Source organism: Sipha flava, unplaced genomic scaffold, assembly GCF_003268045.1.
Source record: "Sipha flava isolate LNK unplaced genomic scaffold, YSA_version1 104_pilon_pilon, whole genome shotgun sequence".
Classification (NCBI taxonomy): Eukaryota; Metazoa; Arthropoda; class Insecta; order Hemiptera; family Aphididae; genus Sipha; species Sipha flava.
The window spans coordinates 31,991-104,079 of NW_020271718.1; the positions used below are offsets into that span (position 1 = coordinate 31,991).

Genomic DNA, 72,089 nt, shown 5'->3' on the forward strand with positions numbered 1-72,089 from the left:
TAATTTATACATCTTAACTCCATCTTAATATTTAAACATCAATTTTATTAACTTTTAAACTGGAGTACTTTAATAATACTGGAGTATTTTAATAATTTAATATTATTGATATAATTGCACCTATTTTTGAAACTCCTAGATCATTTTTTCAATTTTTTTTTTACATTAAAACAAAATTAAGTCTTAAGTTATATTTTATTTTTCCTAACTTAGTTTTGTTTGTGTATTTAAAACTGCATATACTCACCATAATTTTGAAAAATATGTTCTCATTTATTTGGATTAGTTCCAAATAAATTGAAACAGAAAAATTAAATGTACTTTTTTGTTAATTTTTTGACAAGTAGGTAATTTTATAATTAAAATGTATTTATGAAACAATTGTTTCATTAAAATTTAAAAAAATCAAAATCCCAAGTATGTATTACAGTTAGTTATTAGTTAGATATTATTTTGTGTATTTAGATTACACTATTTTTAAACTACTATAACATAGTAATTTTTTAATTATAAATATTGAAATATTGAATCTGATACAAATTCATTAGTTGAATTATATTATCCCATCTGGAATTAATACTTGTAATTTACAAAACATAATATGTAATGTAAATATAAAATAACATACTAATTAAAACAATATATTGTACATGTTATGTATTAATTAAATACTTAGTGCTGATATATTAAAGTATTTATATTGTAATATATGTCATTAAATTATTTAATTAGCAAAATAAGAATAATGTCTACTGTATTTCCAAAGTGAAAACAATGTTAAGTCTTAAATAAAACATTTGAATGCAGTGATTCCTAAATTAATGGCCTGTCATAATATTCACAAACTATTAACAAAAAAAATAGACAATTTTGTTAAAAAAAATTCATCATTAGTTCATTTTTAAAATTAAATAATATATCAAGTAATAATAAGACATAATACTTATTTATAGAATAAGATTTTAATAAGTCTTATTAAGAGAATATTTTTGTATTTTATCAAGTTATTGAGTATTCTCATAACCCATACAGAAATGTGTGTTACACAATTAATGTTTTCAAAAAACCCTTGTATATTTTAAATTATAGTTTATAGATTCTTCATAATATAGATATTATGTACAAACCGTCAGACGTCAACTTTTTACTTCACGTGTCTGTTTAGGGGAGGGTAATCCTCAATTTTAATTTTAGCTTTTCTGTCATAATTTCTAGTCCTATAAATGATACCTTTTTAAATTTAAATTATTGTTAAAATAAATTATTAAATTTTATTTATTTTAAATTATTTAAATATTTTCAAATTAAACATTTCTTGTGTTTACCATTGTTCATATATTATCCAAATAAACTTCTTAGTAAACAAACAAATATAATAATAAAAAATAAGTACTTGTGTATCATACAAGCCAATACAAATTGCTACTTATTGAGAAGGGAAGAGAATATGAAGATACTGACACGAAAAGAAGAACAAGAAGTACTCGTATAATACAATGTATTCAATAAGTGAAATCACAGGTGTGCAACAGCCTCAATGTTCAGGGGCACACTGGCAGTGGAAATATAAGAAACAAAGAATGCTTGTAGTTGGAATGAGTGCTATGAGACTCATATGTACTCAAGTCAACAGTGGTGATCATTAACAATAGTTCTGAAATTTGACATGGATGTTTAAAAGCCAGTCTAATTATTTGAGTTAAGTCTGGTTGAGGAATAAAATTTAGAATTCTTCCAGAAAGTTTGGGCATATCCGTTGGCCGTTTGTGCTGATCTTGTGGTACCAATATGGTTAGCGCATAGCTTAATAGTTATACCTGAATTTGCTTATGTGAGATAGGGTTTCATGCTAAAATATCATATTAGATAGTAAGCCAAGGCCAACAAAGAAATCCAGGTCACTTACTATGTAATGCACACATTTGGTTAAGAACTAAATTTATTATAATATTTATAGATATGATTAGTTTCATCTGCAATTGCATACAGTCGTCATTTTTATCAGGTATGCATATTTCATGGTTTGTAATGTAAATAGTATACATATTTGTATAGAAATTTAACATACTGACTAAATGTGTAAATACATATCAGCCTAGAAGTAAGAAATTTTTTACTACACAATTCATTACAAGTCTTATTTTTTTAAGGAAATTTACAATCTATTATTAATTATATACAATAAGTAAAATTGATGACTGTACTTATAAATGTAAATTGCTAAGAAACAAGAAGCATGTTATAAGGGAAGTCATCCAGTAATGGAATCCTTTAGAATAATTTATTTACTTAATCAATATTATTTTAATTGACTTAATAGGTCATTGCATCAATGCTTCTTGATGCAGCATAGGTGGTGGGTTGTAAGGAAAAGTAATGTGGACTTTATAACTTATAATTATTGACAACAGTATCTGAACTGCCTGACATATATTAAGAATAAATCAGAACAAAGAACACTCTATTACTGATTAAGGATCCTGGCTGTGATTCTCTAAGTATGATAGACGTTTACATAAGTGGCATAGGTAAATACACTGCCCAATAAAATAGCGAGTGACATGGCTTCTTAATTTAAATACTGTCCTGTAACATTTTGTGATGTTAAATGGTCATTTTCTGCTTTAAACTTATTTTAGATGACAAGAGCCATAGTTTTACAATTAGGGCAATATCTAGTAATATACCATTATGAAAACTATAGTTGTAAATAAATATTTTTATAAGTTATTTTAATTTCATTTTTAGTGCATATTTCAGTTTTTTATGCTGCATATTTGCATAGGTACATATATTAGTGTATTTTTCACTACAGATATTCCACAGTATAATTATTATGAAATTAAATTATGTGATAACAGTAACTTAGATAAAAACTAATTTAATTCATTTTTTTACACAGTTACACAGTTACACTTCTAATCACAAAATGTAATTTAATTTAAGTACAAAAATATTTTGGATACACCGTAGTAAAAATTAATTTATAAAAAATACATACATAAACTAATGATAAAAAAATTAAACATACATCAAAAACCAATAACTCGATTATTGAAGTCAATATTAGAATATTAAATTAATTAAATTTAATATAAGAGCTTAATGTCAACTTTAATTTCGCTTTTTTACTCTTTTCAAAATCGATAGTATCTTGAATCTCTAGCTTTCATACATGGCAGTAATGCCATGTTGTGATCAGAAGTGGCAGTGAATCTATTTTTTGATTTTGGTCCAGGTAAACGAACAAATTTATGCTTAGAACAAAATTTGTTATATTCTGTAGCAATTTCATACATCTTGATATTTGACAACTTTTCAGTGATATCAATAGTTAAATTATTTGATGTTGGAATCAAATCCAAACTGGATATCATAATATTCTTATATAAAATACTCTCTTCGGACAAGCAAATATCTCTAAAAATAATATGAACTAAATGGTAAATTTATATTAACAATTTTTTTTATCAAACCAATGTGAAATAGTATGGTTATAATTATATGGCATCAAACTAAAAATATTAAATAAAAATTAGATGTATTCAGTATAATTTATTTTTAAAAATAAATCAAATGTTTTAAAATAATATTTTATTTTCACAAGTGAAAATTATTTTCTTTTTATTCAAAATTAAATAGACTAAAATTAGTTAGCATAACTAATGCACAAACAAATTTCCAGAAACAAAACTTACAAAAAATAACCATTATTTTGATTTTTTAAACACTCAACATTTTTGTATCAACAATTTAACCAATATTTTATGATGGTGTCATAACTCCTTTCAATAATAAAAATAAAAAAACAAATTACAATAAATAATGACAAATTATTAACAAATAGTTTAAAAATAGGCATTTTATACTATTAGAAGACTAATTTATTATTATTACTTACTTAAGTTCACGAAAAAACCATTCAATAGCATCCATCCAAATTTTCAAATCTTTTTGTTCTACTCTATTCTTATTTGAATCAATCTTCCAATGATGTGAAATACTTTGAGATATTAAGATTTGAGGATGACCATCTTTAAATTTTGATTGCAAATACTTAATACTTAACAAATTTTCAAGATTTATCATTTTCTCTCCAATTGATTCATCATTCATAAGACATTTAATCATTATTTGATTTTTAATTGTATTGAATGATGTTACAAGTATTTCAATAATATCTTCATCAAATTTAAAAATTATTACGGGTACTCCATCATTAGCTATTACTTTTATATCATATTTAGAGGCAAATTGTTCAGAAAAATTAATAAGTATATTATCATCCTCCATTGTTCAAAACCTATAAGTAAAAATGAGAACTTAAAAAAATTCATTATCAGAATAACCTAGAAAAAATTAGATTGTTAGACTTATAATAATATTTAAGTGTATAAGATTTAAAGAAATTGAATCAAAAATATATTTCTACATAGATAAGTTATTTATCAAATAAATAAAATACTATATACTATTTCACAAATTTCAATGGTAAAGAACAACATATTTTTATTCTATTATTGCTATTTAGATACAACTTTTTAATAAACTGAAAAAAATGTTAAAAACTCCAATCAATAGTTTTAATTTAATTTATTAAAATAAATAATTGCATAGTTATAGTCAAACACTAGTCAAAATTCTCCTGATGTTTCTGTGGAAGGTTTATCGAAGTTATGAACATTAATTTGAAAAATATTCAATTTAATAACCTTAAAAAATATAATTTGTTTTGTTTTAAATTAATTGCATTTGCATAAAACAGGAAAAAATAAAAATAAGATAAAATAATACAAACAAGACTTCAAATTCAAATATTAAAAAGTATCGGTTACATATAAAAGTAATAAGTATACATAGTACTAAAATTTCTATAGAAAACAAAAATAATTATCAAAATGTTATTACACTTAGCAGAAAATGAATTGAATTGTATATATATATATATATTTTTTTTTATTTGTCCTATGCAAGTGAATTGGTATAAAATGTATACATAATTTATTAAACAATAAATTCTACAAAAACTGATTAACTGTTTAAATAGCTTAAACATTTGTAAAATGAAAACTTGAGTTCTAGAAGTATCAGATTTTCTGATATAAACATGAAAATTGAAAATTGAATAATCTTTACATAAGAAAAATCAATGTGAGTGAATAAAACAATCGTAAACGAACAAATAAAATAATAATAGTAAAACTAATTTTTCCCAAATATCATGTCATAAATCAAAAAAAAATTAATTTTTATTTGTTTTATCTCCATATTGTAACCTGAGATGGAATTTTATGATAAAATTAATCTTACCGTAATAAATACCGTGATAAATTTGTTATTAATGAGAAATTGAAAAAAAATATGTCGACTCGGACACAGTATTTCACAGTTAATATACATGAAGCACAACGACACGCGTAAAGCAACGTTGAATGTATTATAGGTAATCCTTGGTACCACACTACCACATAAAAAACTATGGTAACAACAACGATGATATGCACGATTTAATGTAACAAATTACCAGAAATTTCAAATTAGGTTAGGAATATATATTTTTAATGGCAATGGTGTTTCCAAATTAATAACAAATAAACACAGCAAATTATATACAATTACAGATTAAGTGAAACATGCGATACGAACTATAAAACCATATAGGGTCACACTGATTTATTATAATCCTGCATTTGTTAGAAACGTTAAGTGCACAGTTTGAAACACCGTTTTAGAAAACCTAAGACCAGTGACGGATTAGGGGGCAGACTAAAAGACTTATAGCTTAGGGCGGCTTTTTTTTATAGAATTAAGTGTTATTATTGACTTATATAGGTATATTTATTTTGATATATTTTTTTTTACATTTGTCATATAAACATGAATAAAAATAATTTTAAAAAGTTATAATAATATATTAATATGTACATTGTATGATGCGTACCTCTAGGCTATAGTAAGAATATTACAATTATTATTACAATTTGAAAATGTTTCATTTGTAATAAAATAATTACAGTTAGTTACTTTTTTATAGTTATTATTAATAACTTGTTAGTACCTATGTATTTAATTGGGAACATTAGACTATTTGAGTATACGTATTTTCATTTTGGCTATTTATATTTCCATTATGTGACTGTTTAAGCATTATTTATTTGTACTGGTAATAATGGTATCTGAAGTAAAATAATATACATGAAATATTTTATTTTTAGAAGTTTTTTATTTTAAAGATTTTATATTTTATATTTTTTTTTTTGGATAAAAAAACTGAATTAAATTTGAAGAGAAAATTTTAGACCAAATACTGTTGGTTCTTTAGCAAAGTGATAGGGTGGAGGCAGAGTGATTAAGTCTAGGGGCGCCAAAACGCTAAATCCGCCACTGTCCAAGATCGTGGTCATATAATTTATATATTTTGTTGTTTTAAGTTGCTGGTTCGTGTTACTTTAAACTATAAATATAATGATATAATGTGCTGTACAAAATTTATGAAATTTACATAATTTATTTAATTAATAGAATAAACATCATGGCTATAGTAAAAATTAGTTATGGTAATATTTCATGGAAAAAACCGCGAAAATATGATATCAAAATTTGATGGCATCACCATAAGGTAAATATTGGTATCACACATTTTCAACGTATACTAATAAGTATTTTTTTTTAGGGGAAAAAATGGAGAAATGTTTAACCTGGGTTTGGGGAATCTTAAGAAATTGAGTTACGAGCCTTGGTTTACAGTCTGGTAAAATATACGCCATGGTGTAGTGTGGACCTGGCTTTAATCGTATATCCTAAGATTCGCTGTCTTATTGAGAAAAAATTTAAACCTTTTTCTTTTTTCTAAGTTTTCTTCTCCCCATCAACCACGTAGGTCATAAATGAGTACATTCAATATTGATGTTTTAATCATAGTAGATAGTAATATCTACATTGCGGCCAAGTCTAGTTTATGCCTCATTCAGAAACTGGTCAAGTGTTAAACAATGCAAATAAAAGAGGAATGTTACTCTTTAATGTAGAAGTGCAGTGATATTATGAATTAAAAAATATCAGACTTGGTCATTATGTAGATTTCATAACGTTTTTTTTGGGAGGGAACTTGGCTTTTTTTCACCGTTAAGTTTTTTTTGGGGATATAATTTATTTTTGTGGGCATCGTGGACGACGTTTTATTATTATTTTTTTTTATATGTCGTAGATTTTCTCTTATAAGACCGTTTAGGTTTCTGTTGAGGAACTGAGAAATTAGATTCTTGAGCGTTGTCAATACCAGGCAATGATAACCAAGTACGATCTTTTATTTTTCGTCGTCGATACTTTTTAGATAGAATGTCTGTTAAGTCTGGCCTATACAAAGTTCTTAGACGGTTATATTCAACAATGACACTATCCTTAGCTTTCACCTGACAGGGATCAAAATTAAGTGAACTCCCTGGAGGGGATTGGTCGGAATCCGTTCTAAGTCATACATTGATCAATAGAAAGTCATACGTTTATTAATGTTTTCTTATGACGTTACCACGTGAAATTATCGTCCGTATACCGATGAATATAATTAAAATATTCTGATTTGAATAAAATAAATTTACGAAAACATTATTATGTTTTATAAATATATATAAGTCAACTACAAACAACTTCTTATTACCATATTGTAACGCTGTTTGAAAGAAAACGTTTATGCGTGCTAAGCACGCTACTTCATACGTTTAGAAATACACTCTCTAAAGCGGCATTAATTTTGGAAAAAAATTAAATTTTTAGATTTTTCCCTTTAGTTACACTTTAAAACCACCTTTGTGCCAAATTTCACGTTTCACTATTCGGGAAGTGTCTTATAATTTTGATGATCAGTAAGTGAGTGAGTCAGTAACAAAATTGCAAATTTTGAAATCCTCCCATTTTGAAATGGTATTATATTAAGGGCCCGTTTTCTTACAGCGTCTTAAGATATTTGAGATTGATCTGTGTTTTAAATTTCAAAAGTTTATCTTAAGAGGAAACAAAGATATATGGGTTAGAATAACCGGGCGAATTGGTTCGTGTAAAGATACACGGGCATTGCTGGAACTTGGTCGGCGCACTGCCGTGCGTTCTGATTATATTTTGTCACATTTGGTGATTTTTTAAATTTATATAGGAGGTATAATTAATAATTATGCAATTTAAATATAAGTAATAATGTGCTATTTAAAATATATATAATATAGACATTAGTAATTTGTAAATTTATTGCTTTTGCATAGTACACTTCTATCCTATCCGTTAATACGCTACTGTTTGTAATTAATAGTGTGGTGTATATAATTTTGAATAATATTTTAATTTGTCCCGAGGCGGCTACATAGCTTAACACTGCACTGCTTGCTGTGTTATTAATTTGCTTTATTACTATTTTTTTTCTTTCCTTACATTGTTGCAATCTTTTATACAATGCATCAGTGGCGTGTTGACCGTGATTTTGAAGGGCAATTGTTCGATAATTTTAAAGGGGTGAGTAGGTGAGTACTAGATTTAGTGAGACATTTTTATCATCTGATTATGATATTTTACAAGAATCATAACTTCAATAATAATTACTTAGTAAGTATACCAGTGCCGCAACTACAAAATAGGAGGCCCGTGTGTGGTAATTATATTAGGCCCCTTCCTGGAAGTTATTTTGGTTATACGTTTTATTTATAAGTATCAATTTTTTAGGTTATAAAACACATTTCACATCAGTTAGTGTATGATATATGTATATATATAAAATAAAATAGGTATCTACAACAGTTGTATATTATACTTAACTACATATTTATGTAGTAAATTTATTTAAGTAGCTTAGGTAGGTATGATGTGGGCCTACTCAAATACTCAATGAATTCATTGTTAAATAAATATTATATTCCTCTAAAATATTATAATATCCTTAACTAAATTTTAAAAAAGTTTCTTTTTATTATAAAATAATAATATAATATTATTAAATAATCGTGTTTGTAAAGTGTAGTTTATTTTAGGCTGGGATTAGGGGGGCCCACAAATGTATGTAAACCTTGGGACCCGTGTGCGCGGCACACTTTCCACACCCGGTTTTTGCAGCACTGAAATATACTAAGAAAATTTATCCAATGTAGTGCCACGATATTGTAAATAACAACACTGAATACGGCTATAATGAAATAACAATATAGATAGCATTATAATTTTAGTTTTAGTATCTACTACTTAGTACAATAGACCAAAGATCGCGAGCCGAGGCTCAGACGAGTGTGCACCTTCTATGAGATTTCTCTCCTCAAAGAACACGCCCCGTACGGGTCGGTGATTCACACAACCCGGGCGGATAGACGCCGCTCCCCGCCAAACTGCCGACTTTCGTACTGTTAAGTCTTGGGAGACCCCAGGCGCCCGGTGCTCGCCTGGTTGACCTAGCGACGCCACAACTCCGTCGAGTCCAACCTCAGATCTTCCGAAGCAGACTGGGCGCGGCGGGAAGACGCGTAGGACACACGCCACCCTGAGCTAACCGCGCCTCCCGACGTAACATTCCTATTACGCGTCAATGGTTGGACAAGCGTTGACGGCGGCCAGTCACCCCGCCATCCCCCGTTTTTAGAGGGGACAATCGCCTTGTTTCCATCACGACTCACATCTACTAAGGGGGTACGGGACCGATGCGACGCAGCATTTGACAGCCGCGCCGCTCCGGGCCCGCGGCCCCCGAAGGAGTGCGAGAATCACATGAAACGCAACAAGACGCCCGGATGACCGACCTGCCGGGACGGTCACACCGACAGGCCACCAGCCTCCGGCTAACCGGATTCGGAGTCATTTTGGTCGTATGGCCGCCTCGGAGCTCTCGGTCACCGTACATTTTACGCATCAGCACGCTAGGCGGAGCTCCCACCCCGTGCTGGCTGATGCGCAAGTAAATTGTCCGAGCGAGAGTATTCTACTATTTCCCTCATTTCCCCTACCACAGAGGAGTGTTTTAATACCGCTATCCGCAACCTGCGGACCCGATCTACCAGTATTTGCCGCTGCTTCGATTGACCCCGACTAGGTCAGCAAGACCACGAAGGAACAGGGACAAGCCTGCTCCCTTAGCCGAGGTTTCGGGTAGATTCTACTACTGAAATAGTTTATAAATAAATAAAATCGTTATCGTACATCGTGAATTCCCAATTCCCCGTGACCTGCGTCTGACATAATGCCGGGTTTACACGAGGCGTAGTACTTGTCATTAGTACTTGTCACTCGCACCCATTCATTGCTTGAGCATCCAAAAGACTTTTGCATTCGCACTCGCACTAGGTGTTAGGTATTAGAAGATAGTAACATAATTTGATAATCAATGATAATAATATTAAATATATTATACATATTAAATTGTAAAATTAATAGGAAATAAGATTATAATTACTAAAATAGCGATTAGAAGTAAATAATATATTATTAAATATTATAATATAAAAAATTAATCGTCAAGATCAATAGTCGTGAAGAAATATATAATGGACCGTTGTTGTATCGTATAACAAAGTTTGAAATATAATTCAAACATAATAATTTCATCAATCATAGACGAACTAGAAGTTGAATTAAGAATTATCATAATTCACAGTGTGCAACATGCGTCGTACATGTGATAACACAAATATTACTAAGCACTAATACTAATCATCATGCCGGGTTTACACGATGCGTAGTACTTGTGTCATTAGTACTAGTCACTCGCACTTGCACATTTCGTGTAAACAGAAAAAATAGTGCTTAGTATTAGTAAAACCCGGAATGTAAGTGAATAGAACGCCGTTCTATTTACTATCGACAAGTAGCTACTCCCTCCACGACTCTACTCGTGGTTACACTCGCAACATGTGACCACTTAATGCCGGGTTTACACGATTCGTAGTACTTGTCATTAGTATGTCACTCGCACTCGCTCATTGCTTGAGTGTTCATACGACTTTCGCATTTGCAATCGCACTTCCGGTTTTACTAATACTAAACACTGTTTTTTCTGTTTACACGCAATGCGCAAGTGCGAGTGACAAGTACTAATGACAAGTACTATGCATCGTGTAAGCCCGGCATAATGTATTAATGTTAAGCTGTAAAGTTGTTTATGATAAATATTAGCTTATTTTTAATTTTACAGTTATTGTTACATGACCTTCATATTAATTACTAAGTGTAATTTAATATAGTAATTCATATTTAAATTACAGTAGTTCAAATTAAATAGATATAATTTTTTTGTTGGGCAAATATTGTAAGCATCAAGACTTAAGGGGTGGTAGCATAATTGGAGATCCTGGAAAATATTGAAGGGGGCTCAAATATCTAGTAACAAACAGCTCTGTGGGGCATTAGCTTCAAATTATAAATTTGGGGGGGGGGCTTGCTCCCCCATCACTGCCTCTGGGGTGGTATGTCATTCAAAACAATGAATTACCCTATAAAATATTTCCCTTCACCACGCCACTGTAATGCTTAAACTAAGCAAGCTGTTTCCACATCATCTAATGTATTTATATCTAATCAGTTTAATGCCATTTTCAAAACAAATTAAATAACAAAAGTAACAAAAACGTACGATGTGTACATGAATACGTTTAAATATCAAATTACAGTATTTTGAACAAGGTTTAGTTACACCATTTCCCGCGTGTACGCTCTCGATATTTGTTTCAAAAACAAGTTGTTAAAACGCGTACGCTAGCATCTTAAACGGGTAGTGTGTAACCAGTTTAAAGTATATCTTAATTCATGGTGAAAAAAGTATATTTTATAACAACTCGTTTATAAAATTAGATACATAAAACTAAAACATGTAATATTTTATATTATTTACATACTGTACATAGAAAACTAAAAATTTTACGAAAAACATATATATTTTACGAAAGATTTATATACAATTAAATATTAAGCTAGATATTTATAAGCATACATGATACATTACATAGATTTATAACATGGATATGTTTTTTAGATGGATATTAAGAAGAATGGTGAGAACAGAAAAGCATAAACCTTCTTTAATTACATTGGTTATTTACTAAAATAATACAAGTCAAAGTTTTAACCCAAAAACATATCCATGATTTAATGTTATACATAATTATAAGTTACCATAGTTGTTTAAAATTTGGTCCATTTTTTTTGAAAGTAAACAAACAAAAAAGTAAAAAAAAAAAAAATTGTTTGTTGAAAATATACAAACAAAAAAATGTAAAAGAATTAAAATTTGTTGTTGAAAACAGTATAACGTATTTTTCCTGCTTTGAAAATCGGGTGATATTAATTTTATCATAACTTTTATCAATATAAATTATATAATTGGATTTGGTAATTTTCGATCATAGAGTAGTATTACTCTATGTTTTCGATTTAGTCAGTTGGTACCATAGATAATAAAGATTCTTCAAGATTCTTTATTATCAATGGTTGGTCCGGATTTTCAAATTTTGGACCTTATCATTTTTCGGATAAGTGCCAATCACTCGTCCAGACTGTATATTGATTTTTTAAAGATTAAACGTCAGAAACGTGATTATGTTATCAGTCACATAATTAGTACAATATAAAGAATAGGTTGTATAGACATTAGTCAGTAGGTATTACATGTTTTTTGCTGTGTAATAAGTACAATATTAAATGTTCATTTAATTTTTTTTTAATTGTTGTGTACGTAAAAAGTCTTTATAGGACTATTAATTATATTATACTTTAGTTGCTTTTAATATTATAGTTTTTTAATCAAATGTTGTGTTATTATAATAGGTTCTCTTAATTATTAATTCTACCACATGTAATAAATACATTCCAAAATGTTTTTACTGCATTGTTAGCAACTTCAATAAGTATTAATCAAGTTTTATAAGACCAAGACATGGACATGATAAATATAACTGGAGTCGTGGTTGTACATTTTAATTCAATCTAATATTTAATTGATAAATTATAACAAATAATATTATTATTTTAGTATGAACCAGCTGAAAATGTCACTAGAATTTTAACTAGAGAAGAACAATTGAGGTATCCATACAAGTTATTAAATTGTTAATATATAGGTATTAGGTATAAAATTGTCCAATTATTGTTCTTTATACATTCACTATAAATTATGTGAATTACCATCTTCAGTGATTTATATGCTTAAAGTACTATTTGGTATGATTAATCTACTTAAATAATAGCTGTAGTAGCAATGCATTAAAGCTAACTAATTTTTATGCTCTGTGAGGTATGTTCTAATTTTGAAAGCAGTATAGTATCAAAGCAGTATGTAAATATATAAAGTTGGTGTAAAGATAAACAATTTATTATTTTTAAATTTGATTAACTATATATAAAATATTTTATTAAGTGTAATGTAAAAAACAGAGTTTCGATGAACTTAAAATTACTGTAATATGCATGCATTAATGTACAAAAAAAAAATCATTAATATGCATCTTTAGAAAATGCTGAGTAATATTTATTTTACTTTTAATATTAAATATTTATATTTATATATAATATTTATTTTTATATTTTATATTTTTTCAATTTGGTCAAACAAAATCTAAAAATATTTGCGATCAACATATGGGTTGATAATTTATAATTTATTTAATTCCTTAAATTTAAATTATTTTTTAAAAAACTTCAAAAATTTACTGAAATATGTGTTTATATTCTTAAAATTCCAAATATATGCAAAGTAAAAATTTTATTCAGTAGAAGATGAATCAAATTTGTATCCAGGTTCATAACTGGATTAATAGAAAAATAGTGTTATTTCATAAACATCCAAGCCCTAGTAATAACCATATTAATATTGATTTAGTTAGAATTGAATTGATATAGTTGAATTGTTTCGTTGATGAAATATTCTTAATGAAATTTTAATTTTATAATACATTTAAACATTTATGAATCCATTGATAATTTTACTATCACTTATAGTTCTATATCAGTAAATTATGTATATAATTTTAACTGAGCTATTTCAAGCAAATAAATAGCCAATATGCATGGTTATTCTTGTTGGATTTTAATTTCTTTGGAAAATATTTTTCAATTACATTTTCTGAGTAAATACATTTATCTAATAGATTATTAATTCCAATTTGTTTATTAATTTAGGTCTTAACAATTTTAATAATTTTATTAGGTATCTTAATAAATTAAAAATAGTTTATTTACTACTGATAAATTAAAATATTTGAATGAGCTTAAATAAGTATATAATTTCATATAGATATTCAATTATAAATTTAAAGTATATACTTATCATAATAATATAAATATTTTTAAATTCAAATTTTTAGAGAAGAACATAAAAAGTTACATGAACTTCATAAAGGCCATGAGTCAATGCATGCTGAAATGCTATTAATTCTTATGGTTACTATGATTGTCGCTCAAATAGCCTTAATAGAATGGAAAAGAAGACATTTTAAATCATTTCAAGTAAAAATTGATTTTGGTTAATTTTTTAAATTATAATATATTTTTAAATTATTATTTTTGTAGGTTGTGACATCTGTAGCCTTATGGGTTATACCATGTATAATGTGTGTTCGCATGTCATATTGGAGGTTTATTGTATTTTGGATTTTGTTTTCATTGATCACAGGACTAGTCGTGCGGAAAGCTTTAGAAAAACCTTTACAAGGGTCAACTCCTAGGTATGTTTTTGGTACTTGTTTTATTAATCGCCAAGGCGAGCACTCAATATAAAAATATTGCACCATGTTGTGTATAGTGTGATGGCATAAATGTTATCCAGATTGGTGTACAAATGGTTCTATTTCGTCTACAAACTAACCTACGTACTTGGTATTATTGGTTACTTCATCATGGTAGCTGCATTCTTTGGCATAAGTGTTGTTTTCAATGTTAACCCAGCTATTTGGATGGATTTTGGATTGATTATTATGTATTATGGATTATATTTTGGTGTGCTTGGACAAGATGTTGCTGAAATATGTGCATCAGTAATGGCTGCACATCTAGGAGTATGTAATTAAAATACAATAAAATACAAAAAATTTAAATTTATGAAAAAATAAAAAATAATTAAAAAACATTGTAGTAAGAATTATTGTTGATTAGCTTATGATTGTATTTCATTATTTTGAATTATTTTTTGTATTTCATTACTATTATTATAGTATTATACACCACAAGGAATGCCAACTAGAAGCTTGGATAAAAATATTTGTGCTGTGTGTGGTAACAAACTTTTAGTGAGTGCTGGCGAAGAGGGTATAATTGAATCTACTTTTCAACTAACTTGTGATCATACGTAAGATATTTTAAAAATTATTAGTTATTATTATATTATTACTTATTTCAAATAATAATATAAGCTATAATGTATTTGTAGGTTTCATGAATTTTGTATTCGTGGATGGTGTATTGTTGGCAAAAAACAAACGTGTCCATATTGTAAGGAAAAGGTTGACCTTAAACGAATGTTCCGTAATCCGTATCCTTTTTTTCATTGAGAATATGATACTAAAGGTTTCAGTTTTTGAAATATATAGATTGAAATATCATTGGAATTAATAGTGTACTATTAACACGAGAAAAAGTAATTGTTTCGCATTGGTAGTTCCTCCACATAATCACAATATCGGTCAATGATTTGCGTCAGCAACTCAATCCATATGGCATTTTACAAAAATGTGGGGGGGTATGTGCAACGCTGACCAGTTCTGGTCAGAAGTTGGTACCTTTCTCTCATGGAAACGAATCTAGTATTAACATTTAAATATATTGAAGAAGGAATAAATACAAGGCTGGGCAAGTTACTGATTTTTTTTTTAACTCAGTTAAGTTAATTTGCACCAATAACAAAAAGTTACAAGTTTATTCACATTTTTCTTTAAACTTTTTATTAAGTTAAAAAGTTAATTTTTTTATACAACGCTAAATTTATTTTAACAAGCCTAAAACTAATTTATAGACTATAACTATAGTGTATACTATACTTGAATTGTGAAATGAAGAATTGTATTTATATTTTCTTTGATATTTTATATAAATTATATTGATATTATTTATTTAAAATAATTTTGAACTGGAATACTTTTCCTTAACATTTTATTTTTCAGATGGGAAAAACCTCATGTTTTATATGGTCAATTATTAGATTGGTTACGTTGGTTTGTAGCCTGGGGACCAATTATAATGACTGTAATTCAGTTTATAAATTATACGCTTGGACTGAAGTAGTTCAATATTAAAACAATTTTTGCTTATATATTAATATTGTATTAATATAAAATATACATATATTATTTATTAATTTATTAAAATTTATTTCTTTACCCGATGAAATAAAATTTATAATTTACCAATATTTAAAATATTTTACTGTTTCTTACTTTAATTTATTAAACTAAATTACTAAATTATTCAACTAAGTATTATTTTGAAATTTTAATATACATTTTTTTTCTTTGGTACACAGTGGATAAATAGGCTTTAGGTGTGAACAAAATGGTTTGAAAATAATTTGTTATTATGTTTTATAAATGATAGTGGTATACAGCGCCGTCGCGTGAATCTGGCAAATCGGACATTTGCCGGGGCCTCGCTTTTTTAACCATATTTTTCGCAAACTATAATATGTTTAAAATCTAATACAATAATTTATTAAACAATATTTGTTATAATAATAATATTATTATATTTAACTGTAATAAAATCAATTATTGAATTATTTATTCAATATTTTATACTTGTGGGTATCAAAATATTAGTTGATCGATGTAAAAATGTATTTAAGAAATTGCCTGCGCGTTGTCCATTCTATTTTTATAGTTTCTAGTATAATGTGTATTACAGATAAGATACGATTACATACATTTATTATGTTTACCATAATATTCTAAATATATCTTTAATAAATATTTGGATGTATATACCTATTAGAAATACAACGAAAATTATTATACCAGTACTCGATTTTTATTTATTTGATCATCGTAATATTGCCGTTATGTTTTAACACTATCATTTTTCTGATGACCATCACCGAGAGAAGTGAGAACCACAAAACTCATAAGCAAAACAGTTTTACGTTATTTTACTGGTAATTTATATTTATATTTTATTTTTTAACATAAATATTTTGTCAATAAACTATAATTGAAATAATCAATTTAGTTTTTCAATTATGACTTCGAATGCTAAACATGATAGCATAAATTTTAGTACCAAGCCGCGAATCTAATAGCGGTTCTCTAGAACTACATAACGCGCCGCAAAAGACGCGTGGTACATATTTTGATATAATATCAAATATTCACTACGTTGTTATACGTTCTATTTTATATATGTGTTTGATTACAATTATTACTATACTTTTTTATTTTTTATCATTAATTTTCAAACTATAGGACAATGTTGCATCAGCAGAAGAAAAAAATATTAATTAATCTTCTATTAGAAGAAATAGAAGAAGACATTTTTATTGAAGAAGTTATAACAAAAAGAGTGAACGATATGTATTCAACCAGAAAAGAGGAGGGTTTTTTTAGTGTATTGATTGAGAAGCATTTGTTTAGAGATAAAAACAAATTCAGACAATTTTTTAGATTAAGTTAGGAACAATTTAATTATGTTTTAAATTTAATCGAAGATGATAATCTTCTTTTCTTTGCTTTAATAAACACCCGTCTTATCCTAATCACATTTTTACCCGTGTCCCCACATCCTGACTTAATTCTGATCAGGCTGGGATCAGTACCGCAACTACCGGGTGTGCAAGGTGTGCATTGCACATCGACGCCCAAACCGTTATGAGCCCCAAACGATGTATTATTATAGACATTTTAACTGAAGTAAATTTATTAATGTAAAAAATAGATTTATCATATTATTAAAGATTTATAATCAAATAATATACCCAACTACTAAATAGTTGCCAATAACCAAATGCAATAGCCTACCATTGATTATAAATACTATTATATTACTAAAGTATTTTAAATCCTATGGTAATATTAATTATTAGAACAAAAATAGCAGAAAATAATTCAGGTTTATATTAATACAGGTAATTCAAAATTAAAAATCCACTAGACTACCTTCCATAATATTAACACCGGTTAACATATTTTATTTATAAGTAAATAATTTTTTGAAAAAATATTTAGGCACTAAATTCAGATTTGCATTCCAGCCCCATAGGGTGTAGTTGCCAGCCAGTGTATACAAATCATGTATTTTTTAATAAAAATAACGTGCACACGGCCGCGTCTTGGCTGCCTCATCGCTGCGCGGCAGTCGCTCACCGCAGCCGCGGTCTAATTGCTTTCCAATTTTTTCTAATTGCTAATTTGCTAATTTTTCTAATTGCTTTTGCAGTTGGAAAGTTGTAAATAATTTTCTGATAACTCTTTAATAAGAACACTTGATAGATTTAATCCAGTAGTCGATTTAACTTCAATACAATTTAAAAAATATTTCTTATTAATGATCTCACCACACTGCTATTTTTCGCTGTTAAGGGGGCTCCAGTCGTTGAAAAAAAGTGGCTTTTAACCAAAAAGCTAGACAAAACTGTAGAAATATGATTTGATAGATTTTAATTTTTTAAACGGAATTTGATTAGTTAACAAGTTTTCTATGCTTTGAAAGTGGTGATTTTGAAAATTTTGAAAATTGTTTAAATTATGATTAAAAATATAAATAAAAAAAAATCAAATTTTTGTTTTATTATAGCTTAGCCGGTAAAACCGATATTAAAAATCGCCTCCTCAGAAGCCTAAAGAACTTCTCAATCAATAAAACACCGTTTACTATATTAAAATCCGTCCAACCAAATTCCTACAGTTTAGTCCAGCTTTTCGGTCTAAATACCTCTTTTTTTTTCAAATGAAAAAAGTATGGCATTTAACATTATTGACTTGCTCCTGCGCGTACATAAATTTACGTCGATTATAAATAAACAGACTTATTGACCGACCGGTTACGGCTACAAGTACAGTTCCACGAACTGCGCTAAATTTCAAGATTACAAGTAATAACCACCACGACCCATATATATATATATATATATATATATCACCTTATTATTTCTCCCGTATTGTTGTTTATATATTATTCATTCTGCATCCATAAACATTCAACATTTCAACATTCAGTGTTTATATTGTCGTCTGTACCAGATTGATTATAGTGTAATTTTCTGTTATCAATATCTGTAGACTGTACTGTCTACTGTGCACATATATGATATAATACACAGTATACACATTTTGTTTTCTTTTTTTGGTTATTTGATATTTTTGGTTTTTTCGTTATGGAAAAAAAAAGTTTGGCGGTATGGTAGAAAAACAAGAATTGCTGTCAAAGCAAAGGAAAAAAAAAATGCAATATTCATCACATTCATAAAATTTTGGTAAGTTTCTATTTTTTTCCGTATTATGCATGATAATTTAATGTATAAATATTACCTATTATTTCATTAATAAGATATATTTTTATATATTTTATTAATAATATACCTAGTTATTTTTAAATTATTAAGATTAATAAATTCCACTTTTTTATTATTATAGAATAATGATACTATTGTCGCGGACGATACTGTCGATATTCTGCCTTCGAGGCAAAATATATCATCTCTGATAGAAGATCAAACAGAGTTATTAGAAACATTAACAATTAGTGATATAAATTATACTCAAAATAATGAGTAAGTTCTAAACATAATTATAATTAATTTTATTATGAAGTGTGTTTCGTATTTTGAATGAAACGAGAAAAGTATTAGTTCTATCATAACTTTTTTTTTCATTTGTACCGCATAACTTACGGGTGTTGATTTTCGAAAAAATTGTTTTTTTTTTTTTTTTTTTTATTGTAATTCAAAAGTAATAATTGTAGAGAATCGACATTTCTATCAAATATTTATTTGGCCATTTTCTAGACATGGTGTAAATTTCAAATGGTTTTTTTTGTGCTATTGATAGAAATTTGGAATTTAGGAATTTTCTTAGTTATTTTTTGTAAGATATCAATAAAAAAATATTGATTTGTCGAAAAATTTTGAAAATGAAAAAAGAAATATCGTCATGACTCATAAGTGTAATGTAAAAATATATAACATTCAACAGCCCATAGTACCTATCATTTTTTTTAATTATAGGTATTGTATTAGTGGTAGAAGAATAGTTGATATTGCATATTTTTTTATATCAATTCAACATATAAAGCATAAAGGTTTCGAATGTTCATTCTCAGAGAACATGTTGTTAGTCAATGATAAAAGAAATGGGTTTTCTAGCAATTTTATCTTTAAATGTTCAGTATGTGGAGTTCTTGAAAATCTATACTCTGAAGATCCCGATAGACAAGGCCTTGATATAAATATGTCAATTACTTCAGCTACCATTAATACTGGCCAGGGATATTCGCAATTAGAAGAATTTACAGCCATATTAGATATGCCTTGTTATGCTAATAACTCTTATCAAAAATACCACGAAAAATTGCATGTTCATTTATTTGATGTTACGTTGGATGAAATGAAACTTGCTGGAATTGAGGAGGCAAAACTCGCTGTTCAAAATGGGGACGTAGATGACCAAGGTCGACTTGGTAACTGTTGTTGCTGATGGCGCCTGGTCCAAAAGATACTATAAATCCAATTACAATGCTTCGTCTGGTGTAGCATCAATTGTTGGGTATAGAACAAAAAAATGTTTATTTATGAGTGTCCGCAATAAGTACTGTGCCATATGTGATAAAGCCTTAAAAACAAACCATATAGTTCGTGAACACAAGTGCTATAAAAATTGGACTTCAACTTCTACTTCTATGGAATCTGATATTATAGTTGAGGGCTTCAAAGAAAGTATAGCAATGCATAATATTATATATAATAAACTAATCGGTGATGGTGATAGCAGTGTTTAGTAAAAAATTACTACTCGCTAAATCTTATGGTCCTGATGTATTAATTCAAAAAATTGAATGCAAAAACCATGTTTTGCGTAAATATATAAATCGTATGCGTGATATTGCGGGAAAAAGAAAATGTAGTAGTGGAAAAATTGTACCCGGAGATCAGAGAAATACTTTGAGAAATAATTTACAAAAACTTCGTTGTGCAATTACTCAGGTAATTGAATATAGAAAGAATAGTGATGGAACACATAATGAAAAAATGAATTTATTAAAACATGATATTATGAATGGCCCATATCATGTTTTTGGAAATCATGAAAATTGTGCAACATACTTTTGTAAAAAAAGAAGGAAAAAAATAGTAAAAATTATGTTTTAGAAATGAAAAAATCTGGGCTTTGGACAGATATTTTATATGCGAGAAATTTATTAGCTCATCATGCCTCAAGTTTAATATATAATGTCAACAATAATTCGGTCGAAGGTTACAATAGTATTGTTGCTAAATTTGTAGGTGACGAAAGAATACATTTTTCTCATAAAGGGTCATATCAAGCGCAATGTACAGCTGCAGTGTTATCTTATAATACAGGACCAAAATGTATTAGCATTTTGCATAAAAAGATTTGCAATATTAGTCCTGGTGATTTTACGAAGCGTTTTATAAGTGCAAAACAGAAGAAAAAAATATGTAAAATGAAAAGAAAACTTTTATTTGAATCAAGAAGTAGACGAGTTACTAAATATAACTTACCAGATGATGACTATGGAAAATGCGAAGAAAATATGTGTGAAGAACTAGATATGGATGGAAATGATTACGAAAAAAAGAAATTGAAATATATGAACAATAAAATAATTAAAAATATCGATGAAATTAAATTTATAGAAAAATCGACTACACTTCAATCGGAATGCGAATTATGGCACAAAGAAAGAAAAATTAGATTAACCGCATCGAATTTTGGAAAAATTTGTAAACTTCGACCATCGACTTCTAGAGCCAATACAGTTATATCAATATTGTATAAAACCTTTTGTGGTAATGAGCATACGAGATATGGTATTGAGTGCGAACCTTTTGCAAAGGCAAAGTTTGAACAATCAACAGGATTTAAAATTCAAGAATCTGGACTTTTCATATGTGAGCATCTACCGTTTTTAGCAGCAAGTCCTGATGAACTTATAGATAATAATGGTATAATTGAAATAAAATGTCCCTCAACAATAAAAGAATTAACTCCAAAAGAAGCTATAGAATCTAGAAAATTAAAATTTGCAACTCTAGACAGCCAAGGAAATTTGCAATTAAAACAAAGTCACAACTACTATTTTCAAGTCATGGGCCAATTAAAAATAACTCAACGATTATTTTGTTATTTTATAATATGGTCACCTAAAGATAATACACAATATTTAAATGTATTGTTAAATTTTTCTTTATATTTTGTTTACATCTTTTACAGGTATACTTTATCAAAAAATTTTTAAAGATGAAACATTTTTCAACACAAAAATGAAACCATCATTGGAAAAATTTTATTTTGAAGCGATGTTGCCAGAGTTAATTGACTCAAGAATGGACATAAACCTTAGTTTACGGGATTAATGGTATGGTAATAGGCAACTAGTATCTACTATCTAATATTAATATAATATGTAACTGAAGTATAAATTGTATAAATTATATAATTATATTATTATTTATTAATATATATATATACTTGGATTTAAATATAATTTTAAAAATGTCAACGCAGTGTTCATATTTGGATTGCAATCATTTTCAACCAATATCTTTCATTATAGTTTTAAACATCCTCGTAACATAATATAATGAAACGTATTTCATTTTAACACATTTTCGTACAACGAATAATTGATTATAATATGGTAATATACGTCAAAATTTTGCATATGACGTACATTATATTATTATAAATTATAATCATTGATTACAGAATACACTTTTATAAAAATTACAAGCTAAAAATCGAGAATAAATTTTAGAAATAATTTATGGTTGGATCAATGTTATTATTACTATAATGCTTATAGTTTATTCAATTATAGGTATTATATAATATATATATATTATGCAGTTCATATTATTTGTGACTACGATATTTGGTACGACGTGTCGACGTCGGGACGGTTTCTACTGAATCAATAAAATTAATGGATGATAACGCTGATCAAGATTTCAGATTAGTCTCACACACATTAATGTGCATTTACTTTCCACACACTAACAAGCCAACATACACCGTCATGTTAAATTGCCTATGCTATTTTCCTTAAAATATGATCGACTGGAGCCCCCCTTAAGTTGTAAACGGTTTAACCGTCGTGACTATATAACCAAGAACGTAAAAACCACCTCGGCAAAATCGAAAAACCGCTATGTAGCAGAACCCTAACACTAGTTGAAACTATAGTCTATTAACCTTAAGAGCACACCGGTTTGCGCATGTACAACTAATCGCTGCCCGCTGCCCAATCCCCCAAAATTAATTGATCGAAAATAACCGTTTCCGGTCGATTCTTATCGCCACGCGCCGTTATAAATCGTACATTATAAAAATTGGGATTATATACCGTATACCCACGTATACTCTCCAATACACCACTATTAGTTAATTAAATTAACCAATATAAACCTATATAATTATGTAATATAGTGTAATTAACAATATAAAATAATTAACATAAAGGTTTGTATAGTAAATAATAATATATTGAGTAGTGGGAAAAATTAACTACGAATACATTATAATTATTTGGTCGAAAAAATAACAGTAGTGCCAGTTGACATTAACTTTTACTTTAACTTCTGTATGTTTTTAGTTATTTGTTTATTACATAAATGATAAATTATGTATTTATATACATAATTGGTAATAATAATCAGGGATTATTCTAAGAATTTTTATCAACTACGCATTTTGTTTAAATAAGCCTATCAAAATAGAACTATGATCTCAAAATATATTGTCAAATTAAAGTTAAAAATGATAAAATGTGTAGCTTCTATGTGAAGTAATTTAAAATGTAATGTATTTAAAAGATATAAAACAATTTACATTCGTGTTCAAAGTATTTTTTTTAATATTTTTTAATAAATTTCCTTTTTACTTTGTTTATAAATCATAATGTAATGTATAAAATAACACTAAACAACATTGAATTAAAAATCAATTACGCAAAAGTTTATTATTAAGTGCGCATCAACCTTTTCCAAATACGCAAAATAAGCCAAACTGCGCTTTAGAATAAGCCCTGATAATAATATTTCGTGGATAAGTTCTCTTCTCAGCGAGTAGTCCGGCGGCGAAACGGTCGCGGCGAAATATCCGGGTCCGAAATAAAACTGTGTAAAACCTGTGATTATTTTTACATATTTTTGATTATTGCTGAATATTTAATACATATCTTGTAATAACCAGTGGGAGCATATTATTTTTGAAAAATCGTTCTTTCGGGATAAATTTATAAGCAAAAACATGTTTAGTGTATACCTAAATCAGTCGAACAATGTAACGGATGTATGTTTCCGCAAGACGAACGCATGTGTAGGTACCAGATATTGCATAAATATTTTGTACAACAAGTATAGTATATATATATATTCTGTGTGTGTATATGTTATTCCTTGTATACATATATATTATATATACATATTACATGGGTAAAATAATTAACGTTTCTTCGAACCACCACTATATTTACCCAAGTGACATGATGAATAATAATTCAGTTACGCGCAGAAGAAAGATTTCGACGCGAAACACCTCCCGAGGGAAATTTTTGACAAATTACCCAACAAAATATGTTATATAAGGGTGGTCAACACTCGACACACGCGCTCCCATGTCCGTCTACACCAGCGATTCGAGAATACCCCCGCTGTGAGTTCTCGATAAATAGAACAACATTTATTTTTATATTTATTGGTCATTTATTACGATTTTTGTGTATATTATGTTTATTAGGGCTGTACCGCGCGCGTCGTCTGGCCCTTCAAACGTTTCATCGATGTGCAAACGTCGGTTATATGCCCAATAACGATCCCTAAACGAGCGTGCACATATGAACGTAGTAAATAATATATGATACGCTGAAATATCAGTCACGTGTACCTACACATATGCGAGAATAATAAAAGTGCGAAAATTATATCGTTACAAAAAGGAACTAACCAATATAATTTACAGTGATATTTTGACGCGGATTTATAGTTTCCTATACAAAACACGTCTCAGATTCTTGGACGACAGAATCTGACCAGTAAAAAAGATACACAACTAATTTATACACACACGCATACACAAATAAATATATATGTATAATATACATTGTATATTACATACAGAGCCGTAGCAAGCGAACACGGACAAATCGTCGTCGCCGTTTCGCCGTAAAGCTATTTCGCCGTCGCTATTTCGACGTAGGGACATTTCGCCGTTAAAAAAGAATAATAAATTATACTGAAATTATAATTTTATTTATTTTAATAAAAAATTATTTATTAGTATATTTTGTTGATCACCGTAAAAATATAAAATATATATTTAAATATAAATTAGTCGATTTATTCAGTTAGATTTTATATAAATAGTAGGTGTATAATATTATATAGAATCAATGTGCCCACTGCCCATGTATTATATTTATATAGTAAATAATGATTTCAGTATGATATCAATCATAAATTTTATCGCAATTGACGATAAACGCAGAAGCATAGTATAGATAAAACGTATCATCGAATAATAACGGTATTTCTTGGCCTAAGATTTGCTGTATACTCTATTTTTTGTATTCATTCGTTACTCGTTAGTACTAAAATGACAAGTGTAACAACAATTCGTAAGCGCGATGTTTTCGTCGATGACGGGTTTATGTATGTATTCGACTTTTTAAGTAGAGACGGTAAGAAACGTTTTTGGCGGTGCAGAAATAGAAATATATGTAAAGCCAGAATACATACTAATGTAAAAGATTTAACTGTGATAAAAAAAATCAATGATCACTCGCATGATTTGGATGCCGCTAAAATTGAAGCAGAAGTTGCTGTAACAAATATTAAAATTCGGTCGGCGCAAACTTTAGAATCGACATCAATAGTACTCAACGAAGGTACGTCCGGTCTTTCACAAGCAGCCAAAGTAAGTGATTAAATATTATTGAAATAAGCACATAGGTAGTTATTTCATAGAAATAAAATTTATTTTTTTAGGGTACAATACCATCAATCTGTGCATTAAAGAAAAAATTTCGACGAATACGCCAACAAATTGTAACAGCCCCACCTGCATCTACTGATTTAATTTCACTAATAATCCCAAAAACGTATTCTATGTTTTCATCTTCTCAAGGTGTTACTGAAAAATTTTTACTCGACGATAGTGGACCTGGGCCAGATCGAATTTTAATATTTGGTAGATCAAGTAGTTTAAATATTTTAGAACGATCAAAAGTATGGTTTTGTGACGGAACATTTAAGATTGCGCCCCCTCTTTTTGCACAAGTATACGTTATATTGGCGAAAGATATTGGAGGTGTACATCCACTTATTTATGCACTCTTACCAAATAAACAGGCAAAAACGTATCATCGACTTTTTAATAGATTAAAACAATTAAAACCCAATTTGTGTCCCGATTTTATATCATGTGATTTTGAAAAGGCAGCTATATCATCGTTAAAAGATATTTTTATTAATGCTCAAATCAATGGATGTCTGTATCACTTAACGAAAAATATCCGATTGAAGTTATGCAGTTTAGGTTTAATGACAAATTACAATAATAATGCTGATTTTGCTCTTTCTGTTAAAATGATAACAGCAATAGCTTTTGTAAAAATTGACGATATTGATAAAGTAGTAGATGAACTAGCTGAATACTTACCAGATGAGTTACAAGATCTTTTAGATTGGTTTGAAGATAACTATATTGGCCGTAAAAATAGATCGAAAAGTGGAAGTAGACCAGCACTATCTCCTCCGATTTTGTGGAATGTACATGATCGAGTAATCAATGATCAGGATCGTACTAATAATTATGCCGAAGCCGCCAACCGAAGGTAAAAAAATCTAAATAAAATATAAACGCATATTTATTAATAATTTTTTAGATTAAATACTGAAATGGGTGTTAGCCATCCAACACTGTGGTCGTTTATTTTAAGTCTTCATAAAATCCAATCTGGTCGTGATACATATTATTCTCAGTTGGAAGCGGGGAAAAGTCCACCAAAAAAATTGAAAAAATATTTAGACGTCGATAAAAGGTTAAAAAAAATTGTAAGTAATTATAATTCATATAATTACATTTCATTTTTGAGAGGTATCGCAATAAATTTGTCATTGAAATAAATTATAATAAATAATAAAAACATTTTGACTAAATAATATTATATTTAAATGATTATAATTTATATTACACGTCTTCTACATCTTATTACATCTTAGGGCAAGAAATACCGTTATTATTATTCGATGATACGTTTTATCTATACTATGCATCTGCGTTTATCGTCAATTGCGATAAAAATGTATGATTGATATCATACTGAAATCATTATTTACTATATAAATATAATACATGGGCAGTGGGCACATTGATGCTATATAATATTATACACCTACTATTTATATAAAATCTAACTGAATAAATCGACTAATTTATATTTAAATATATATTTTATATTTTTACGGTAGATCAACAAAATATACTAATAAATAATTATATTATAATTAATAATAATATTTTGATAATTACCCAAAAAATAATCTGTTTAATCTACATGACGATATATTTTCAATATTATTTATTATTTTTTTTTTAACGGCGAAATGTCCCTATGTCGAAATAGCGACGGCGAAATAGTTATACGGCGAAATGGCGACAGCAAAACGGCGACGGCGAAACGGCGACGGCGATTTGTCCTAGATCGCGTAGCAAGGGCTTGGCGAGACTGGCCCATGCCAGAGGCGCAACAAAAAAAAGGGCGCAAATGACAGAATTTAAATATTTATATACCTATGTCTTTATTAATAATATAGGTATGAACATAATAAATTTTATTATAATATACACAAAATTGTTTTCGATTTATAGTTATATTTAGAAAATCATATGATGTCATAATAATGTACCGAGAGATAATTTGATATTCTAAGAAATGTTGAACATTGGTGGCCTATAATATGTTTATATGTAATGTATATTTATTAAATGCATACTGCATATTATAGATAAAAACAGTATTCCAAAGTTCTTATCAAAAATTTTCCACCAATATATACATATTATTTAATAATTAAGTAATAATATCACAAACACAGAACAATAATAATATAGATACTCGTATTTCAATATATTTTAATAATTTTATACGAGTTCGTGAAGCTTGCATATTGCATGAAGATCCTCAAAAACTTATACGGTATGTAGTTGACTATTATAATTATATTAAATTTAATAAATTATAGTTCATATATTAATATAAGTTTTAGAGCTGTAGAGTTCTAAATTTTATTACAAAATAATTATTTATATGCAGTGGCGACTCGTGTTAAGGCGCGCGTGCGATGGTGCGATAGCACTCCCTACGTAATTTTAAAATAAAATGAAACTTGCAATTATACCTGTTATAATTATTAATTTATATTTTGTCAAATTAATTTAAATAATTAATTCAAATTCTATCGGAAAATTATACTTGGAGAAAAATATCATCGTAATCCAGAAATTTCAATGCAATAAGAATAATCTAAAAATGTAATACAGATCGAGCGAACAACTCCTACGTTTCATAGTTTCGTTGGTCAATTCTCATTATGTGATTCGGTCTGTTGAAGAGTAGGGAGTACTTTATTATCCATATATTGGTATTTAATCATATTTCATAATAATAATAACAATAATTAAAACCACTTATACGATATTTTTCAATTGATGAAACATATTTTCCTACATCAAGAAATTCATTATTATAGTTTATTATATTTATAGTTATTATATTCTTATTTCGATACTTAAAAAAACTCTTCATTTTTTCTGATACACAAATTACCTATCAGTCCATTATTACCTGACATTGACTTAAACTTAAGTTATAATATCATATGTATTTTTACTTTTCAATTCCTTTTATAAGATATAAAAATATTTCCTATACTAGAAACTATCCTAAATAATGAAACATTTTTCAATCACTATCGCCTTTACTTCCAACTCTTACAGTATGATATTTACTATTATTTGATCAAATTTATCAATTTCTCCCGTATGACCGTATATAAGTCACGAGCATAAGCATAACTAGGGAGGCATGGAGGGGGTGAAGCCCACCTAGAATTCCTTGGAGCCCCTCCAAAATTTTTTGGGCAAATTAACCTACAAATCGCTATAGTGTATAATATAATTAATTTTAAGTCTCCGGCAATGGAAAAATTATTATTTTTCATAATATAAATAATAGATACGACTTCACTTATGTTAAAAGAGTTAGTATCGTCTATAATAAATATCAGAAATAATGTATTTGAGTTTTCAATAAACAAAGCAAAAGAAAAAGCTAAATTTTTAAATATTCCTTCACAATTTGAAGAAAAACATTAAAAAATTGTCAAAAGATATTTTGACGATTTACTGAATGACGAACGAAAATTAAAAGCAGAACAAGAACTAAAAAGAGAATGCTATTTATCTTTCGACTTGATTGTTTTTAATTTTAGCTATAGATACGAACAGATAGAAAAAGTTATATCAAGTTTTGGATTTTCAAATGGAAACAAATTATTTAATACAAAATCAGAAGAGATATATATATATATATATATGTAAGTGGTCAAAATATTTAGCTATGAAGTACTTAGAAGACCTCAATGGATTTGCTTTGTACTCAGAGCTAGAGTGTTTTAAAAATTAAGCTCAGAATTTAAAGGATAATTTTAAAACAGCTACTCCCTTAGAACTACTAAAATATATTCATAAATATTCTTTAAAAGATGTTTATCCTAATACTGAAATTGCATTAAGAATATTTTTGACTATATTGGTGACGACTGCCACTTGCAAAAGAAGTTTTAGTAAATTGAAAATAATTAAGAACTATCTAAGGTCGACAATGTCACAAGAAAAATTAACAAATAAAGAAACAATATCTATAGAACGTGAATTGGCTTCACAAATTAACTTTGAAGATGTAATTGATTAATTTGCAACAGAAAAAAACTCGAAAACTAAAATTTTGAAAATGTCTAAGCACTATTTTTTTTTATACTATTATATAAGGTTATAATAAGTTCAGTAATTCCTTTTTCTTATCCTTATTAAATATTATAGTTATAATTATTCATTATTAGTTATAACTAATAAATAAAATTAATTAATCTACGTATACATTTTTTATTTGATTGTAGTATAGGGGGGGGGGGGGAATTTCAAGGGCGGAAATATGTCAAATAGCCAGGAGCGCTGATGAACTTTGCTACGGCTCTGATTACATACATATAGTATAGAGTATGTGCACTATGTGCAGTGTGCTACTCACGTTGTATGTATTATAACCATCGGAGCCATTCTAAGGACTTTTAGGGACTGAAGAAATTAATTTGAGGGTCTCAAAATCATTACAATAATATCACAATATACAATGATAAGAAAGTAAACATAAAGTTTACAACACGTTGGTAAATATAGTTTTCCAAATATCAACCAATCAAGCTCATTTAAATGCATCGATATACTGAATTAAATTTTTAATAATTTATCAATAATGAATACATTGTTACCACATTTAATTAAAATTTAATATTTCATAAAGAAAAATAGTTTACAAATAATATATTAATATTAATAATCTCAAATGGGTTTTTATTTTTAAACAATCTGGACATTAAGGGGGCCTTATTTTAATTTTCCTTGACTGGGTCCTTAGGCAAAATGGTCCCGTTGCCCCCCCCTTCCAGTTGCATAAGCATATTTTAGGGGAGGTAAGAAGGGGCGATCGCCCCCTAAATCTGTATTTAAAGAATCGATTATATGTTAGATACACATTTCAAATTTTTAATGTGGATCATTTTATAACGAAATTAAATTACGCGTGGCTGTGAATACTGAATTATGCTTTTTGTCGGGTTCATATTTAGTGAAAAATCAAATAAAACACAAGCATAACTTTCAAAACACAGGTGTTTGAAAAAGAACTACACAAAAGTCGATTCTAAGTTGATCTGGTACTAGATAAAAAAAAAAAAACACAAATATTAAGGATTCACCTGATTTAAATATTACCAAAAATTTTACTTGTAAATTTTGAGACTGAATTAAAGAAAAAATTTGATTCGTCCTCCCCTCTAAAAGTAAGTCTATATACGCCCCTTTCCTGGTGGCGGCTCTGATAGCCACAGGCGTGTACAGATCTATACCTCAGGGTGTGCCTATAATACTTTTGGGCCCTATCTTAACAAAACGTATAGGTATATTGATAAATTATAATTTATAAATGATTAAATAAAAATAACTTTAATTTTTAATTTAATATTGTTGTAATTTTTAATTAGAGTAATATTTTAATAAAACATTGATTTGCATTCTTTTTTTGCTGTGAGATTGAAAAAAATTACTTAAAATATTCTTTATTTTTATTGACTTGATGTTGATTGTTCATAATTTTCTTCATTACATCCTTTGACATTATATTTTTTTGATGAACTGATTGCATTTTATAGTTTTGGTTGTGTTAACAAAAATCATAAAAATCATTATAGGAATATTTTTTAAAATTATTTTTTAGAATTATTGTTGCTTTGACAGTTGGTACGAGAAAACGATTTTTTTTCTTCCGTTTATAAAATATTTGTGATTGAAAATATTCTTTTTAATATTGCATTATTTAATTTACAAAGGTTCAGTGAACGTATATTTATTTTTATTCATTAAAAAAAAAACACTATAAGTAATAATACTAACGACTTGCAACAATTTAAATAAAAATAACTGATACACAGTGGCTATAACATTAATAACACAAGATCTTTGCAATGTACACACGTTACTGCACGACTTTGTTCGATTTTTCGATTAATATACCTATTATACCAAATATCGTTATGTATAAATAGTACTGTATATTGGTAAACTATTCGTATTTAATATCGGTTTCGTTAGAAGTCTTGCACATAAGTTCGTAGCACATGAATATATATATACTATATGACATGTCTTATTTTTTTTTTTTTACTCTTAGTTTACAATTTTTATGGAAGTAACGGGATTAAAAGCGTCCCGTTCTTAGTTTGTCGGGACAACGGGCCATAATGATAAAAAAGGAACAATCCCGTTTTAAACGGGAGATATGGTTACCCTAGTCTAGATCCATCATAGAAAATACCACGAAATATTTTACGCAAGACTGTTGACATAATTTTTTGATTTTTCTACGTATATAGTAATTCACATGTTATAAAGGATTTAACAAATATTCATAAGAATAAATTAAAATATAAAATAAAATACTTTACATGAGTAATTTTAATAGTTATATTACACTATATAGAACAATTAGTAGGTTACAGTATAATCTGTATTCACAGTAACTTTAACATTGAACCATTACAGTTTTTAACAAACTATAAGTAGTGAAATATACATAAAATATAAATACATGGTGTAAAAAAAACTTGTTGCCTATAATATATTATCAACTTCAATTTATGTTTATGTCAATTCTATTCTACTAACTACACCGAAAAGAATAAATAATACAGTTTCATGTTTAAGTGGTTTAAATTTTAATAGTGTTATTGCAGTAGCTGAAACATAATATTGATGGCCCTTCTTATTATTCTAGTAGACCATTTAGTTCAATAAATCTTCACGTAAAGTATGTTGAGTAAAGTAAGAAGGTACTTGTTTTAAGATAAATATGTACAAAATATAGTATAATGGACTCTCACATTTTCAATCAAAGTTAAAAAAAAATAGTAGGTACATGATCTGAAAAATAATTTTAATAATAAAAAGTACATAAAATAAGATTTTTCTGTTATTTATTAAAAATTATATTGTCCAAATGATAGTCTTAACGACCGATGCACGTATGAAGTTATTCTCGAAAGTTTTCCATCCTTATAGTTAGCGTACCGAATGAAATCGAGGTGGTTTCTTGACGGATATCCTCCTTTAGTTCTTCAATGGTTTCTGATACACACAACTTCTATTTTAATGAAGGTTTCCCGGTAAAAATTGACACGAAATAACAATTATATTTTACGTCTCCAAATATTGACATCAAATTTTTATAATTAAATTATTATTACATATTTGGTTGTATTTAATTTTGGTTGATATCCAAAGAAGTATTCTTAATTATGTAATATTTTTTTCAACGAATAAAAAAAAAATGTGTGTTCTGTCATAATAACGTTAAAGTAAATAACTTCTTGGTACTTAATCAAGATATATATTAGCTATAGCTGAAAACAATTTCATTTACAGTTACTATGAGATGTAGATTGATGATTTAAATTTTAGAAACAAAATCTCTGCATCTCCAACAGTTATATTTTAATGACTGTTTTGCACATAATAATGGTTTGGCATTTAATATTATATTTAAAAAGATATATATTTTACATAAAATACTAAAAGATAAATGAAATAAAAGCCAGCCAAATATATATAATGGACGTAAAGTTTAATTTTTTTTCGATCTATACGACCATTTACGTTGGATGTCTGCCACGTGTGGCCTTATTTGACGTTCCTCTAACTTGTAATGTACAGTTCAGGAATGCGAATTGAAAGTTATTCACGCTATTCCTGTTTGGACATTGTTCTATTTGGCCCGGCGTAGCTGAGTCGTGTTAGTGGTTAATAAATGATATATTCATTTTTTTGAATTTTAATGATTAGAAAATTTGAATGGTTTAAATGTTAGTAACCACTTATTTAAACACGTTTGAAATCGATAAAATTAACTGTAGTATACGCATTAAAATCAAAGACAGTTTAAAATAAATAGTTAGACAGCTCATATAATATAATATTTACAATATTTCGAGATACGACTTAACATTATAATTTTTAAAGTTAAACTGCGTTATAGCTACTTTGTTCGGCCTATCATACTCAAAAGTGAAAAACTTATAAGCGAGGTCAAAGGACTCCTCCGACCTAGGTGTATGTTATTTAAGTATATTTATAATAAAGACTATATAGTTAAAATGTTGCCCCAAACATATGACCACCCACCCACTAGGCGGACAATTGACGTGTTCAAGTGGCATGCAAATAACAGACGAAAAAACGCACGTTGCGGCTAACGACCATGATATCTTTACACATTTTGTTTATAACTCGAGAATATTATGCGTATGTATCGGTACTACATCAGTTACTATATTTTACTTCGTATACATGGGTGTTGTGTTACGGTTAGGAAAAAAAATCATCCCTCGGAGCAGACGTCGGATTTTTTATGATTATTAATAAGGGATAGGGTACGAAAATAAGCAATCTGTCTGCAGAATGTATACATTATACGTTGCGTATATACTATAGTATACACTATATAGTAAAACATGCCACGAGGTGCGTATATCGGGGAGCCGTAAAAAATAAAAAAAATAAAACAGGATCGAAACAGTTGGCCAGATGATTTACCGCCGGCGATGATATATATGTTTCTTTTTATCCTTTTAGCCCAGACCGAACGAACCCATCACGTCTATCACTTGTATTTGGAAGTAACGTTATATGTACGGATCTACGATTTTGCTATAATGATGTTTAGTTTGTGTTTGGAGTTTAAACGATTTAAACGATTTGATTTTTAAACATCGACAAAACATTTATTTTTTTTCATACAATTGTATAGCAGAACAATTTTGGTTGAACTCAAAACACGATTTTTGAAATAAACGAGAAACAATTATAAATATCGTAAATTGTTATAAATAAATAGAACCTATGGCAGTTTTATTTTAAGAAACTATTATTTTTAGTTCAAGCCTTATTATTCACTACATATTCGTCCTCTTTTAAAAATACGAATTTGAAATCTCTTTCAAAAAAAAATTATAATTAAAATCGTTTGGAGATACTGTACTCATTTTTATGAGTAGGATTAACATATATTATGTTTATTCGATAAGAAAAATTAATAAATAATTATTGAAATAATACTGTGGCACATGGTGTTTGAATAATAAATTGTAAATATACTTATGGAAATAATAGGTGTAGTGTCAGTACCTTTATTGAAATAAGCACCATCATTTTATAAAATCCTGAGTAGGTACACCATTCAGTTATTTTTATTGACATATTATATATATACACATTTTAATATTATTATTTAATCTGTGTGACGAAAAAAAATAAGTATTTAGACCGGAGATCACCAGCTAAATGAATTAGAAATGTTCATATATAGTCGTAGTGCTACACAAAAACTACCATACGCTTTGCGGTGACCGTAAACACCATCGTAAGTTATACGTTCGGGGTGGCCAGGCCCATAAATCAAAATAATATGTATATATAATGTGTATATATATATATATATATATATTATTTATTATACATGTTGCTTGTTCATATACATGTTTGTTAGTGTAAATAAATAAGTGCAGTTTATTATATTTACATTTTAGATATCTGTATAACCTGGTTATTCTATGAAATATAGTAAAATTTCAATTTTATGCAGTAAAGTTATCCAAACAAATTGATAACTGGTCATGATTTTTGGAAGCCGATGTTAACATGAATGTATCATACAAATATTTACAATCCATTACCAGAAACTGAAAGAAATTATTTTCCATAAGAAGTAGTTATGTTCATAAAAATTCTATAAATTTACTCTGTCAACTATCAGCCTTACACCTTTTTTATATTTTCAATTTTGATTTTGCAAATAATTTACATTGGTTGTTTTTTAAACGTTAACAAATTAAAAAAATATTCCAGCCATTTAATAATAGATTCATTTTTGACAGTGAAAATAATTTTAAGGTTTTTAGCGATTTATATACATAATATTTATTTATATAAATACATTAACTATCAGATATATTATATTATATTATATATTATGGTGAATCAAATAGATCTGAAATGACCAAGGGGACGCCCAAGGCAAAGATGGCTAGATGTAGTTAGAAGAGATATAGAGGAGTTAAAACCGGATTGGAATGGAAACTTAGATCTAGCCTACGCAAGAGATGTTTGGGGAAAACTGGTGTTAGAAGCAAAGAGCCTAAATGGCTCGTGAAAGCTAATAAAAAAAAAAAAACTACAGAACTTATTTATAATTTAAAATATTTATGGTCGTTTGCGGCTGAATAAGATTTACACAGAATGCATGGCGTTATTCTATAAGACCAAATAAAATTGTTGTATAGGTTTTGTTGTTTTAACTCAACTAAACGATGGGTTTATCATATTTTATGTTTAAGAGCATACTAATAGCATATCAATAGCGGCCAGACACAAGTTTTTACTTATCTTCTGATCACATAAAATTATACTTAACTATATTCTATACCAGAGATTCTCAAACTTTTATAAACACTGTACCCTTTTTTACTAATAAACTTTTAATGTACCCCTCTTAGATAGTAAACTAAAATATATATAAAAAATTCAAAGACACACATATAATGCAAAAAAAAAAAAATAAAAAGAACACCATAATGGTTATTTTTACTGATTATATGTATAAATAATATGGCTTATGGTGGAGGGGCATGGCCCATTCCCTTAATAGCTATGGCATTGCGTATTTTAGTAAAAAATGCTGCAATCGACAGTATATACTTTTATAATGATAACTAACAAAAACATCTATTACATTTTATCAAATGAGCTTATTAATTATGACACTTGGATGTTTACCACCTTAATTAAATAATAAAATGATACAATTAAAAGAATAATAATAATGAAATATAAATAGGTATTTTTTTAAAACGAGAATAGTCATTACAAAGGTAATAGCATTGTTAAACGTAGGACAAATCAAACAAATGTTGGGCAGTCCTGTCCAATGTAGTACGATTGGCAACCTTAGCATAGTTTAATGTCGTACCAATATAATTTTAATATATTTGACTGTGTACTTGGTATAACAGCAGACGCGTTCTGTGATCAATAATCAATCAATGATGAATTAAACGGTTCGTTACAGTATCGTTTTAAGCTTTAAATTCGCAAATGTTAACTTGAATTGTTGAATTTTTTCCAGTATTTAAATTTAAAAGTTTGTTGGCCAGACTCGTACCCCTTAAAAAATGTCGAGTACCCTCAAGGGGTACACGTACCACAGTTTGAGAACCACTGTTCTATACTAAAAATTAATTTTCGTTCGATGATAAACTGATAAAAAAACATAATTCAACAAATTTACGCAATTCAACGACATTGTTAAATAAATAATTCAAATCGATCTTTGGTGTTTAGAAATGAATGAAAGCTTCAAGCTCACTTAAAAAATGTTTACTTGATTCAATAAGTTCACGTAGGCAACTTTTTTTTGCATTACTATAGCTTGATAAATCAAATTTGCTCAGATACTCCTCGACTTTAATTATTTTTTCTTTTTATTTATAAAAAATAATTTATACTCAATAATAAATCTAATTAAAATCTAATTACCATCAAAACGTTAAGATTATCATAAAATTATCTTGGTTATTAATTATTTTATTTGATTTACCTAATTGACTTAATATAATTACTCTATAATAATTGATTAAAGCACATATATATTATATTACCTACTGTATTATGAAATTATTGTGCTGTCTTTCCTACGACCAGTGTTGCGCAAAGATAACTAAAAATTTATCTAGATAAAGATAAAAGATAATTAAAATCTAAATTATCTAGATAAAGATAAAAGATAAAACAAGATTTATCTGTATAAAAAAAAAGATAAATTATTTTTAAACTTTATTACATAATAAATCTACACTTTTTTTTTTATAAATTAATATTTAAAAAATTTAATTAAATAAAAATGAACTTATTTTTGATCTAATAGATACCTCCAATATAAACAATGAACAACAAATATTTATATTATGTACATTTATGAATAGGAAATAAGTAATACATAATAAGTACTTAAAAAAAATATATTCTTTGTAGGTAAGAATATTATAATTTTATAAAACAATTCATTATAATTTATATACTAATTATTATGGAGTAATTACATACAAGTATTATCCATTATCAATAGAAAAAAAATGTAATGCTCAAATAATACTATACATTATACTAAATATATTAATAAGTCATAAACATTCAATGTATTAACAACAAAATTAAAAATAGGGTAATAGAGATACTGCATTTGAAAAATTTAACTGTTTAGTTATGTAGGAATTGTTATACTAAAGTAAAATGCTCCTAAAAAGTCAATAAAAAGGTCAAAATAATCAATCAAGTACAAAAAAAAAAAAAATAATAATAATACACATTGTACTGATTTCACGTATAATGTGAAAAAAAGTAATGAAATCTGATTATTTTAAGGTAAAATTAAGAAATCTAAAAACTCATTTTCCCAATATTTTAGTTTTTGGAGATACTGTCTTTCTCTTTAGGAAGGCAGTAGGTATATATATATATATATATATATTAGTAAACCTTGGTTAAAAAAATCAAAACATTCAAGTCATTCGGGGAAAATAATTATTAACAGAGCCCGAGACAGAGCCTAACACAGGTGTTTTAACTTATAAGTACCGACCTATCGAAATCTGTAAACAATATTAATTGAATTAAAAGTGTATTATAACTATGTACCTTGAAATTGTATATTTTTTAGGCCCCGATGATAATTAATTATTATTATTTAAATAGGTACCTACCTTAATGTGACTTAAAAAATTTTCAGTTGATCCTTTATGACCATGCACGATTTTAGGACAATTTTGGCACTGTGCGAATATTTTATTTTTATCATTGTCTTCTACATTTATTATTTTAAAAAACTTGCCATTAAATATGTAACATTTTGATTTTTCTATTGTTTCCGAACTGTGTACTGCAGGATCGTCTTCACTCACATTGTTTTGTTTTTTTGTGCTTCGATTAATAAATTTGTCCATTATGTTAAAATTATAAATCAAATCAAATATTAGGAAACTAAACAGTAAACACAATTTTAAACAAAAATGAATGTTAACCAGCTTCGTCACACACCACGCTCGGCAATCGGCATACTCTGATGACTGATACACTGTCGTCACTCGTCTAGTCGTCTATCATGGGTACTGTGACCATTTGATATTATTAAGAATATAGATATGTATTAATATTTTGTTATTGTTTTCGTAGAATGGATATTATTTTTATATTTATCAACAATTTCAAAACTATAGTATATGATATACGTATTTAATAATAAACAGTGTGCAGTGTGCACTAATATAGGTATATACTATATTGAATTTATACACACAGCACACTCATAGAAACAAAATATCATATTCCTAGGTAGTAGGTACTTAACTATAATAGTCTTAATCAATATGGATTTATTAATATAACTATATATCGTTATATTAAAATACCACTTCGGGAAATCTGCATTCATTTATATTACCTATATTAAGAAATTTCGAATTGAACACAAAAGAATATAATATACATGACATTCACATTAGTTATAACTTATATGTGAGCTAATCAAAATGTCATTGTTATATAATATATACTTAATTGTGCCTGTTTGTATAGGTAGTGTGTGTATTATGCGCATTTTAATATTATCCATAATAATAATTATGGTCTGTAGAGTATGGTCTACACAATGTCACAACTCACAACGTTGCAATCTATTCGGCCGTAGCCCGTATTTATAATATATATATATATTTGTACAAGAATGGTTAATTAATTGTATATACATGGGTTTTAAGTTTTTAACTTCCAAGTTCTATTTTTCGAATAAATTTATTTAATTATCTAGATAAATTACATTAGATAACTCAAGAATTCATCTAAGATAATTCATCAGATAACTAATTTTTTTATTATCTAGATAAGATAAAAGATAATTAATTATTTATCTAGATAATTTATTTAGATAATTTATCTAGATAATGCTCAACACTGCCTACGACCCGTTGCTATGAATACCTTAAAATATTTTTTTAAATACATTTGCGCCAATGTTACAGTGTACAACGTACAATATTGGTAATTTCCAATTTTTCTAATTCAGATTAAATTTTGTCGAAGTAACTGCAATGCAAAGTTTCTCCAATCTCCACAAACAATCCTTCTTTACAACCTTACGTACATTTATTGTAACATTTCTTTTTATCGATTTTGTTTTTAAAAACAAATAATTGATTAAAAAGAAAAATACTAAATTTGAGTGTAATGCAACTGTTATATTTATAATTTTATTGAAAACCTATGTATTTTGTGTATTAGAATTTTAACAGAGTGATAAAATAAAATAATAAAATTATAAAAATTATATAAATTTCATAAAATATAAAATATTGAGTATTTTTTGAAATCATAATTGTATTAATTTTTAATTTTAGGTATCATACGAAAAATTTAAATATCTTTTTTTCTACTACAAAAAAAGTTCGAATATATATAGGGAAAATTATTTATTTTTTAGATTCAGTTTCAAAATGTTTAAAAAAAATCTGTAAGTAAAGAATCAGATCATTAACAATTTGTTGAGCCTACTAAGAAAAAATGATAAATATTTCTTATGAATTAGATATGGATATTGATCATAATCAGGCCAAACACGAGTTTGCCATTACCTACTATGTACTTACTATGTACTTACTACTTACTATTACCTTATCATTACTTACTATTTGTGTACTAGCAAAAGATCTAACCTAATTTTGAGTCAACTTCATTTTAACTTGACTAAAATAAAAATGTATAACTTTATTTTAACTTTTGAATTTTTATTTTTATATATGAATCTCGTTAAGAAATATTTTAAAATTTATGTAAGTATAAATTTACATTTTATACTTGTTACTTGTATGTAATAAATAGTAAATTGGAATTTACAAAATATTTTTTTTATTTAAATATGCAACCAACATTTTTTTGAAGAGTTACTATTATTGAAATAAATACATTTAATAAAATAAAAGGATATATGTTTTACTAATGTTTTACAAAAGTTGAGTTGTTCACTTACGTTATGTCAGTATTCTCTTAAATAAATCTTAAAATTTATTTTCTCAAATATTTAGTTTAAATTGTATAAATTTGTATGTCCACTCACCTTACTTTTATAACTTGACATAACTTTGAATATAAAAAGAATATCACTATTCAACAGTCCATACGCGAATGATTGAAAGTTAAGTTCTTCGGCTAATGTATTCAATGAAAAGTAATTTTTTTTAATTCTTAGACTATATACAAATACTATCTTATGATTTAGTACAGAATTTGTACAAATTGGTGTGCACTGTGCATACTCATGAAATTCATATTACTTCGCTTCCAAGTTCATACAGCGATTTTCACACTCAGACCTTTCCCCAATTATTTATGAAGCTTTTATTATCATTTAATTCGTTCATTAGTGTGCTATGTTTCAGTAATAGACTTATCAATCTAGTAATCACATTTCACAGATAGAAAAAGTTCAAACATGTTTTCTTTGTATGATGTATGATGTATAAAAAAAACATTTTTGAACTTTTTCTACCTGTGAAATGTGATTACTAAATTGTTAAATCTATTACTGAAACATAGTACTCTAATGAACGAATTAAATGATGATAAAAGCTTTATAAATAATTGAGGAAATGTCTGAATGTGAAAATCGCTCTATGAACTTGGAAGCAAAGTAGTATGAATTTCGTGAGTATGCACAGTGCACACCAATTTTATACAAATTCTGTATTAAATCATGAGACTAAAATACCGTATTACCATCGGATTTTTGGGGGATGGTGTTGGGAAAACATTTCTCGCCTGAATTTTTGTTTAAAATACAAAAAATTAATTCATATAAAAGTGTATAGACATTCGTACAATTTACATAACGGATATTTAATATAACAAAATATTGGGATGTATTGGGAGGAAAGCTGAGGTATCGGACTTGCGTTCTTTACAAGTAAAACTAGCGTTTTAGTAGATTTTGATCTTTTAAATATTTTCTCTAATTTTTGGGTGGGTGAAAGGGCCTTATTATAATTGAAACACCTGTCTTAAACCAAACTTGGATTCACTGGCTATAACTGATCATTGTTCCACAAACCACAAATAAATATAGCACCAACTGTATAGTACGTAAACTGAAAACAATTTTATAATAATTTCAGATAAGTAATAATATTTTTTTATGTTGATAATATTAATAATCGTTTGTTGTTTGAGTATGTACTTATAGAATAGTCATTTAAGACCACAATATGTAAGAATTCATATATCTAATTTCAACTATGGAGAATTCTTTACAAAAAATTAGTTTTACATTATACTTAGGAAAATGTTAAGTTATTGTGATACTTTTATTATATATTGTAGGAATTTGCCAATATTAATTCATTAGTTATAACGGGTTTTACCCATTTACACAATCCTATAAATTTCAAGTTATGATCTTACTATCTTAACTTGGTTTGAAAATTATAAAAATTAAAAATAATGATATGACGAGTTTTCGATTATTAAATAATGAAGTTTATAAAAAAGGTTATAATAGATTTTGGAACTTCAAAATTAGAAGGTTTACTTATATAATTACTATTCGGTTTATAGCAAAGACGTATTTAGTTTTAACGCCTCAGGTAGTTTTATTGTCACCCCAACAGACGTTTTATACGATTTTTCAAGAAAGATAATATTTATTATCTATGAATTTTACGCGGTCAACTCTTGATAATATTATCTTGAAAATAAAAATCGCAGTGTGGTCACTATGCAAAATCTTAAAATTTTCTGATTGACAAATTAAAATGGATGATAGATTATGGTTATAAAAAAAATGCTGGCTCCTGGAGTGATGGTACCCCCTCACCGCCCCTTAAATACTTCCGTGGTATATAGTCACAACAATAGTAAAATTCAATGATCGTGACTTGTAACAATTTTTATTATTTTTTATTGCCATAATAAAATAATAAAATAAAACAAAAATTAGTAAATGGCTAATACTCGCAAATAAATATATAATAAATATATATAAATATATATATATATATATTTTATTTTATTATCAATTTCATTTTTTTATAATTTTACGATTCATCAATAATTAATAATATGTTGTTTCTTTATTTGAGTTTCAAAACATTTGAGTTTGATGTATGCAGGTATTTATATTTTATTCTATAGGTAGTTATTTTTTGAAGTTACTTATTATAAATAATTTGTTGAATGCTTAAAAATATTTTACCAAAATTAAAAAGATGAGCTGCAGATGGCTTGCATCTATTCTTACTGTACATTTTGATAATAAAACATAATTCTCCAATTAAAGTCATTTTCATGATAATTAACCACGGATAAGCCAGTTGATAATTCTGAAACAGTGTAAACATTTCGTAATATACAATTTATTAATTATTATGAATTACTAATTTATAATAATGATAAACGAAATAGCAAACATCGAGACCGCTACTGACCGTGACCTATGGAAGGGATTAGTAGAAGTTGCAAAAGGTCTTAATAGCCCATACACAAAAACAAAAAAATAAATATTAATTACTAAAATAATTTACCGTTATAAATATAGCAATCAATACCAATGCATCACATATTGTCAATACCATCACGTAAATGGATCCCCAATGATCTTTGAACTTGCATTCAACTGAAAAGTATAATAAGTAATTTGGTCATTTTTATAAAATTTATATTGTATTCTTTACTCTGTATTTTTTTTTTTTATACGGGCTCATTAATTAATTTAATAAAATTATAATTAATTCATTTAAATATTCACAAGCTATAAAATATTACATTTTGTGATTGATTTTCAAAAATATTTAACTCAAATCATACAGTAAATCTGTACATATTTTTACTCACGAAATTCTCGAATCCGTTTCTCTACTTTTGGTATTTTTAAAAATCCAACATAATTTTTATTATGTTTACTAAATAAACACTTTTTTTCCAGAAAAGTATGTATTTTCTGTAGCTATTAGAAATAAAAATGAAATTTATATATACAATTATATTAATATACAAACACTAAGGAAACATCTTAAAAAAAATGTCTTATTAATATCTCTATTTTCCACGTTTATTAATATTAGAGTAAAAACTTTTTTGAGAACTAGTAAGAATATATGTGTTAAGACAAATAAAATAAAACAATGTATTTATGTGGATCAAGCTAAAGGTTTCGTAAGATTTTAAATATTCAACATGATTTATGTACATATGATTTTATATATATTATTTTCATATTACATTCATTTGACCCAAAAAAATAAAATTTATGTCTATGATTTTATGGGATGGCAATTATTTTTTTGATCACTATATATTGAATGGTATTATTCTGACAGAATTATATAATAAATAATTAATATAGAATAAAGATTAACATAGAAAATAATATAGAATAAATAATTAACAGGCTTAAATATAAAATTACTACAGAAATATGAAAATCAAGTTTAAATGAAAACAATTATTTTATTTGTTTCTTACCAACGACGACATAATAAAGAGGATGATATACCAGTTTGTATATGATGTTGATTGAGAAGTGACCATAGTCCTTTTGATCTATTTGTAACATATTTCATAAAATGTATTCCTATATTCAGGTATTTTTATAACTGAGAAAAACTTACTTTATATATTTGAAGTTGAATTAACATATATTCACAATAATCAATCCAATGGTCAATATAATTTGAAATGTAGTATTCCATTTAAAAATTAATTATCTTAACTTTTTTCCGTTATTTCAATGATAATTATAGAAATTAAACAAATCTAGTTTCAATATTATTTGGTTTCTATAGTACCACATTTAACTCATACCTACAAAATTACAAAATATAATTTTATTTTTTTATCTGTTACGAATCTTAATGTATTGGAGACTACGATTGCATTTATATTAATTTTATAAAAATATGATTTAATAATGATTCTTCCATTATAGATTTCTAGTTTTAGAAACATTATTTTTTATATTTTTTTAATATATATTCATTATTTAAAAAAATAATTTGTCAGTATAAAGAACTCTCACTCAGAGGAAGGGCAAGAATGTAACTTGTATAAAGGATTACAATAGAAAGTTATTTATCTAAGAAATATTATTAAATAATGAGATGTTTTTGGTAGAAAATGTACTATAAAAAAGATACCGACTATTGGCCGAATAAAATTTTCAATATTACACCGAATACTGAGCCATGTAAAAATGCAGTGTTATTACTAAGTATCCGGAACAATTATATTCAATGGTACTATTGACTTAATAAATTTGTTTGCTATTTTTAAATTTTAACTGTTGACGTCCTTGTGCTCCTATGCCTTGAAATTATGCATTGTTAACTTCACGTACATTATAAAATATTCGAGTATTTTTATATTAACTACTATAATAGCCAGATTAGTATTTATGATAATGAGTAATTAAAATTTTTGTAGATAAGCTAATCGTTTATTATACAGACACGCCGATTTACTTCCTAAAGGAAACCCACCATGTGTGTATTTAAGATTCATGGTTGTGAGATGGTAGAGCTATTTTTTGCGATTTAAAATATTTTGATCTATTGTAGAGAATATTAATTAAAAATAAGTAAATCATGTATTTTGAATTATCCAAAATCTCCTTCCTGTGATACATAGTTTAGCGTATTGATAGTCAAATTATTTTATCATTCGTGAGAGAGGGAATGACGCTGATTTAAATTAACTATGATCCAAGAAAACATAATTTTAAAATATGAGACTCCTTATCAGTAGACATAAATTACTCTGCGCATTCTAATATTGCAATCAGTGCAATGGTCAAAGTATGTCAATATTGTCAGGCGTTAAAATTCCGCAATGAAGCACCCGGCGGCATGTGTTGCGCATCAGGAAAAGTGGTACTGTTACCTCTTCCCACTCCACCGGAACCTTTACAATCTCTTCTTGCTGGAGAATTATACGATTCAAAATTGTTTTTGGGCAAGACATGGAAATTTAATTCTAGCTTTCAAATGTCGTCATTTGGGGTAATTAAATTTATGATTCTAAACCTGATAGACGTAATTTTGAAACCACATTCAAAATACAAGGCCAGGTGTATCATATGATTGGGTCATTGTTGCCGATGCCTACTGATGACCCGAAGTTTCTCCAAATCTATTTTATGGGCAGTTGTGAAGAACGCGTGACAGCTCGGTGCCAGCATAATTTTATCGAACAAGCAGAAGAGAGAGCAGTTGTAGAATTGTTGGGAATTTTTTTTGGAAAGTCGTAATCAACTTATTTAATTGTATAAAAAAGTGTCACCACAATTAAGAAATGATGACTATCAAATTATCATTAAAGCTGACAAAGTACCATCAGGAGAATACTCTAGCAGGTTCAATGCGCCTTCTGTAGATGAAGTTGCTGTTATTATGGTCGGTGATCCAGTTGACAACAGAGCCATCAAAATCACACGTCGAATCAGCACTGTGAGTACAATTTCGGACCTACACCGTTCGTATGACGTACTACAATATCCATAGATATTCTGGCAAGGATAGGATGAATATCACATTAATATAAAACAGTATAATCCAGTTACTGGTAAATTCAGTGTTTAAATATTTAAATTTTATATTTTGTTTTAATAATTTAATTTCTTATTTTTACAGGTAATGAAACTAATAAAAAACTTTGTTCAATACGCTACTACACGCACAGATTGATGATTAGACGTCATCAAGACAACTATATCCTTCGATATCGTCAGCTGTACCATCAATATGTTATGGATATATACGCTAAAATCGAAAGCGAACGTTTGCGATTTATTTGATTCAACCAGGCTAAATTACGATCCGAGGAATACATCCACTTACGAGATGCTGTTATCGGAAACATCGATGAAAATTTAAACATCAATAACATTGGTAATGCATTCATTTTACTTTCAAGTTATATCAGGAGTCCATGGAATATGCAGGAATACATCCAAGATGCGAAGACTTACGTACGGAATTATAACCGTCCAGATTTATTCATTACATTTACATGTAATCCAAATTGGGAGGAAATACAAAATTTGCTCTTATCAGGTCAACAGTCATAATATCAATGCACGTGTATTTAAACAAAAGTTAAAATCCTTGATTGATTTAATTGTTAGATATTCGGTTTTCAGTAAAACATGTTGCTGGTTGTATTGGATTGAGTGACAAAAGCGTGGCTTGCCTCATGCTCACATTTTGATTAAGTTTGAAACAAAAATCCGTCCAGAAGAAATTGACCAAATAAGTTCAGCAGAAATTCCAGATCCATTAATTGACCAAGAATTATTAGATATTGTTACCAGTCACATGATCCACGGACCATGTGGTGCTTTTAACATTACATCGCCATGTTAAGTTAGCATCTACCCGAATCCTCGGGTAAGGGAGCAGGCTTGTCCCTGCTCCTTCGTGATCTTGTTGGCCTAGTCGGGGCTAGTTCGAAGCAGCGGCAAATGCTGATAGATCGGGTCCGCGGGTTGCGGATAGTGGTATTTAAACACTCCTCTGTGGTAGGGGAGACGAGAGAAATATTAGAATACTCTCGCCCGGACAATTTGCTTGCGCGTCAGCTAGCACGGGGCAAGAGCTCCGCCTACGCGTGTTGGTGCGTAAAATGTACGGTGTGTCAAGAGCTCTGAGGCGGCCGTACGATCAAAATGACTTCGAATCCGGTTCGCCGGAGGCTGCTGGCCTGCTGGTATGACCGTCCCAGCAGGTCGGGCGTCCGTTCCTACGGGCATCCGGGCGTATTGTTGCGTCTCATGTGATTCTCGCTCTTCTTCGGAGGCCGCGGTCCCAGAGCGGTGTGGCTGTCAAAGCAGGTGTGAGTCGTGATGGCAGCAATGCGATTATCCCCTTTAAAAACGGAAGACGGCGGGGTGACTGGCCGCCGTCGACGCCTGTCCAACCATTGACGCGTAACACGAAAGGTACGTCGGGAGGCGCGGTTAGCCCAGGGCGGCGTGTGTCCTACGTGTCTTCCCGCCGCGCCCAGTCTGCTTCGGTAGATCTGAGGTTGGACTCGACAGGGCTGTGGCGTCGCTAGGTAAACCAGGCGAGCACCGGACGCCTGGGGTCTTCCAAGACTTAACGGTACGAAAGTCGGCAGTTCGGCGGGGAGCGGCGTGAATCCGCCCGGGTCATGTGAATCACCGACCCGTATGGAGCGTGTCCTTTGAGGAGAGAAATCTCATAGAAGGGGCACGCTTGTCTGAGCCTAGGCTCGAAAGCATTGGTTTATTACATCGCCATGCATGGAAAATAAAAAATGTAAGAAACGTTGCCCAAAGCAATGCCCAAATGTTACCTTTATGGATATCGATGGGTATCCATTGTATCGCAGAAGAAACGCTGAAAATGGTGGCGACACTTTCACAATGTGAATATTAAATTTTACAAATAAAGTTGAAATTGGCAATCAATGGGTGGTACCATACTCAACATTCCTTTCAAAAACGTATAATGCTCATATTAATGTCGAGTTTTACAGGTCTGTGCATTCCATTAAGTATATTTGCAAATACGTTAATAAAAGCAGTGATTTAGCCATATTTTAAGTTCAAAATATAAATACAAATGATGAAATAGCACGATACCAGAGGGGTAGATACATCAGCAGCAACGAAGCAATCAGGCATATTTTTAGTTTTTCCATACAAGAAAAAGATCCTGCTATCCAGCATCTTGCAGTATATCTTGAAAATAGTCAACATGTATATTTCACTGAGGAAAATGTTCTCCAAAGAGCACTTGAGTCACCAAAAAACGACACTAACTGAATTTTTCGCATTGTGTCAAAAATCTGATGTTTTCGGCCAATTTGCAAAAACATTATTATATACCGATGTTCGACGCTACTTTATATGGAACAAATTAGGTAAAAAATGTAATCCACATAAACAAGGAGAACCACATTTTTCAATCGCGGGCCTATTCAAAGCCAAAGCACTGAGAAGACTTTACACAGTACATCCAAAACAACGTGAATGCTTCTTTTTACGTTTGTTGTTAGTGAATGTTCCCGGACCAACGTCTTTCGAATTTTTGAAAACAGTTAATGATTAAGTGTTCAATACTAATCAAGATGCGTGTCATGAGTTGAAATTGCTGAAGACGACAATAACTGGAACCTGACACTTGCTGATGCAGCGTTGACATCAACGCCAAATAGTATTCGACAACTGTTTGCAATTATTTTGACGACATGTAATCCAGCTGAATCATCAACTCTGTGGAAAAAATATAAAAACTATATGACCGAAGACGTACTATACCGAGTTAAACAAACAAACCAATGTTTAAATATGGATTTCACACAACAGATGTATAATGAAGCACTAATTTTGATCGAGGATTTATGTATTTTAATTTCTAACTTGCAATCAAATCATTATAGTATGCCAACACTTATTCGCCCAACCACTAACTTAATTAACAGTGATTTACAACGAGAAAAAACAGTATAACGAGGTTGACTTAGCTATAATTATTGAGAATAATGAACCATTACTAACGGCTGAACAACAAATAATTTATAATTAATTTATAAACGGATTATTCTAACTGTTGATGCAGAACAAGGTGGCTTTTTTTTCTTGGACGCGCTAGGTGGAACCGGAAAGACATTTTTAATATCATTGATTCTTGCGAAGATACGTTCACAACAGAAAATTGTATTGGCAATTGCTTCATCAGGCATTGCTGCCACTTTGTTAGATGGTGGACGAACGGAACATTCAGCATTCAAGCTGCCATAAGACATTATTAAACAAACCAAACGCAATGTGTAACATTAATAAACAAGCGGAATATGCTTCAGTGTTACGAAGGAGGTCAATCATAATCTGGGATAAGTGTACCATGGCTCATAAACATTTACTTAAAGCATTTCATAAAACAATGCAAGATTTTAACGGCAACAATAAACTTTTTGGTGGTGCTGTCCTACTACTTTTTGGTGATTTCCGACAAACAATGCCAGTCATTTCTCGCTTTATTTATGCCGACGAGATTAACGCATGTTTAAAACAATCGTGTTTATGGCGAAATGTCGAAACACTTCGATTGACCATAAACATGCGAGTACAATTGCAAAATGATCCATCGGCAAAAATATTTTCTGAAAAATTGCTAGATATTGGAAACGATAAAATAGAACTGCATCCAATTACACAATGCATCAAATTGCCAGACAATTTTTGCAATGTAGTGCAGACAAAAAATGAATTAATTGAGAATGTCTTCCCGAATATACTGAATAATTACTTAGATCAAAATTGGCTTAGTGAACGTGCTATTTTAGCAGCAAAAAATGAAGATGCTGACAAAATTAACTTTCAGATACAACAATTATTGCTAGGTGATTTGATGTCTTTTAAATCAATCGACACTACTGTCGATGAAAACGAAACAGTCATTTTCTCACTGAATTTTTAAATTCTATGGATATACCAGGAATGCCACCACACAATCTTTGATTGAAAATTGGTTCATCAATTACTTTTTTGCGTAATTTGTATCCACCTAGAGTATGCAACTGTACACGTTTGGTAAACAAAAGGGATCATCGGAAATGTTCTTGAAGCAACTATTTTGACTGGGAAGTTTAAAGGAGAAATTGTGCAGTTGCCTCGTATTCCAATGATACCATCAGAATCTCCTGTACCAATTATAAGACTTAAATTTCCTATTCGTTTGGCATTCGCAATGACCATAAACAAGTCTCAAGGACAAACAATGTCCATTTGTGGCTTGGACTTGGAAAATCTATGTTTTTCCCATGGGCAACTATATGTTGCATGCTCACGTGTGGGGAAACTATCAAATCTATTTATATTAGCAAAAGATAGGTTAACCAAAACTATTGTGCGCCAATTAGTTATTAGTTAAATTAAAATTATTATTATAATTCTATAAATTGTTATAATTCAAAATAATATAAGGCATTATTAAAAATAGTTTAAAATGTACATCATTTATAAAATTATATTTGTTTATGTTATCAATAAAGAACTTTGTAATTTACTCATTCATTGCAGACTGTGTTTTATCCTTAATCCCGTGGGTTATTATTAGTGACATTATATGTATATTAATTTGACATACTCAATAGTTTACTATACGCTATGATCTCCGAAACCACTAATAAATTACAAATAAAAATAAAAAAAAAAATCTTTTCTCATACATAATAACAATAATACACGACCTACGAAAATGTCAAAAATCAAACTAATACGCGGGCAACGCCGTGTCGGGACAGCTAGTAAGTATATATAAATATATAGACGGAATATGTTTACTGTACCGATGTTGCACCCGCCAAAACAACTACGCGAAGCACACACGCGGCATTCCTTGCAGAGTGGCGGCGGCCCATCTATTTGTAGATACAAATCGCTGTAAATTACAATCAGACTCTGAGACGAAATAAAGCTTTGTGTCTCACTAAATAACATTAACTACTTTATATGTCACCGTAGCCGCCGCTACCGCACGTGTTTGTTATTAACCCCAATATTTTCGTTGGCATGCACCTATTGGTCGGCATTCGCGTTTGAAACAAAAAATAATCATAACAAATAATTTACACACCTTGCATGGTTATGAAAATATATATATTATGAAAAAATACTGTATTATTTATTTTGTATTTATCAGTGATAATATATTATATACCATATTATACATGAAACGTACATTGATTTTTTTGGTTTGTATATTGATGAATCATAAATTAAATCTACTAGTACGTTCTATATATTATAATTATTACGGTTTTTAAATTTCAACTAATAATTAATATTATTGATATATTTAACTGTAGCCATAATATATATTATTAAAGGTCTTTATTTTGAATAAACCTTTAGATACATGCATAGGCGCCGACTTTTATATTTTAACACGGGGGCAAATAAAATATTTATACTATTGTTCATGAATATTATTCCAATTCTCTTTATTGGGTTCAGATAAATGAAAATAAAAATAAAAATTACATGAAATTATGAAAATACGATTTATTTTCTAACTTAATTACAATACATTACATTTTATGATGACAATTTTACAATCTAAAATTATATTTTTTTCAATTTAAAAGTATTTCTTCTTGTCATGCACTTATTTATGAACATATTTCCTATTTTGCTTAGGTCTAAAGATTCTGCTACTGTGTTATGGCAATTTAGAAGTGCCAGATCATTTAACCTGGTCTGCGTCATGGTACTTCTGGTATAAGTTTTTAACCTCCTCAACATAGAAAAATATCGTTCGGTAGTACATGTAGTAACTGGTACTGTTAATATCAATTGTATGCATTTCCTGAGCTCTGTTAAATGAATGACTAAATACGATTTATTTTTAAAAATATTTAATATATCTGCGAAGGATGAAACAATTAATCCTTGGCCTTTAATTATACCATGAAACATATCTCTATGAAGTTTTAGCTTATCAATATTTATATCATCCTTGTAAAATGTACATATTATTTCGGGTGATATTTTTGGATCAATTAAAAACATTTCCACATTACATAAAAATGATCGAATTTCAGAGTTAAATCTTAGTTGTAAGCCAGAAAGTATATGATCAATGATTTCTTTATGTATTTGATTATATTTACTTTCAGGTGAAAATTCAAAGGACTTTGTTACTCCGTCTTCATATTTTTGAGGTTTTTTTCGTTTTCTAGATTCCTTTGGTGCATCTAATTTTAAATCTGACCATTCTTTCTTTGCAGATTTCCATAAAATGTGAAATGTATCTCTCAAATTTGAAATAGTATCTTCTAAAGTATTGAATTTGAACAGAAAGTTTAAAATCTAATGATTTACTTTGCAATACTGTATTTGTAGTCTCCATGTGTTTAAAAATACTTATCACTATTTTAAGCATTATATAAGTATCTGCAGTTTTTAATTGTTTGAAAAATCCATTTGCCTTTGAACCTGCATCATTGTGTTCAGTTTTTGAAAAATCTGACAAAAATGTCAATAGCTCATTGTAGTTATCCATAACAGAGCACAGAGAAGTATATCGTAACGTCCATCTAGTAGGACAAAATGGTCTTAGAGATGTCATATTTTCGTCTTTTTGATTCGTTTTAAACCAAGATAGTCTCTTAGGTGATTGTTTAATAAATGTAATTAATTCTCTTATAAAATTTAGTACATCTCTAGCATTTTTTACATTTCGCATACTATCTTGGGTAACAAGATTTAAAGAATGAGCTTGACAGTGAACAAACTATGCTCTTGGTTCAATTTCTTTTATTCTAGCTTGTAATCCTTTATGAATTCCAGAAACATTGCTAGCACCATCAAAACATTGTCCTCTAATATTATAAAAATCTAATTCCAATCTACACAAAATATCTTTCATAATTTTGAAAAGAGTATCAGAATCTGTTTTAGGCGTTTCGTAAAAACCCATAAAATATTCTTCGATTTCCAACGATTCTTTGTCCACTGTTCTTAAACAAAACGAAATTTGTTCTTTGACAGTAATATCACTAGTTTCGTCTAATAAAATGGCATAAAATGTGTTTTCTTTAATTTGTTTGATAATATTTCTAATGACTTCTAATGACAGCATGCTAAGAATTTCATTAATTATATCGTGAGAAATCCACTTATATTTTGTTCTACCTAACCAGTTATTTAATTCAGTCGAATCTTCCGATCGAAGTTTTAATAACTGATTTAAATTTGCAGATTCGTCTGTATGCCCTCATAATGCTAAGCCTTGTTTTGCCAAAAAAAATACTGAAGATATTATTTTATCAAGAGCTAATCTAGATTCTTCCATAGACTTTTTATGACTATCCGATATTTGTGCATATATATTTGCATTTGTTTTAATAAAAGAGTTTTTAACTACATTAGTTTTGTGCAATTCTGAATTTTCGTGCATATTAAACCTTTCAACAGCTTTTTTTCAGTTACTAAAACCCTCGGAAATAAATACAGAAACATTATTATTACTATTATTACTCATGGATCTACACAATTTGCAAAAAGCTTTATCATCGATTTTATTATGTTCTAACCAGTCGTATTTATTTAACCAAGATGCTAAAAATTTTCTTTGTTTTGAAACATCTTTAGAGGACGAATTATTTCCACAATCAATTTGATTATCACAATTTAAATTTATGTTAGAAGTGGAAGTAGATGAAGATAAACTATTATCAGAATTAATAAGGCTATTAGAATCAGAATTGTTTTTCGGAATAGTTTTTTTTTTGTACATACTTCCACATAGACATAATGAATTATTTTGTGTCTGAATTACTTATTTGGTATGCCCTTCAAAAGTTAAATAATTTTTAACTCATATATTAAATAATATGGTCTATAAAGAAAATATAAATTACCTTAGTGTTGTCAATCTGCGAATAAAGCACGTATGCTTCGTATGGACAGCGACAGTAAAATGATCAACTACTGAATTACATAATGTAATACTCAGTATTCAGTAATCAGTACTGTATAAATGTAGAATAGTAAATATAATTTAGAAGAAATGAAAATATCATAGTACAGGTTATAAATAATTCCAACTAAAGATATTGTTATTAAGTTTCAGTTTGTGCGTGTGTATAAAGTATATATATAGTTATCACACAAGTCTTTCGTCATTACCGTGACTATTAGGCATTTCTAATTGGAGCTATATACATTATTCATATATATATAAATGTACTTATACGTTATCTATAATTTGTGGTATCTTATGAGTTATGTTCAGCTATTTTTAGATAATTTGTCCTTTTGATAAACATTTTCATATCGATATCGAAATTCAATAGCTTATAATAATAAGTAATAACCAAATAATTTTTTTCACAAAAGCGAAGTGCTATTTCTACGTTTTACCACCCATTAAAATCGAAGAACGGGAGCAACGCCCACGTTAAAATTAAAGTACAGGGGCAATTGCCCCCGTTGCCCCCGTGTAGTCGGCGCCTATGGATACATGTGTCTTTAAGTTGAATGATTATAATTACAAAAAAGTATAATGTTTAAATTTGCTCTGCATCGTACAAAAATATTAATACTATTAATTTTATGCTAAAAGCCAAAATTCACAGTAATACTCAATTAAATATAAAAAAAAATGTTTCGTTTAAAACAATATATATATATATATAACAATTATTTGTAAAATAAACACATTTGCTGATAGTTATTATTATTTTACATTTTATTTACATTATTTTATTATCTTTTTTACATGAATTATCAGAAGGATATTGACTGGATTTTTTAGATTGGTTTGATTTGAGATTATTAGGCACAACCCTATACCTGGAAACAGTGAGCAGTTGATTTGTATGAAATAAGTTTATTGTTTATAGGTAGTTTAGATTTTAAGATAGATGAAGTGGGTATGGTCGAATTGCACTTATTTTAGTCGAATTGCACTTGGGCTTAAAAAAGGTAATGGTCAAACTGCAGTTGTGCTCAAAAAAGTATTTCAATAAAATTATCATGCATTTAAAGGGGTTAGATTTATTTTATTTAGTTACATTTATTGCCATTTAGTAATCATTAGCGTAGTTAAAAATTATTGTTTTATACATCACACTATTATATGTTAATTATATATATTTACATTATAATTGTTGTCTGAGATACGATTGTTTCGTGTTCGTTCGAACTTACAGTCACGGAACGCTTAGTTTAAAAATATTTATTTTTCCGGGCGGAATTTTCAAATTTATTTTTGTACCTGTATATTTTTACCATAGACCTTGTTTTTACCTATTCATTTCGGGCGGAATTTACAATCGCCCGTTGCAATACTATACGATGTGGGCAAAAACAAAAAAAACAAGTCTATAAAACAAGTCCTTTTGAAGATTTTTTTATGAAGACATTTATATTAGTTCGACTTCAATTCTTGGACATGTGAACTTAATGTAATTTCGTTACGCTTTAATGCAAGCAGTATAATGTATTTTAACGGCCATTACATAATCGTTTTGCTGTTTACCAAGACTAATCTTAGCACCTACATATATACTTCATATTTTAGGTCTTACTGCATGCACGATGAGATTTAAAGCATTTTACGGTGCAGTGTCATTTAAACAAATAAAATACATATAATTACATTTCCTGATGACATCTAAATGTGGTCAAGTCATTAAAAAAAATAGTTATAAACAAGCTGTAGTAAATACTTTATGATAGTTTGAATAGTTAATCCTATTAAAACGTTATGGATGGTATAATTTAAAAAAATTCTACTCTTATCCATTCTAAATCAATAATTATTCGTAATATTATTCAATAAATAGTTTTGAACACTTATTCATTTGAATTTTCAAATAAAACAGAATTAAACTTGAAAAAAAGAAATATGTGATTTTTTTTATTTCGCTAAATTTATATGTTCAAAGCTAACAAAAGCTAGTAAATTAGCTAAACAATTATTGGTTATATATTTTCAATAGTCAATTTTATTATTTTATTATTCTTAAAAATTTTTAATAATATTTTCTCTTATAATATCCTATAGCAATACTAATTCAATAGTTACTTCAACAACAATTTAAACCTATTGTTTCAAATGTTTCAATATAAATCATTTTTTATATCTGGATTAGATTGCTATAGTTTTATAGAAAATTCAAAATATACAAAGAAAAATTTTACAGGTCATAATTGATATTTGGGCTTCAAATATTTTTATTTGCTTGGTCAAAAATGAATATAATAATATATTATATGCGTAAGAATAAATATATGAAAATAAAATAAACAGCCCAGGCAATGTTATGTTTTCAGAGTCTGTGGACCTCAATAATGATTAAACGTTAGCGAAGGGAAACTACAATCGCCGTCTTGTAAAAATCGTTTAAACCAACAGCTGATGGACTGAGGGAGAGTGATTTCGTCCCCTTAATGGGTTGCAGCGGGAAACACACGGGTGGTATCTTGAAAAAGCACACGCGACCTCTGCACCTACCCACCATCAGTCATTGCAACACATAAAATATGTTAGGGTGTTTGAAACTCGTCATGTTTCTCGTATTTTGTATTTCAAAGGTGATCTGACCAAAAACTCAACTAGACACTCGCTAAATATAATGAATTCTATTTTAATGGTTTATCAAATATAATAAATTATCGATTTTCGTCATTTTTTTTTTAGAAACTTGAATTTATTGTTTATTTTATCACATACTAATTATAATTAAAATAATTTTATATAAATTAAATTAAAATACTATTGAGTGATTTCAACATAAAATAATTATAATCCGAATATTAATAAATAATAAAACATAAAAACGCAGTGTAAATAAATTATCATACTTTTTTGTATAAATATAGTTCACTTTAATTATAGAATTTTTTATAATTACTTTAATCATTTGATTTCATAATTGAATCTTATAGTATCAATTAGCTTTGATACTAATCAAACTCAAATAGTTTAATATAATTACATTACTAATATGAAATGTTGTAACTAATTTAATAAAGTATACTACATTTTTTTTTTTTAATTTCAGTAGTTATATTATTGTTCACAGTGTTTATACATTGATGTGTATAAGTTTTAATTGTCTTTAAACTATGTACAAAAATATACAATCCTGTATTATAAATATCTATAAATAACAATTAGGAAATGGATTGATTTTCAGATAACATATTATGTTTAATTAATTATTATATACAATCAAATAATTACAATTCATTTATATATAAAAGAAAAAAATCTATATACTATTTCAGTGACACATGACTACCTGGGTGTATAATCATTTTGCAAAAACGCATTGGATGCTTTCTGAGTTCCGTGAAAAGAGGAAGGTCTGTGGTGGTAATGATGTTGGTAGGACATATGGTATCCGGTTGCTACGTCTGTATTAGAATTCTTCTGATGTAATCTAGGTTGAGAAATAAAAAAATTATAGTTATGTACATTTTCTAAAAAACATTAAATATAATCGTATTATAGGTATAGAAAATCATATGTTTACATAACAATAATATATGTGTGTATATATATATATATATATATATATATATATATATATATACATAAGGTAGGTATCTTAACTACACAATTTAAGTTAGAATATATTATTTGGTATCTATTAGAGTAAATACTTTATAAGTATAGTAGGTATAAATTAGGAAATACAATGTATTCATACATTTACTGACTACTATATTTGAATCTACAGTTGGAAATATTCGAAGTCATGAATATAAAAAAAATTATAAAAACGTATTTATTCAATAGTTTAAAGAAATTAATCATTTTTTAATTAAGAAAGTTTATCATCGATTTTTATTATTATGAATATTAATAATATTAACATTAATGATTAATATAGTACAAATTAAAAACTCGTGTTGACGATTATAGCAATTATGTGTTCAATAATAAATGTAAAATAAAAATGTAAAAATGTATTAAATATATCACATAAGCGTGCGTAGACATTACTGGCAAGGTAGTCGTATATAACACATAAACATTTAATACTAACAACAAATTTGGATGAGTTAACTTAATTTAACTAAATAATTATATTTTTCCGATATTCTTATACATTTATTTACCGTTTACGGACGTTTCGAAGTGGTTGAACATATTATGGTTATTTCTTGTTATGATAATATTGAATATTTTGGAGAGGGAGAGAAGGTTCACAGAGTAGTCAAGTGCCTACCCTGATTACCCCGTGTGCACGCTTATGACATATCACTATAATATATTATTGAATTATATGTTTTCATTTTATTGAACTAATAGCAATGAAATTATAACAAATTAATATCTATTATAATATTAATGATTATTCAACTCAGGAAATGAATCGCATTAAGTACTCATTAAAATCGTTTAGCTGCGTTTATATCTATTATTTAAAAAATATAATTAACAAACCATTTCGATTTTCTATATCAAAATTATAATTTTTAAATTTTCTAAACGATAAATGTAAAGAAGTTTATTATAAAACTACGTTCTTCTTCAGTAAATTTTTCTATTATATATAAGTCCATGTGCTCATTAGGTATATAGTAATGTGCGTAATTATTTTTTTTTTGACTGATCATTTGACTCACGATGTATATTTACAATTCATATACTAGTATGATAGTGAGGATAAAAGTATGGATTAGTATTATATATTTAGATAATCAGCGATGGGCGCCAACTTAAATTTCTTCATCACTAATAGTAATTCCATCGCTAATTTTAATTCCTCATTGCTGTTCCTTTCGAAAAGATTGAATTGTTTCCTTTATTACTGTAGTAATTAATATGGCTGTGTGAAATATAATTATTATACTCAATTTAGAGTATCTTTAGTATAGATTCTATACTATACTAGAAATTTATTAGCCGTCGATGAGAGATTCGTTCATCGTTGTTTTGATACTCGTATAAGTTTGACGTGAATAAAAGACAAATAAAGGAAAATTACAATTATATCATTTAACTGTATAGGTATGTAACTATGTAAGTTTACTAACTAATATAATAATTATACACAATTAATAAGTTTTATATCAACCATTTTATTTTGATCAGTTTTTGTATGTATATTACATTTAATAATACTAAATTTTAATACTTTTTCGTAATTTGGATCCTATATATATATATATTTATTCTGCAAATAATATACAATGAGCCACATGCAGTGCTTCAATTCATTACTTAGTTGTGCCACGTGTATGTATACGCTTACATCTGGTATGCTATTATATTGCGTACGAGTCGATGATAATAGAACCCTTCGCAGTGACGTTACTAGAATTTTCATATGGGATAGGATGAACTTATTAATATTCATATAAAGTAAGTCGATTTAAATGAAATACGTCTAAAATAGTGTAAAATAAAGGCCAATGGAGATCTATGATCCCTACTTCATGATCACCTATGAAGTTTTATATGTTACAATATTAATACACATTGCAATCCATGGATTTAGTCTATTGCATGTATTCATTATAGACGATCGAATTTCAGCATTGAATTAATTTAATCGACCTTATCAAGTTTTTGACATTTTTAAACGGTTTTTTTTTCTACAGATATTTTTATAGATGAATGTGAAACTAAATTTCATATCAAAACAACATCATAGTTATATTAGAATTATGGTTATATTAGATATCATTATGCACCAGGGGTCGCCAAAATTTTAAAATAAGTGAACTACATCCGAAATTTTTAGTCACTGGTGATCGACATCTAGGAGATTTTAGGAGGAGATATTTTTGATGAGCAAATAAAAGGTCTTATAATTGTTATATGTTTTTCTATTATTTCTTTATAATAATAATAATCTAATATTATAATAGAAAATAAGAAAAATAAAAAAAAAAATAAAAATGTAAGTTTATTCATGTAATATCTGGCATTGGTTTTCTGCAAAATCAATGCAAAAAATTCTTATAACAATCTACCTACATACTCTTACATTCGATTTGACTGTATAATACGTATAATAGTTAAGTGTTTACCTGTCGTATCCGTGAAACGGCGAATAGTTATGATGTGCGTACGCAGAAGATGCGAATATCGGTCCATAATTACATACTTGGCTCAAGTAGGGCGTGACGGGGACCGTCGCCGTCGATCCCGTCATCCCTCCTGTTGCGGTCGGGGCCACTTGCTGCGGATGACCGTGCGCCGTACCCAGATGAGGAGGTGACGACGACGATGAACTGTCGCTGTTGTACACGTTTTCTGTGCCTGTTTGGATCACACATTAATATATATATATATATATATATATATATATATATATATATATATATATATATTACATGGCACGTGCCTTGCAATTTATTTTTTACGAACGTTTTACATAATTAAAATAATATACATCTTATATCCATCATAATATATAAAAAAAAGAAAATGTGCCATAAGAATGTACAATATTTTGCATTCTTCATAATAATCGTAGCTAATTTTACAGAAAACGGTTTACTGTTTATAACTAACATTTACTGTTCGTATATGGATATAGGGGTCGATAAATATATACCTAGTACAAGGTATGAAGTCCGAAATCGTATGAGTCGGGCAGTTAGTTCTTATAATGTACTCCTAAAATTATTTAGTCCGTCTTTCAATAACCTTGCATCATAGTACTATCTTAATTTACAACCAATGAATATTGTTTAACTATAAAATTATACTACATAAGAAGAATTAAAAGCCATTTTTAGGTAAAAGATTTCATTTATTTACATTTTTCTATTCGCATTATAATGGTATTGAGAATTTCAAATAAAATTGTTTCAATATAATATAGAATAGAATTAATTAATAGAATTTTAAGGCATTATAAATAAAATGTTGGTACGTTTTTTCAGTAATTTGTTTTAAATATGCTCTATCACACTAACTTTTAAATATTATTATATTATACATTATACAGTTTTTTGTAAATTAAATAAATAATTTGGAAGTATACAGATGTTTTATGTTTTTATGCAAGTTTTGTTGCACACATATTACCTATACGGAATTAAAATAACATAAATTATTAACTTTTATATACCGGTATAGGGTTTTAACCTACTATTATAAAAGTAATAAGTTAAAAATGTATTAATACATAAAATGTAATTAGAAAGTAAAAAAATTTAAAGACTTTATTGAAAAACTTATTGTATGATAATAGCATTATCATGAGAATCACAAGTAGAATAATTCAACAATAATAAAAGGTGTTGAAATCAGTTATTATCGTGTATGTATAATAGTTTTTAATAGGTACATGTTTTCCACTTTACTTTATAGTGAAAGAAACATGTATAGAAGTAGCCCATTCCGTTGACATGTTTGGTGATTCAAAATTGGTACCCACGGTTAGGATATCGAAAACTACTTGAGACTGCTGTAGTCCCATGGGAAAAAATAGGTTCGCAGTCATCGAAAAAATATTTACTAATTCGAGTTATTCAGACGCATACCTCACACAGTTCCTTCTGTCTAAAACACTGTTTAACACAATGATTGTAAAGAGACAAGATTGAATAATGAGAATAAAAAAATACTAAAACCCATAAATATGAAATCCAAACAAAATAAGAACTTTTGATCAAATTAAAAATATAATGTAAAAAGTAATGAAATATATAAATTAAATTAGAAAAATTAAAGCACATCACTTGCAATACTCTCATTTGGTACTGTAAATGATATGGTATATTTCCTAATAATTTAATATGGAGAATGATACCGTTGGCTACTGCTGCAAAAGATTTATTTAAATAAAAAAAAAAAAATTGTATTGGATAGTGTTATTTTATTTAATAATATTTATTTTTATAAAGTTATTTCATTTCTTTATCGTAACCGTAGACAATTACTTAAAAAAATAGTACATAAACAAAATTGAATTATTTAACTCATAATTGAAGGCCTCAGTATTTAAATAAAAATCTTTAAAAGATAACTATTAATTTTTATATTTTATTCGTTGTATTAAGATATTGTGAATTATTACTTCAAATAAAACGTGTAATAATTTAAAAATTATGTAATTAAGTAGATTTTGATTTGCCTATTAACCATTTTATTTCTTATAAAATTGTTTTGGTTATTTCTTTAGTTTTATTGAAATTTGTTGAGAATGAAAAATAATATAAAAACTTTTAACGTAGCTTAAATTACTTATTTTTCATTTACCTCAACCTGTTTCATTCATTACTGTAAAATTATATTACTCTTATTTTACTCAAATTTCCTAAGATCTAGTTATTATTTAATAAGAATAATTTTAATACGACTTAAGTATAATAAATACATATAGAAAATACTACTTTCGTATAAAATTAGGAAAAATTAATATTGGTATTATTTATAAATATCTATACTACTATATACATATTAGAGGATATATTAGTTTATAATAAGGCAATTTTATTTTTAGGTTAACGACTCATAATTAGGATGTCTAGATGTTTTATGGGTATTTTATTTTTTCTGTAAACGTTAGTTAATCCAGTAGGATTTTCGTCTACATGACCTCGAAGATTTGTGAGGCGGCATCATGCACATTTATCATTCTAATAGAGACTACTGAGTCGTTAGAACGAAAGTAAAAGGAATACAAAAATGGTGGGTATATACATAACATTTTATAAAACTAAAATTACTACACTCCACTTATCACTTATTATTTGGTATATTTTAATTCATTATAAATATTTTATATGTGTATTTCTTATAAAAAGAGTAATACAATATGAATTTTTCGGGATTATTTTTTCTGCATTAAAAAATTATCTGAATAAAACTAACTTTTGTAGAAAAATTGATAAAAAATTATGTTTTAATTAGCTCAAAGATTCATTTCCGAACTAAATTCAATACTTTTGAATATTACTATTTATATTATTTTAATAAAATGACAATATTTAGATAAAATATTAATAAATATTTTTTTAAAAAAAAACATATTTTACGAATTATTTTTCAAAAATACCTATATTTAAATAGCCAATAATTTTAACATTAAATACTTATTCTTACTTATTTAATATTATTATTTTATATCTAACTGATAAATATTAATATATTGTAGCCTGTAGTAAAGGGAACTTTTTTCTAACTCCAACGTTTAATACAAATAACTTTTTAATTCTTTTGACAGTTAGTTGGTTTCAATACAAATGACTTTTTGTGAAGGCTCAAAGTGGTGTAGAATTATTAAATAGAATTGATAGGATTTAAGATTTTTTTTTTTTTCAAATCAAGGAGTGAAAATCGTTATTTTTAACTGGTATACATGCATTTTATTGGCATAATTTTAGGCTGAAAAAAATGAATAGAGGGATGTGGTGAAGACTGCTGTCGGAAACGGTATAGGACGTCACACATATTTTGACATAGACGTCGCGACTCAGCTTACAAAGATATTTTTATTTATATACATTATAATGTATGATATTTTGTTTTTTGTTCGGATAAACGTTCGGGTGGTGCAATAATAATTTATCTTTAATACCCACAACGGTGACTGCTTTCAAATTTAAATTAATTTGTCATATATAATTTTATCTTGGCACCGGGCATCAGAAATCACAGTCTTGAAAAAAAAAAAATAATGAACTTATAAACATTTTCAAACTAATTTTTCTTAAATCATAATAGTTTAAAGTACTTGTTGGCTGTACTATATGAAGTTAAATTATAACAATTTAAAGAAAAGAAAAAAATTTATAATTTTGCCTATGAGTCACACCTTAAATTAATTTACTTACATTGTCATTCGATAACTTAAATTAATTAATAATACTTATAAATTATTATAGTAACATTAAAAAATATTATATATTTATATAATTTGAAGTTTTGTACCAAAAAATTTAGAATTTGCAATGCTAAGTGCAAAAAAATAAATGTTATGTTACCAGTACGTATCTTATTTTTATCTATATACAATTCGTATAATACAATTTCTATACATTTGAAAAAAATCAAGTTAATTTTAAGATATGCAGAGAGAGGCTTATTATTACATTTTATTAAATTTACTAATTTTGTATCAAAAATTGCTTTTGAGTAAAACTAATCTATTTTCAAAATCATTTTAAATTAAAATTCCAGTTATATTTCAAATCTACAAATTATACAATTTGCTGCTTTCATTAAGAATCTTTCAAGTTGTTTATTTATTTATTTATTTTTTAATTATCTTGGTATACTAATATGGGCATGAGATGGTCTTGAATTGTCTCGTTTAGAAACGGATGAGAGACTGCTAATGTGACGGAACGTCAGCAGTGTTGTGCCTATTTAACGTTTCTCGAAAATATTATGATAAATGACTACCATGGACAACTCTGATAATTAATGACAGTTTTCGGGTGCAAGTAGCGTAATTTTGTGTACAACGACACTGTTAGTATCCGTAAAGGTTTTTTAACTTAAATTTTTTTACGTTTTAAAGCGATGGACAAGATTTAAATAGCAACTAAAAGTAAAAAATTAAGACATTAATTTGAATATGAAGGCGTTGAGCATGAAACTATTAAAAGGATACCAAAAATAAGGTCTTCTTATACTTTTGAAATTATTATTAGTATTTATAGTATATTAATACTAAAATTATCTCGTCTAAATATGTTGTGAAAGTATATTGTATTTGATTAAATGTATAACTAACAATATATTTATACGTTACTTTTTTTTTTTAGATTCAGTAATTTAATTTATTTAATTTTCTGTAAATCATCCAATACAAATATGTTTTAGTAATTTTATTTATAAAGAAGTAGTAGGCTTAAAATATTTGTATTTAAAAAAAAAATTAAAAATATGTTATATTTTAAGAATTGTTTTTTCTCATAATTTAGACATATTTATATTTTTAAATAAAATGTTTACGTAAAACAGCCTAATTTAGATATACATTTTCTTTAATAAGACCTTTGAAATTATGAATGGGATCTATAGAAATGTAATTTAAAATAAAAATTATTTACATTTTTTACTAGAATATTAATGTGTTTTTTGTATATTTTTTAAGGCTTTAATAAAATTAAAAAAACTTACCCAAATTTCCGGTTGACTCTTTATTTGGGAACTGAGAGCAATTATTGTTGTTATGTATTCCAGTGACACTTTTTTTGCATTGCGATTTATTATTAGCGGCTTGTGGTTCGTTGTCAATAGACATTGGGCCACTGTAAAAAATAAAAATAATATTAACTTCTCTTTGAAAAAAAAAATACAATCGAAAACACATACACGCCCACACATACTGAAACACACAGATACAGACACATGTTTCACATTTTTAAAGCAATATGTCAAGTATAAAAAAAGAACAAAATTTTCATTCCAAAAATCATATAATAAACCGACATTTATTGCAATTTATGTGCCAGTTTACATGAACACACCTATAATGATTGCCAGAAAAGGGGTTTTTTTAATTAACTTGTGTTATATATCTTCACCTTTTTTAAATGTATTTCTAATTTACTTGTGAATGTATAATAATATGTATATTTAGGATCGGCATAGCATACCGGTGTCAATTAGTAACGCTTGGGATCATTCCAAGAGGGTGGAATGAAGAACGGGAAAAAAATCTCTCAAGATTTATAATATAGTGGCTTCTATAGTCTAAGAAATACATCACGTATGTATTGCACTAAACTTTTATAATGCTTTATTCAATAAAGCTATTGATGTTATTACAAAAAATTTACTATATATTACCATTCTTCAGTTTCACAGTCTCTGAAGCCTTTTGCAAATGGATTACTGGCGATTTTTAATTGTGTAATCTAAAAAAAAAAAAATTTTAAAGTTAATTTATTTGTTCAAGCCGGGAATTAAAAAAATGTATTTTAAAATATCTCAAAAAAAATTAATTATTATACTTATGAAATATAAATGTTGTTAACTTTTTACATATAAATTTGCTTAGAAAAATATTAATCACACATACATAAAATGTTACGATTTGTACTTACATAATTAAGTTATATTATATATTAACTCTTGATACAAGTCTTTAAATAGGTACTATATTCACTATCAAGTATTTACTAAAAGTATATCAAAATAATACATTCTTTAATGATATAAAATTATGATGGACGTGTTATATTGATTTTTAATGAAATTATTCATTTTTTTTAAATTTATATAAGAATTTTAGATTTTTACTATCTCGGAGAAAGAAACAACTATAAAATTACTTTACTTACAAAGTTTTACAATAATTAGTATTAACTGTAATAAGTATCATATAAAAGCAAAATAAGAAAATAAAAATTATTAATTATAAAAGTTTTTTAAAACCCCATAACTATAAGTTTTAAAAGTTACTTAACTTACTTAACTTAACTTACTTACTTACTTAACTATAAGTTTATGTAAAAAAATATAATATAAATTAATATCACTAATAATTTATTTACTTTGTGCATCAGATATATTTTATTTTATTTTTGTTGCAAATTTACATTTTTATCATTTGTAGCATTATGCCTTATAACTATACAAATTAAATAATATACTATATAGTAAAATTATTATTAGATATACAAAATAAAGTATTTGAAATATATAATTTCATTTAAATTAAATATTGAACAAATTAAAAATAAAATACATTATCATTTTAAAGCATTAATAAAAAAAAAAATTATTGTGATTGTTGTTTCACTCACCCTATGGTTTTGATAAGCAGTGACAGCTGTAAATTTAGTCTCCGGAAACATAAACGTCTTAAAATTGTTTGAGGAATGTGAAGGGCCTTCGTCTCGTCCTGGAATGTAGAGTACATGGAATCTGGGTTGGTATCGATGCATTGAATTAAGGATTATCTAAGTAAAAAGTAAATAGGAAAAGATAATAAAAAATGCTGAATTGAACACGGCGTAAAATTTAGGCAATTGTTATACATAACAAATTTAATTTATAGCCATATTGTAATTATAACCCAAATATAGCCCATATTTTGTTTGAAAATGTGTGACTTTATACATACATGTCCATTGTCATCCATCTGATTATTGGTTAGCTTCAGTTTATCAAACGACACCACTTGTTTTAACCATTGACCTCCGGACGCTGGTGAATCTGGATGGATGTGTACCCTAGGGGGCGATATAGGGTCTGATTTACCAGCAACAACCCAGCTTGAACTACATAATATACATACATACAATGACAAAATCTGTTTAAATTTGAACCATAAATTGCATATGACGTTATAATATAATATATATTACCTATGAAATGCGTATCTATATCTTTTGTCGTCTACTGGAACAAAATCCATCATAAGCATGTATTCTGCTACTGGATCCAGACCATATAATCGAACTTGGAATGTAGGAAACATTCTTCTGTAATATGTAATAATAAGCTTTTTTTAATTTATTAACTTTTAAATTTATATTCATAATATTGAGTATAAAAGTGTAGTATATATATAGTTCTTCATGCTAAATTATTTTTTAATTATTAAAATTAAAATGACAATCTTAAAGTTACGAAAATATAGGCTAATTTTATTAACTATAGAATGATTTGATATTTAGCTTTTCTTTTCTTCGCTATTATTATGGTTAAATTATTATTCTTATAATATATTTGATATAATATAAGGATTACTATATAGGTGCGTACAATCAATTAATTATTAATATTAGAGTTTGAATATGTTAATTTCGATTGAAATGTCTCTCGATAAAAGGAAATGTATAGTTATGATTAATAATAATTGAATTAAAATAAAATATTATTTTTACTTATAAATCATTATTAATAATAATAAGAATAATACTTTAAAATAAATATTATTAATAATATTTCAAAATAAAAATATCTAGTTTAACTTAAATACGCTCGTTCATGTCTCCAAGATGTAAACTTATTATTAATGATAAATTAGAAATCGATTGGAACTTCAAAAGCGTAATTGGTATAGCAGATACATATATGATATGTATGCTCTTGTATATAAATTTATATTTTAATATACTTTACTTATTTTGATGTGATTTATTTTTTTTTTTATATGAAAAATATTAAGTATATCTAGGATGTATGAACAGATGTATCAACAGGAATCTTCAAATAAATTACTTAGCTTAATAATTAGGAAAATGTTGAAAAATATTACTTATAAATATATATTTGTTTGAAATATATTCAAAATGTTTTTAAGTTCCAAAAAAAAAAAATCTTAATAACTATACATGTATTTTATTCAAACGTCCATTTTTTATACCTGCCAGCTTTAGTGACGATCATTTCTGTACCAAGTTCGTTGAATTCTTCCCATAAATGTTTCATTTCTAATGCAGCACCAACCCCAGAAAGTTTTGGATGTTCTTGACTATTTGTGATTTCTAATCTTTTTCTGTCTGATGATAAATATGATTGATGAGAACTAGATTTAATTGCTTGAATATTTGAACTCGACACCGTTTCTAAGCATGCTGTAGGAATAAAATGATTCTTAAATTTATTTTTATCAATTTTTTACTAATATTTTTTCAAATTTTAAATAAAAATAATTATACAATGAATTTATTCAATAATTCAAATTCTAATAAAATGTTGAAAAAATTAATTATATTTCCTTCATGCTTTTCATTTACTGAGTTACATTTCGTTTTATAATAATTTAAACAGGAAATGAATTATCATTTAAATTATTAATACATTTTTATACTTATTGCATTTTCATTAAATATTTCAAAATATTTAAGTTACACAAGGCCGGCGTGAGTGTAAGGCGGCTCAAGTGAATTCCTAGGGCGCCATTTTCAGGGGGGGCGCCAAAATGTTTTTACAATTTTGCACATATGTTAGTAATATTATTTTTTTTTTTTAATGTAAAATACCTATAACTTTGTATTGAAATATTAATAATAGTTATGGTTATTTCGTTTAGCCGTATATTAAAATAATATAAGTATATTTACTATGGTTTAGCATAAAATGTTTTATCGTATATGTTGCTTTAATTCCCAAATATTTGTAATCGTTCAATCGGGATCACGTCGAGCCGTCATGACTAAAAATTAGACGATAACAAATGATGTACAAGTTGAGCATAATATATTATTTTTTCTAAGTATAATGATATTACGGGTTGTTGTATGAAAAAGGCGCCAGTTGGCATTTTGGCCTCGGGCGTCATTTAGCCTTACGTCGGCCCTATAATTACAAAACCGAAAATTTCTAATAGTTAAAAGCCATTGGTTTTGTTATTTATGCGCTTAATTTACTCATAGTAAAAATATAAATAGTCCTTATGGGGTCAAAAAAAAAAAAAAAAATTAAATAAATCCGAATGATTTGTCTTAGGAAATATCAATTTTATATTTTTTTAACTTTATTCCTCCCTTTTTAAATAGGTAACATATGTTATCAATAGTTAATTGTTTAGTTTATAATTAAAATATATATAAATAAACAAATAGTGTAAGTATAGAAATAAATAAATAAATAAAAGCTTAGTCTGGAAAATTATTATATTTTCAAAGTATAATAACATCTTACAAAGTGTACTAAATATAATAATGCTCCAGGCTAAACTTTTATTTATTTATTTATTTATTTATATAAACTATTTGTTTATTTATTTATACATTTATATTAATTTACGAGTATTGACCATATAATAATTTTTAATTTTAATTAAATTTTTTTATTATTATATTATTTAAAATTAAAATTAATAAGTTTGTCTCCAAATGAGTTCGTCGAATAAGAAAGGAATAATAAACGAAGAAGATCAGTGCTGAAACTAGAGTGTCAAATACCTAAGTACAGACAAATGTACATGGGCCCCTCTTTCTTAAGATACATAAAAAAGTCGGTTTGACTTCACACTATGGGAATTTTTTACTCCTTAGATCGGATAGTATTTGTGGACGTACGGAATTTTAAAAAATCGATATTTAATTTTCTCGCTGGAACAATTCTGTGTAAAGTTTTAACTTAGTAGGTATACAAGATCACAATTGTGTATTGGTTAGATTTTATAAATAAAAATACTTTTAGAATAAACTACAAAGATAGATAAAATATATAATATGAATATATGATTATTGATTTTATAAATATGAATTACAATAAAATATAAAAGTATATATATAAATATAATCTTTTTATGTCACTCTAGGCTTAGTAGTTTTCCCAATATTTAAATAAACAATTCTAAATAAATTGGATCAGAATTTTACATTTTGTTTTATAAAATTAAAAGTAAAATAATAATAAAATAATTATGAATCAAATTAAATCAAATTAAAAAAAAAATTGACGGCTATCTGCTATGGGCCTTTTGATCCTGCGGGCCTCAGTCCTGTGTACCGCCTGCACTTATGATATTTACGGCACTGAAGAAAACATTGAATCAGTGATGTAGTCCTAAAAAAAAGTCTTGAGTATACACTAATTGTAAGTAAAAAGTGTGAGCTGGTTTAATTCCTACCCCCAAAGTAATAAGATAAGCTAACAAAATAAAGATACAAATTTAAAATAAATAAAATTCAATTTAAGATTATTGTAGCGTCTTGCAGCTGTATAACTAAAAGTCTGTGCATAACAATTAAAAATAGACGTGTAAAATGTAAAAATAATAACCGTTCCTAAATAATCGTGATCATAAGGAAATACGTTTGGTATTTTTAATTTTTGTAAAAAAAATGTCAATATTTATTAATACTGTTTATAGTTCTATAATTAATAAATTTTCTAGTATACCCGTAAATCTATGTATCACAAATTATTTAGTAAGTATAAGTAATAACCAAAAAAATTGAAAATTCGTAAAACGCCGTGTACCCTCATATATGCTCCACTACACCATTGCGTTCGATTAAATGAATACAATTATTGGTTTTTTTTTACCCTCACATTACCGCACAATTAGAAGTCACGACATTATAGTTGTAAAAAATTGTTTATATAGTTTAAACAAATTACTTTGTCCATGGAATATTATTTATTAGCAACACATGAGTAATGACAATGCTACCCATTATTCAAATAATAATCAACATTTTTGTATGGTTTAAAATGTTGTAAGGTATTTAAGTCACTATCGTGATAGAAATAATTTAAAGAAATAATTATTTAAAGAAAAATTCGGGTTCAATATCTGAACTTTGAAATAATTTTTATTTAGTAAAATATCGGTAAAATTATTAAAATTGATGTAAGAATTGTATTTTATCAATATTAATTATTAACCGATACATTTCTAAATTATACAATATTGAGTGTAATATTAATAGCTATATAACAGTGAATTTATTTTATATATGGAAGTTTTAGTGTGTTCAATTGAAAAGTATAAAATACTCCTTGTAAATGTAATTAAGTCACAATTGAAATCTAAAATTTATCGTTAGTATTATTACAACAACAAATTATA

At 27.5% G+C, this 72,089-nt stretch overlaps 7 protein-coding genes across 9 annotated transcripts in view; 2 read left to right on the top strand and 5 right to left on the bottom strand.

Annotated features, from left to right (window-relative positions):
- Positions 1–2,896: 2,896 nt before the first annotated feature.
- On the bottom strand, positions 2,897–5,520 carry LOC112683396. Its single transcript, XM_025554433.1, has 3 exons — positions 5,311–5,520; positions 3,902–4,303; positions 2,897–3,420 (listed from the first exon to the last, which is right to left on the bottom strand). Exons 2-3 carry the CDS (start codon positions 4,291–4,293, stop codon positions 3,138–3,140), a joined length of 675 nt encoding a protein of 224 aa, XP_025410218.1. The 5' UTR covers positions 4,294–4,303; positions 5,311–5,520; the 3' UTR covers positions 2,897–3,137.
- Positions 5,521–12,518: 6,998 nt separating this feature from the next.
- On the top strand, positions 12,519–16,256 carry LOC112683272 (RING finger protein 121). 3 transcript variants are annotated; one of them, XM_025554217.1, is made up of 9 exons: positions 12,519–12,616; positions 12,787–12,925; positions 12,992–13,044; positions 14,322–14,463; positions 14,527–14,681; positions 14,783–15,011; positions 15,168–15,301; positions 15,383–15,484; positions 16,113–16,255. In XM_025554217.1, exons 2-9 carry the CDS (start codon positions 12,896–12,898, stop codon positions 16,231–16,233), a joined length of 966 nt encoding a protein of 321 aa, XP_025410002.1. In that variant the 5' UTR covers positions 12,519–12,616; positions 12,787–12,895; the 3' UTR covers positions 16,234–16,255. The 3 variants fall into 3 exon arrangements, with proteins under 3 accessions (XP_025410002.1, XP_025410010.1, XP_025409992.1); XM_025554225.1 differs by having other exon boundaries at positions 12,600–12,690; positions 12,787–12,922; positions 16,113–16,256; XM_025554207.1 differs by having other exon boundaries at positions 12,601–12,690.
- A 9,297-nt stretch (positions 16,257–25,553) lies between these two features.
- LOC112683720 lies at positions 25,554–27,298 on the top strand. Its single transcript, XM_025554872.1, has 3 exons — positions 25,554–26,087; positions 26,159–27,006; positions 27,058–27,298. The coding sequence occupies exons 1-3, from the start codon at positions 25,767–25,769 to the stop codon at positions 27,296–27,298; spliced, it is 1,410 nt and encodes a 469-aa protein (XP_025410657.1). The 5' UTR covers positions 25,554–25,766.
- Positions 27,299–39,087: 11,789 nt separating this feature from the next.
- Positions 39,088–44,712, bottom strand: LOC112683725. Its single transcript, XM_025554885.1, has 4 exons — positions 44,622–44,712; positions 43,682–43,773; positions 43,354–43,480; positions 39,088–39,095 (listed from the first exon to the last, which is right to left on the bottom strand). Exons 1-4 carry the CDS (start codon positions 44,710–44,712, stop codon positions 39,088–39,090), a joined length of 318 nt encoding a protein of 105 aa, XP_025410670.1.
- A 6,171-nt stretch (positions 44,713–50,883) lies between these two features.
- Positions 50,884–53,365, bottom strand: LOC112683734. The gene is made up of 3 exons (XM_025554895.1): positions 53,044–53,365; positions 52,373–52,955; positions 50,884–50,986 (listed from the first exon to the last, which is right to left on the bottom strand). The coding sequence occupies exons 1-3, from the start codon at positions 53,363–53,365 to the stop codon at positions 50,884–50,886; spliced, it is 1,008 nt and encodes a 335-aa protein (XP_025410680.1).
- Positions 53,366–53,413: 48 nt separating this feature from the next.
- Positions 53,414–53,761, bottom strand: LOC112683745 (zinc finger MYM-type protein 6-like). The gene has a single exon (XM_025554905.1). It carries the CDS (start codon positions 53,759–53,761, stop codon positions 53,414–53,416), a length of 348 nt encoding a protein of 115 aa, XP_025410690.1.
- A 3,957-nt stretch (positions 53,762–57,718) lies between these two features.
- Positions 57,719–72,089, bottom strand: part of LOC112684198 (T-box transcription factor TBX10-like) — a 16,488-nt gene continuing 2,117 nt past the window's right edge. Inside the window, exons 2-9 of the mRNA XM_025555581.1 lie at positions 68,928–69,138; positions 67,924–68,040; positions 67,680–67,836; positions 67,360–67,515; positions 66,401–66,468; positions 65,729–65,859; positions 60,676–60,907; positions 57,719–58,073 (exon numbers count right to left, since the gene is read on the bottom strand). Of these exons, the coding sequence (XP_025411366.1) occupies positions 57,929–58,073; positions 60,676–60,907; positions 65,729–65,859; positions 66,401–66,468; positions 67,360–67,515; positions 67,680–67,836; positions 67,924–68,040; positions 68,928–69,138 (1,217 nt within the window). The 3' untranslated portion in view covers positions 57,719–57,928. The remainder of the gene's footprint in view (positions 58,074–60,675; positions 60,908–65,728; positions 65,860–66,400; positions 66,469–67,359; positions 67,516–67,679; positions 67,837–67,923; positions 68,041–68,927; positions 69,139–72,089) is intronic.

What these genes read in the sequence shown, in the direction of transcription:
- LOC112683396 (XM_025554433.1), bottom strand. Translation starts at nt 4,293, where the DNA reads ATGGAGGATGATAATATACTTATTAATTTTTCTGAACAATTTGCCTCT. An exon ending in TGGTTTTTTCGTGAACTTAA is followed by an intron (nt 3,421 to 3,901) that starts GTAAGTAATAAT and finishes TATTATTTTTAG; the next exon opens with AGATATTTGCTTGTCCGAAG.
- LOC112683272 (XM_025554217.1), top strand. Translation starts at nt 12,896, where the DNA reads ATGGACATGATAAATATAACTGGAGTCGTG. An exon ending in TAATGGCTGCACATCTAGGA is followed by an intron (nt 15,012 to 15,167) that starts GTATGTAATTAA and finishes CTATTATTATAG; the next exon opens with TATTATACACCACAAGGAAT. An exon ending in CAACTAACTTGTGATCATAC is followed by an intron (nt 15,302 to 15,382) that starts GTAAGATATTTT and finishes ATGTATTTGTAG; the next exon opens with GTTTCATGAATTTTGTATTC.
- LOC112683720 (XM_025554872.1), top strand. Translation starts at nt 25,767, where the DNA reads ATGACAAGTGTAACAACAATTCGTAAGCGCGATGTTTTCGTCGATGAC. An exon ending in GTCTTTCACAAGCAGCCAAA is followed by an intron (nt 26,088 to 26,158) that starts GTAAGTGATTAA and finishes TTATTTTTTTAG; the next exon opens with GGTACAATACCATCAATCTG. An exon ending in GCCGAAGCCGCCAACCGAAG is followed by an intron (nt 27,007 to 27,057) that starts GTAAAAAAATCT and finishes ATAATTTTTTAG; the next exon opens with ATTAAATACTGAAATGGGTG.
- LOC112683725 (XM_025554885.1), bottom strand. Translation starts at nt 44,712, where the DNA reads ATGTTACAAATAGATCAAAAGGACTATGGTCACTTCTCAATCAACATC. An exon ending in TCTTTATTATGTCGTCGTTG is followed by an intron (nt 43,774 to 44,621) that starts GTAAGAAACAAA and finishes TATACTTTTCAG; the next exon opens with TTGAATGCAAGTTCAAAGAT. An exon ending in TGATTGCTATATTTATAACG is followed by an intron (nt 43,481 to 43,681) that starts GTAAATTATTTT and finishes ACACTGTTTCAG; the next exon opens with AATTATCAACTGGCTTATCC.
- LOC112683734 (XM_025554895.1), bottom strand. Translation starts at nt 53,365, where the DNA reads ATGCGAAATGTAAAAAATGCTAGAGATGTACTAAATTTTATAAGAGAA. An exon ending in AATGCTTAAAATAGTGATAA is followed by an intron (nt 52,956 to 53,043) that starts GTATTTTTAAAC and finishes TCAATACTTTAG; the next exon opens with AAGATACTATTTCAAATTTG. An exon ending in AGTACCATGACGCAGACCAG is followed by an intron (nt 50,987 to 52,372) that starts GTTAAATGATCT and finishes TAATATAAATAG; the next exon opens with ATTTGATAGTTTCCCCACAC.
- LOC112683745 (XM_025554905.1), bottom strand. Translation starts at nt 53,761, where the DNA reads ATGCTGTCATTAGAAGTCATTAGAAATATTATCAAACAAATTAAAGAA.